Raw genomic sequence first — 71,357 nt, forward strand, 5'->3', positions numbered from 1 at the left:
CCTTTTTCAGGCCTCCAAATTTTTGTAGATTTTTAGAGGGTTAAGATGTGTTTTAAGGCTCTTTTTGGCTTGCCAACATTTTCTGGACCTCAGGGGTGTAGGATGCATTTTTTGGGCCAACAATGTTTTTGGGAATTTCAGGGGTCTAGGATGCGGATTAAGGGCCTTTACAGGCTGGTGATATTTTTGGGACATTCAGAGTTCTGTGACACATTTTCCAGGCCACCAAATTTTCCTGGAATTTAGGGGGTCTAGGCAATTTGTAAACCCCTTTTTCGGGCCTCCCAAGTTTTTTGGATTTTTGGCGGGCTAAGATGTGTTTTAAGGCTCATTTTGGCCTGCCAACATTTTCTGGACCTCAGGGGTGTAGGATGCATTTTTTGGGCCTAAAATGTTTTTGGGAATTTCTGGGGTCTAGGATGCGGATTAAGACCCTTAAAGGCAATATTTTTGAGACATTCAGAGTTCTGTGACACATTTTCCGGGCCACCAAATTTTCCTGGAATTTAGGGGGTCTAGGCAATTTGTAAACCCCTTTTTCGGGCCTCCCAAGTTTTTTGGATTTTTGGCGGGCTAAGATGTGTTTTAAGGCTCATTTTGGCCTGCCAACATTTTCTGGACCTCAGGGGTGTAGGATGCATTTTTTGGGCCAAAAATGTTTTTGGGAATTTCAGGGATATACGATGCAGATTAAGGCCCTTTACAGGCTGGTGGTATTTTTTGGACATTCAGAGCCCTGTGACACCTTTTCTGGGCCACCACCTTTTCCTGGACTTTAGGAGGTCTACGCAATTTGTAATCCCCTTTTTGGGGCCTCCAAAGTTTTCTAGATTTTTGGAGGGCTGAGATGTGTTTTAAGGCACTTTTTGGCTTGCCAACATTTTCTGGACCATGACGGTCCAAAGATGTAGGATGCATTTTTTGGGCCAAAAATGTTTTTGGGAATTTCAGGGATATAGGATGCGGATTAAAGTCCTTTACAGGCTGGCAATATTTTTGGGACATTCAGAGCTCTGTGACACATTTTCTGGGCCACCAACTTTTCCTGGACTTTAGGGGGTCTAGGCAATTTATAAACCCCTTTTTCAGGCCTCCAAATTTTTGTAGATTTTTAGAGGGTTAAGATGTGTTTTAAGGCTCTTTTTGGCTTGCCAACATTTTCTGGACCTCAGGGGTGTAGGATGCATTTTTTGGGCCAACAATGTTTTTGGGAATTTCAGGGGTCTAGGATGCGGATTAAGGCCCTTTACAGGCTGGTGATATTTTTGGGACATTCAGAGTTCTGTGACACATTTTCTGGGCCACCAACTTTTCCTGGACTTTAGGGGGTCTAGGCAATTTGTAAACCCCTTTTTCGGGCCTCCCAAGTTTTTTGGATTTTTGGCGGGCTAAGATGTGTTTTAAGGCTCATTTTGGCCTGCCAACATTTTCTGGACCTCAGGGGTGTAGGATGCATTTTTTGGGCCTAAAATGTTTTTGGGAATTTCTGGGGTCTAGGATGCGGATTAAGACCCTTAAAGGCAATATTTTTGAGACATTCAGAGTTCTGTGACACATTTTCCGGGCCACCAAATTTTCCTGGAATTTAGGGGGTCTAGGCAATTTGTAAACCCCTTTTTCGGGCCTCCCAAGTTTTTTGGATTTTTGGCGGGCTAAGATGTGTTTTAAGGCTCATTTTGGCCTGCCAACATTTTCTGGACCTCAGGGGTGTAGGATGCATTTTTTGGGCCAAAAATGTTTTTGGGAATTTCAGGGATATACGATGCAGATTAAGGCCCTTTACAGGCTGGTGGTATTTTTTGGACATTCAGAGCCCTGTGACACCTTTTCTGGGCCACCACCTTTTCCTGGACTTTAGGGGGTCTACGCAATTTGTAATCCCCTTTTTGGGGCCTCCAAAGTTTTCTAGATTTTTGGAGGGCTGAGATGTGTTTTAAGGCACTTTTTGGCTTGCCAACATTTTCTGGACCATGACGGTCCAAAGATGTAGGATGCATTTTTTGGGCCAAAAATGTTTTTGGGAATTTCAGGGATATAGGATGCGGATTAAAGTCCTTTACAGGCTGGTGATATTTTTGGGACATTCAGAGCTCTGTGACACATTTTCTGGGCCACCAACTTTTCCTGGACTTTAGGGGGTCTAGGCAATTTATAAACCCCTTTTTCAGGCCTCCAAATTTTTGTAGATTTTTAGAGGGTTAAGATGTGTTTTAAGGCTCTTTTTGGCTTGCCAACATTTTCTGGACCTCAGGGGTGTAGGATGCATTTTTTGGGCCAACAATGTTTTTGGGAATTTCAGGGGTCTAGGATGCGGATTAAGGCCCTTTACAGGCTGGTGATATTTTTGGGACATTCAGAGTTCTGTGACACATTTTCTGGGCCACCAACTTTTCCTGGACTTTAGGGGGTCTAGGCAATTTGTAAACCCCTTTTTTGGGCCTCCCAAGTTTTCTGGATTTTTGGAGGGCTAAGATGTGTTTTAAGGCTCATTTTGGCCTGCCAACATTTTCTGGACCTCAGGGGTGTAGGATGCATTTTTTGGGTCAAAAATGTTTTTGGGAATTTCAGGGGTCTAGGATGCAGATTAAGGCCCTTTACAGGCTGGCGATATATTTTTGGGACATTCAGAGTTCTGTGACACATTTTATGGCCCACCAATTTTTCCTGGACTTTAGGGGGTCTAGGCAATTTGTAAACCCCTTTTTCGGGTCTCCAAAGTTTTCTAGATTTTTGGAGGGCTGAGGTGTGTTTTAAGGATCATTTTGGCTTGCCAACATTTTCTGGACCTCAGGGGTGTAGGATGCATTTTTTGGGCAAAAAATATTTTTGGGAATTTCAGGGGTCTAGGATGCAGATTAAGGCCCTTCGCAGGCTGGTGATATTTTTGGGACATTCGGAGCTCTGTGACACATTTTGTGGGCCACCAACTTTTCCTGGACTTTAAGGGGTCTAGGCAATTTGTAAACCCCTTTTTCAGGCCTCCAAAGTTTTCAAGATGTTTGGAGGGCTAAGATGTGTTTTAAGGCTCTTTTTTGCTTGCCAACATTTTCCGGACCTCAGGGGTGTAGGATGCATTTTTTTTCCCAAAATTATTTTTGGGAATTTCAGGGGTCTAGGATGCGGATTAATGTCCTTTACAGGCTGGTGATATTTTTGGGACATTCAGAGCTCTGTGACACATTTTCTGGGCCACCAACTGTTCCTGGACTTTAGGGGGTCTAGGCAATTTGTAAACCCCTTTTTCAGGCCTCCAAAGTTTTGTAGATTTTTAGAGGGTTAAGATGTGTTTTAAGGTTCTTTTTGGCTTGCCAACATTTTCTGGACCTCAGGGGTGTAGGATGCATTTTCTCAGCCAAAAATGTTTTTGGGAATTTCAGGGGTCTACGGTATAGATTAAGGCCCTTTACAGTCTGCTGATATTTTCGGGACAGTCGGAGGTCTGTGACACATTTTCTGGACCAGCAACCTTTCCTGGACTTTAGGGGTCTGGGCAATTTGTAAACCCCTTTTTTGGGCCTCCAAAGTTTTCTAGATTTTTGGAGGGCTAAGATATGTTTTAAGGCTCTTTTTGGCTTTCCAACATTTTCTGGACCTCAGGGGTGTAGGATGCATTTTTTGGGCCTAAAATGTTTTTGGGAATTTCAGGGGTCTAGGATGCGGATTAAGTCCCTTTACAGGCTGGCGATATTTTTGAGACATTCAGAGGTCTGTGACACATTTTCTGGGACACCAACTTTTCCTGGACTTTAGGGGGTCTAGGCAATTTGTAAACCCCTTTTTCGGGCCTCCCAAGTTTTCTGGATTTTTGGAGGGCTAAGATTTGTTTTAAGGCTCTTTTTGGCTTGCCAACATTTTCTGGACCTCAGGGGTGTAGGATACATTTTTTGGGCCAAAAATGTTTTTGTGAATTTCAGGGATATAGGATGCGGATTAAGGCCCTTTACAGGCTGGCGGTATTTTTGGGACATTCAGAGCTCTGTGACACCTTTTCTGGGCCATCAACTTTTGTTGGACTTTAGGGGGTCTAGGCAATTTGTAAACCCCTTTTTCAGGCCTCCAAAGTTTTGTAGATTTTTAGAGGGTTAAGATGTGTTTTAAGGCTCTTTTTGGCTTGCCAACATTTTCTGGACCTCAGTGGTGTAGGATGCATTTTTTGGGCCAAAAATATTTTTGGGAATTTCAGGGGCCAGGGATGCGGATTAAGGCCCTTTACAGTCTGCAATATTTTTGGGACATTCGGAGGTCTGTGCCACATTTTCTGGGCCACCAACTTTTCCTGGCCTTTAGGGGGTCTAGGCAATTTGTAAACCCCTTTTTCAGGCCTCCAAAGTTTTCTAGATTTTTGGAGGGCTAAAATATGTTTTAAGGCTCTTTTTGGCTTGCCAACATTTTCTGGACCTCAGGGGTGTAGGATGCATTTTTTGGGCCAAAAATATTTTTGGGAATTTCAGGGGTCTAGGATGTGGAATAAGGCCCTTTACAGGCTGGCGATATTTTTGGGACATTCAGAGTTCTGTGACACATTTTCTGAGCCACCAACTTTTCCTGGACTTAGGGGGTCTAGGCAATTTGTAAACCCCTTCTTCAGGCCTCCAAAGTTTTCTAGATTTTTGGAGGGCTAAAATGTGTTTTAAGGTTCTTTTTGGCTTGCCAACATTTTCTGGACCTCAGGGGTGTAGGATGCATTTTCTCAGCCAAAAATGTTTTTGGGAATTTCAGGGGTCTAGGGTATAGATTAAGGCCCTTTACAGTCTGCTGATATTTTCGGGACAGTCGGAGGTCTGTGACACATTTTCTGGGCCACCATCTTTTCCTGGACTTTAGGGGTCTAGGCAATTTGTAAACCCCTTTTTTGGGCCTCCAAAGTTTTCTAGATTTTTGGAGGGCTAAGATATGTTTTAAGGCTCTTTTTGGCTTGCCAACATTTTCTGGACCTCAGGGGTGTAGGATGCATTTTTTGGGCCAAAAATGTTTTTGGGAATTTCAGGGGTCTAGGATGCGGATTACGTCCCTTTATAGGCTGGTGATATGTTTGGGACATTCAGAGCTCTGTGACACATTTTCTGGGCCACCAACTCTTCCTGGACTTTAGGGGGGGTCTAGGCAATTTGTAAACCCCTTTTTCGGGCCTCCAAGGTTTCCTAGATTTTTGGAGGGCTAAGATATGGTTTAAGGCTCTTTTTGGCTTGCCAACATTTTCTGGACCTCAGGGGTGTAGGATGCATTTTTTGGGCCTAAAATGTTTTTGGGAATTTCAGGGGTCTAGGATGCGGTTAATTCCCTTTACAGGCAGGCGATATTTTTGAGACATTCAGAGGTCTGTGACACATTTTCTGGGACACCAACTTTTCCTGGACTTTGGGGGGTCTAGGCAATTTGTAAACCCCTTTTTCAGGCCTCCAAAGTTTTCTAGATTTTTGGCGGGCCAAGGTGTGTTTTAAGGCTCTTTTTGGCTTGCCAACATTTTCTGGACCTCAGGTGTGAAGGATGCATTTTTTCGGCCAAAAATGTTTTTGGGAATTTCAGGGGTCTAGGATGCGGATTAAGGCCATTTACAGGCTACGATAGTTTTGGGACATTCAGAGGTTTGTGACACATTTTCTGGGCCACCATCTTTTCCTGGACTTTAGGGGGTCTAGGCAATTTGTAAACCCCTTTTTCGGGCCTCCAAAGATTTCTAGATTTTTGGAGGGCTAAGATGTGTTTTAAGGCTCTTTTTGGCTTGCCAACATTTTCTGGACCTCAGGGGTGTAGGATGCATTTTTTGGGCCAAAAATGTTTTTGGGAATTTCAGGGATATACGATGCGGATTAAGGCCCTTTACAGGCTGTCGATTTTTTTGGGACATTCAGCGTTCTGTGACGCATTTTATGGGCCACCAACTTTTCCTGGACTTTAGGGGGTCTAGGCAATTTATAAACCCCTTTTTAGGGTCTCCAAAGTTTTCTAGATTTTTGGAGGGCTAAAATGTGTTTTAAGGATCTTTTTGGCTTGCCAACATTTTCTGGACCTCAGGGGTGTAGGATGCATTTTTTGGGCCTAAAATGTTTTTGGGAATTTCTGGGGTCTAGGATGCAGATTAAGTCCTTTACAAGCTGGCGATATTTTTGAGACATTCAGGGGTCTGTGACACATTTTCTGGGCCACCAACTTTTCCTGGACTTTAGGGGGTCCATGCAATTTGTAAACCCCTTTTTCGGGCCTCCAAAGTTTTCTAGATTTTTGGAGGGCTGAGATGTGTTTTAAGGCACTTTTTGGCTTGCCAACATTTTCTGGACCAGGACGGTCCAAAGATGTAGGATGCATTTTTAGGGCCAAAAATATTTTTGGGAATTTCAGGGGTCTAGGATGCAGATTAAGGCCCTTCGCAGGCTGGTGATATGTTTGGGACATTCGGAGCTCTGTGACACATTTTGTGGGCCACCAACCTTTCCTGGACTTTAGGGGGTCTAGGCAATTTGTAAACCCCTTTTTCAGGCCTCCAAAGTTGTCAAGATGTTTGGAGGGCTAAGATGTGTTTTTAGGCTCTTTTTTGCTTGCCAACATTTTCCGGACCTCAGGGGTGTAGGATGCATTTTTTGGCCCAAAAATGTTTTTGGGAATTTCAGGGGTCTAGGATGCAGATTAAGGCCCTTTACAGGCTGGTGATATTGTTGGGACATTCAGAGCTCTGTAACACATTTTCTGGGCCACCAACTTTTCCTGGACTTTAGGGGGTCTAGGCAATTTGTAAACCCCTTTTTCAGGCCTCCAAAGTTTTGTAGATTTTTAGAGGGTTAAGATGTGTTTTAAGGTTCTTTTTGGCTTGCCAACATTTTCTGGACCTCAGGGGTGTAGGATGCATTTTTTGGGCCAAACATGTTTTTGGGAATTTCAGGGGTCTAGGATTAAGGCCCTTTACAGGCTGGCGATATTTTTGGGACATTCAGAGTTCTGTGACACATTTTCTGGGCCACCAACTGTTCCTGGACTTTAGGGGGTCTAGGCAATTTGTAAACCCCTTTTTCAGGCCTCCCAAGTTTTCTGGATTTTTGGAGGGCTAAGATTTGTTTTAAGGCTCTTTTTGGCTTGCCAACATTTTCTGGACCTCAGGGGTGTAGGATACATTTTTTGGGCCAAAAATGTTTTTGGGAATTTCAGGGATATAGGATGCGGATTAAGGCCCTTTACAGGCTGGCGGTATTTTTGGGACATTCAGAGCTCTGTGACAAATTTTCTGGGCCGCCAACTTTTCTGGACTTTAGGGGGTCTAGGCTATTTGTAAACCCCTTTTTCGGGCCTCCAAAAGTTTTCTAGATTTTTGGTGGGCTAAGATGTGTTTTAAGGCACCTTTTGGCTTGCCAACGTTTTCTGGACCTCAGGGGTGTAGGATACATTTTTTGGGCCAAAAATGTTTTTGGGAATTTCAGGGATATAGGATGCGGATTAAGGCCCTTTACAGGCTGGCGGTATTTTTGGGACATTCAGAGCTCTGTGACACCTTTTCTGGCCACCAACTTTTCCTGGACTTTAGGGGGTCTAGGCAATTTGTAAACCCCTTTTTCGGGCCTCCCAAGTTTTCTGGATTTTTGGAGGGCTAAAATGTGTTTTAAGGCTCATTTTGGCTTGCCAACATTTTCTGGACCTCAGGGGTGTAGGATGCATTTTTTGGCCCAAAAATGTTTTTGGGAATTTCAGGGGTCTAGGATGCAGATTAAGGCCCTTTACAGGCTGGCGATATATTTTTGGGACATTCAGAGTTCTGTGACACATTTTATGGGCCACCAACTTTTCCTGGACTATGGGGTCTAGGCAATTTGTAAACCCCTTTTTCAGGCCTCCAAAGTTTTGTAGATTTTTAGAGGGTTAAGATGTGTTTTAAGGTTCTTTTTGGCTTGCCAACATTTTCTGGACCTCAGGGGTGTAGGATGCATTTTTTGGGCCAAACATGTTTTTGGGAATTTCAGGGGTCTAGGATTAAGGCCCTTTACAGGCTGGCGGTATTTTTGGGACATTCAGAGCTCTGTGACACCTTTTCTGGGCCATCAACTTTTCCTGGACTTTAGGGGGTCTAGGCAATTTGTAAACCCCTTTTTCAGGCCTCCAAAGTTTTGTAGATTTTTAGAGGGTTAAGATGTGTTTTAAGGCTCTTTTTGGCTTGCCAACATTTTCTGGACCTCAGGGATGTAGGATGCATTTTTTGGGCCAAAAAGGTTTTTGGGAATTTCAGGGGTCTAGGATGCGGATTAAGGCCCTTTACAGGCTGGCTATATTTTTGGGACATTCAGAGTTCTGTGACACATTTTCTGGGCCACCAACTTTTCCTGGACTTTAGGGGGTCTAGGCAATTTGTAAACCCCTTTTTCGGGCCTCCCAAGTTTTCTGGATTTTTGGCGGGCTAAAATGTGTTTTAAGGCTCATTTTGGCTTGCCAACATTTTCTGGACCTCAGGGGTGTAGGATGCATTTTTTGGGCCAAAAATGTTTTTGGGAATTTCAGGGATATAGGATGTGGATTAAGGACCTTTACAGGCTGGCAAGATATTTTTGGGACATTCAGAGTTCTGTGACACATTTTCTGGGCCACCAACTTTTCCTGGACTTTAGGGGGCCTAGGCAATTTGTAAACCCCTTTTTTGGGCCTCCAAAGTATTCTAGATTTTTGGAGGGCTAAGATATGTTTTAAGGCTCGTTTTGGCTTGCCAACATTTTCTGGACCTCAGGGGTGTAGGATGCATTTTTTGGGCCTAAAATGTTTTTGGGAATTTCAGGGGTCTAGGATGCGGATTAAGTCCCTTTACAGGCTGGCGATATTTTTGAGACATTCAGAGGTCTGTGACACATTTTCTGGGACACCAACTGTTCCTGGACTTTAGGGGGTCTAGGCAATTTGTAAACCCCTTTTTCGGGCCTCCCAAGTATTCTGGATTTTTGGAGGGCTAAGATTTGTTTTAAGGCTCTTTTTGGCTTGCCAACATTTTCTGGACCTCAGGGGTGTAGGATACATTTTTTGGGCCAAAAATGTTTTTGGGAATTTCAGGGATATAGGATGCGGATTAAGGCCCTTTACAGGCTGGCGGTATTTTTGGGACATTCAGAGCTCTGTGACACCTTTTCTGGGCCATCAACTTTTCCTGGACTTTAGGGGGTCTAGGCAATTTGTAAACCCCTTTTTCAGGCTTACAAAGTTTTGTAGATTTTTGGAGGGCTAAGATATGTTTTAAGTCTCTTTTTGGCTTGCCAACATTTTCTGGACCATCATGGATGTAGGATGCATTTTTTGGCCCAAAAATGTTTTTGGGAATTTCAGGGGTCTAGGATGCAAATTAAGGCCCTTTACAGGCTGGCGATATATTTTTGGGACATTCAGAGTTCTGTGACACATTTTATGGGCCACCAACCTTTCCTGGACTTTAGGGGGTCTAGGCAATTTGTAAACCCCTTTTTCGGGCCTCCCAAGTTTTCGAGATTTTTGGAGGGCTAAAATGTGTTTTAAGGCTCATTTTGGCTTGCCAACATTTTCTGGACCTCAGGGGTGTAGGATGCATTTTTTGGCCCAAAAATGTTTTTGGGAATTTCAGGGGTCTAGGATGCAGATTAATGCCCTTTACAGGCTGGCGATATATTTTTGGGACATTCAGAGTTCTGTGACACATTTTATGGGCCCCCAACTTTTCCTGGACTATGGGGTCTAGGCAATTTGTAAACCCCTTCTTCAGGCCTCCAAAGTTTCTAGATTTTTGGAGGGCTAAAATGTGTTTTAAGGTTCTTTTTGGCTTGCCAACATTTTCTGGACCTCAGGGGTGTAGGATGCATTTTCTCAGCCAAAAATGTTTTTGGGAATTTCAGGGGTCTAGGATGCGGATTAAGGCCATTTACAGGCTACGATAGTTTTGGGACATTCAGAGGTTTGTGACACATTTTCTGGGCCACCATCTTTTCCTGGACTTTAGGGGGTCTAGGCAATTTGTAAACCCCTTTTTCGGGCCTCCAAAGATTTCTAGATTTTTGGAGGGCTAAGATGTGTTTTAAGGCTCTTTTTGGCTTGCCAACATTTTCTGGACCTCAGGGGTGTAGGATGCATTTTTTGGGCCAAAAATGTTTTTGGGAATTTCAGGGATATACGATGCGGATTAAGGCCCTTTACAGGCTGTCGATTTTTTTGGGACATTCAGCGTTCTGTGACGCATTTTATGGGCCACCAACTTTTCCTGGACTTTAGGGGGTCTAGGCAATTTATAAACCCCTTTTTAGGGTCTCCAAAGTTTTCTAGATTTTTGGAGGGCTAAAATGTGTTTTAAGGATCTTTTTGGCTTGCCAACATTTTCTGGACCTCAGGGGTGTAGGATGCATTTTTTGGGCCTAAAATGTTTTTGGGAATTTCTGGGGTCTAGGATGCAGAATAAGTCCTTTACAAGCTGGCGATATTTTTGAGACATTCAGGGGTCTGTGACACATTTTCTGGGCCACCAACTTTTCCTGGACTTTAGGGGGTCCATGCAATTTGTAAACCCCTTTTTCGGGCCTCCAAAGTTTTCTAGATTTTTGGAGGGCTGAGATGTGTTTTAAGGCACTTTTTGGCTTGCCAACATTTTCTGGACCAGGACGGTCCAAAGATGTAGGATGCATTTTTAGGGCCAAAAATATTTTTGGGAATTTCAGGGGTCTAGGATGCAGATTAAGGCCCTTCGCAGGCTGGTGATATGTTTGGGACATTCGGAGCTCTGTGACACATTTTGTGGGCCACCAACCTTTCCTGGACTTTAGGGGGTCTAGGCAATTTGTAAACCCCTTTTTCAGGCCTCCAAAGTTGTCAAGATGTTTGGAGGGCTAAGATGTGTTTTTAGGCTCTTTTTTGCTTGCCAACATTTTCCGGACCTCAGGGGTGTAGGATGCATTTTTTGGCCCAAAAATGTTTTTGGGAATTTCAGGGGTCTAGGATGCAGATTAAGGCCCTTTACAGGCTGGTGATATTGTTGGGACATTCAGAGCTCTGTAACACATTTTCTGGGCCACCAACTTTTCCTGGACTTTAGGGGGTCTAGGCAATTTGTAAACCCCTTTTTCAGGCCTCCAAAGTTTTGTAGATTTTTAGAGGGTTAAGATGTGTTTTAAGGTTCTTTTTGGCTTGCCAACATTTTCTGGACCTCAGGGGTGTAGGATGCATTTTTTGGGCCAAAAATGTTTTTGGGAATTTCAGGGATATAGGATGCGGATTAAGGCCCTTTACAGGCTGGCGGTATTTTTGGGACATTCAGAGCTCTGTGACAAATTTTCTGGGCCACCAACTTTTCTGGACTTTAGGGGGTCTAGGCTATTTGTAAACCCCTTTTTCAGGCCTCCCAAGTTTTCTGGATTTTTGGAGGGCTAAGATTTGTTTTAAGGCTCTTTTTGGCTTGCCAACATTTTCTGGACCTCAGGGGTGTAGGATACATTTTTTGGGCCAAACATGTTTTTGGGAATTTCAGGGATATAGGATGCGGATTAAGGCCCTTTACAGGCTGGCGGTATTTTTGGGACATTCAGAGTTCTGTGACACATTTTCTGGGCCACCAACTGTTCCTGGACTTTAGGGGGTCTAGGCAATTTGTAAACCCCTTTTTCAGGCCTCCCAAGTTTTCTGGATTTTTGGAGGGCTAAGATTTGTTTTAAGGCTCTTTTTGGCTTGCCAACATTTTCTGGACCTCAGGGGTGTAGGATACATTTTTTGGGCCAAAAATGTTTTTGGGAATTTCAGGGATATAGGATGCGGATTAAGGCCCTTTACAGGCTGGCGGTATTTTTGGGACATTCAGAGCTCTGTGACAAATTTTCTGGGCCACCAACTTTTCTGGACTTTAGGGGGTCTAGGCTATTTGTAAACCCCTTTTTCGGGTCTCCAAAAGTTTTCTAGATTTTTGGTGGGCTAAGATGTGTTTTAAGGCACCTTTTGGCTTGCCAACGTTTTCTGGACCTCAGGGGTGTAGGATACATTTTTTGGGCCAAAAATGTTTTTGGGAATTTCAGGGATATAGGATGCGGATTAAGGCCCTTTACAGGCTGGCGGTATTTTTGGGACATTCAGAGCTCTGTGACACCTTTTCTGGCCACCAACTTTTCCTGGACTTTAGGGGGTCTAGGCAATTTGTAAACCCCTTTTTCGGGCCTCCCAAGTTTTCTGGATTTTTGGAGGGCTAAAATGTGTTTTAAGGCTCATTTTGGCTTGCCAACATTTTCTGGACCTCAGGGGTGTAGGATGCATTTTTTGGCCCAAAAATGTTTTTGGGAATTTCAGGGGTCTAGGATGCAGATTAAGGCCCTTTACAGGCTGGCGATATATTTTTGGGACATTCAGAGTTCTGTGACACATTTTATGGGCCACCAACTTTTCCTGGACTATGGGGTCTAGGCAATTAGTAAACCCCTTCTTCAGGCCTCCAAAGTTTTCTAGATTTTTGGAGGGCTAAAATGTGTTTTAAGGTTCTTTTTGGCTTGCCAACATTTTCTGGACCTCAGGGGTGTAGGATGCATTTTCTCAGCCAAAAATGTTTTTGGGAATTTCAGGGGTCTAGGGTATAGATTAAGGCCCTTTACAGTCTGCTGATATTTTCGGGACAGTCGGAGGTCTGTGACACATTTTCTGGACCAGCAACCTTTCCTGGACTTTAGGGGTCTAGGCAATTTGTAAACCCCTTTTTTGGGCCTCCAAAGTTTTCTAGATTTTTGGAGGGCTAAGATATGTTTTAAGGCTCTTTTTGGCTTGCCAACATTTTCTGGACCTCAGGGGTGTAGGATGCATTTTTTGGGCCTAAAATGTTTTTGGGAATTTCAGGGGTCTAGGACGTGGATTAAGTCCCTTTACAGGCTGGCGATATTTTTGAGACATTCAGAGGTCTGTGACACATTTTCTGGGCCACCAACTTTTCCTGGACTTTAGGGGGTCTAGGCAATTTGTAAATCCCTTCTTCAGGCCTCCAAAGTTTTCTAGATTTTTGGAGGGCTAAAATGTGTTTTAAGGTTCTTTTTCGGCTTGCCAACATTTTCTGGACTTCAGGGGTGTAGGATGCATTTTCTGGGCCAAAATTGTTTTTTGGAATTTCAAGGATATACGATGCGGATTAAGGCCCTTTACAGGCTGGCGGTATTTTTTGGACATTCAGAGCTCTGTGACACCTTTTCTCGGCCACCAACTTTTCCTGGACTTTAGGGGGTCTAGGCAATTTGTAATCCCCTTTTTCAGGCCTCCAAAGTTTAGTAGATTTTTAGAGGGTTAAGATGTGTTTTAAGGCTCTTTTTGGCTTACCAACATTTTCTGGACCTCAGGGGTGTAGGATGCATTTTTTGGGCCAAAAATGTTTTTGGGAATTTCAGGGGTCTAGGATGCGGATTAAGGCCCTTTACAGGCTGGCAATATTTTTGGGACATTCAGAGTTCTGTGACACATTTTCCGGGCCACCAACTTTTCCTGGAATTTAGGGGGTCTAGGCAATTTGTAAACCCCTTTTTCGGGCCTCCCAAGTTTTCTGGATTTTTGGCAGGCTAAGATGTGTTTTAAGGCTCATTTTGGCTTGCCAACATTTTCTTGACCTCAACGGTCCAAAGATGTAGGATGCATTTTTTGGGCCAAAAATGTTTTTGGGAATTTCAGGGGTCTAGGATTAAGGCCCTTTACAGGCTGGCGATATTTTTGGGACATTCAGAGTTCTGTGACACATTTTCTGGGCCACCAACTGTTTCTGGACTTTAGGGGGTCTAGGCTATTTGTAAACCCCTTTTTCGGGCCTCCAAAAGTTTTCTAGATTTTTGGTGGGCTAAGATGTGTTTTAAGGCACCTTTTGGCTTGCCAACATTTTCTGGACCTCAGGGGTGTAGGATCAATTTTTTGGGCCAAAAATGTTTTTGGGAATTTCAGGGATATAGGATGCGGATTAAGGCCCTTTACAGGCTGGAGGTAGTTTTGGGAAATTCAGAGCTCTGTGACACCTTTTCTGGGCCATCAACTTTTCCTGGACTTTAGGGGGTCTAGGCAATTTGTAAACCCCTTTTTCAGGCCTCCAAATTTTTGTAGATTTTTAGAGGGTTAAGATGTGTTTTAAGGCTCTTTTTGGCTTGCCAACATTTTCTGGACCTCAGGGGTGTAGGATGCATTTTTTGGGCCAAAAATGTTTTTGGGAATTTCAGGGGTCTAGGATGCAAATTAAGGCCCTTTACAGGCTGGCGATATATTTTTGGGACATTCAGAGTTCTGTGACACATTTTATGGGCCACCAACCTTTCCTGGACTTTAGGGGGTCTAGGCAATTTGTAAACCCCTTTTTCGGGCCTCCCAAGTTTTCGAGATTTTTGGAGGGCTAAAATGTGTTTTAAGGCTCATTTTGGCTTGCCAACATTTTCTGGACCTCAGGGGTGTAGGATGCATTTTTTGGCCCAAAAATGTTTTTGGGAATTTCAGGGGTCTAGGATGCAGATTAAGGCCCTTTACAGGCTGGCGATATATTTTTGGGACATTCAGAGTTCTGTGACACATTTTATGGGCCACCAACTTTTCCTGGACTATGGGGTCTAGGCAATTTGTAAACCCCTTCTTCAGGCCTCCAAAGTTTTCTAGATTTTTGGAGGGCTAAAATGTGTTTTAAGGTTCTTTTTGGCTTGCCAACATTTTCTGGACCTCAGGGGTGTAGGATGCATTTTCTCAGCCAAAAATGTTTTTGGGAATTTCAGGGGTCTAGGGTATAGATTAAGGCCCTTTACAGTCTGCTGATATTTTCGGGACAGTCGGAGGTCTGTGACACATTTTCTGGACCAGCAACCTTTCCTGGACTTTAGGGGTCTAGGCAATTTGTAAACCCCTTTTTTGGGCCTCCAAAGATTTCTAGATTTTTGGAGGGCTAAGATATGTTTTAAGGCTCTTTTTGGCTTGCCAACATTTTCTGGACCTCAGGGGTGTAGGATGCATTTTTTGGGCCTAAAATGTTTTTGGGAATTTCAGGGGTCTAGGATGCGGATTAAGTCCCTTTACAGGCTGGCGATATTTTTGAGACAGTCAGAGGTCTGTGACACATTTTCTGGGACACCAACTTTTCCTGGACTTTAGGGGGTCTAGGCAATTTGTAAACCCCTTTTTCAGGCCTCCAAAGTTTTCTAGATTATTGGCGGGCTAAGATGTGTTTTAAGGCTCTTTTTGGCTTGCCAACATTTTCTGGACCTCAGTGGTGTAGGATGCATTTTTGGGCCAAAAATGTTTTTGGGAATTTCAGGGGTCTAGGATGCGGATTAAGTCCCTTTACAGGCTGCAATATTTTTGGGACATTCGGAGGTCTGTGACACATTTTCTGGGCCACCAACTTTTCCTGGACTTTAGGGGGTCTAGGCAATTTGTAAACCCCTTTTTCAGGCCTCCAGAGTTTTCTAGATTTTTGGAGGGCTAAGATATGTTTTAAGGCTCTTTTTGGCTTGCCAACATTTTCTGGACCTCAGGGGTGAAGGATGCATTTTTTCGGCCAAAAATGTTTTTGTTAATTTCAGGGGTCTAGGGTATAGATTAAGGCCCTTTACAGTCTGCTGATATTTTCAGGACAGTCGGAGGTCTGTGACACATTTTCTGGGCCACCAACTTTTCTGGACTTTAGGGGGTCTAGGCTATTTGTAAACCCCTTTTTTGTGTCTCCAAAAGTTTTCTAGATTTTTGGTGGGCTAAAATGTGTTTTAAGGCACCTTTTGGCTTGCCAACATTTTCTGGACCTCAGGGGTGTAGGATACATTTTTTGGGCCAAAAATGTTTTTGGGAATTTCAGGGATATACGATGCGGATTAAGGCCCTTTACAGGCTGGCGGTATTTTTTGGACATTCAGAGCTCTGTGACACCTTTTCTCGGCCACCAACTTTTCCTGGACTTTAGGGGATCTAGGCAATTTGTAAACCCCTTTTTCAGGCCTCCAAAGTTTAGTAGATTTTTAGAGGGTTAAGATGTGTTTTAATGCTCTTTTTGGCTTACCAACATTTTCTGGACCTCAGGGGTGTAGGATGCATTTTTTGGCCCAAAAATGTTTTTGGGAATTTCAGGGGTCTAGGATGCGGATTAAGGCCCTTTACAGGCTGGCGATATTTTTGGGACATTCAGAGTTCTGTGACACATTTTCTGGGCCACCTACTTTTCCTGGAATTTAGGGGGTCTAGGCAATTTGTAAACCCCTTTTTTGTGCCTCCCAAGGTTTCTGGATTTTTGGCGGGCTAAGATGTGTTTTAATGCTCTTTTTGGCTTACCAACATTTCCTGGACCTCAGGGGTGTAGGATGCATTTTTTGGGCCAAAAATATTTTTGGGAATTTCAGGGGTCTAGGATGCGGATTAATGTCCTTTACAGACTGGTGATATTTTTGGGACATTCAGAGCTCTGTGACACATTTTCTGGGCCACCAACTGTTCCTGGACTTTAGGGGGTCTAGGCAATTTGTAAACCCCTTTTTCGGGCCTCCCAAGTTTTCTGGATTTTTGGAGGGCTAAGATTTGTTTTAAGGATCTTTTTGGCTTGCCAACATTTTCTGGACCTCAGGGGTGTAGGATGCATTTTCTCAGCCAAAAATGTTTTTGGGAATTCCAGGGGTCGAGGATGCAGATTAAGGCCCTTTACAGGCTGGCGATATATTTTTGGGACATTCAGCGTTCTGTGACGCATTTTCTGGGCCACCAACTTTTCCTGGACTTTAGGGGGTCTGTGCAATTTGTAAACCCCTTTTTCGGGCCTCCAAAGTTTTCTAGATTTTTGGAGGGCTGAGATGTGTTTTAAGGCACTTTTTGGCTTGCCAACATTTTCTGGACCATGACGGTCCAAAGATGTAGGATGCATTATTTGGGCCAAAAATGTTTTTGGGAATTTCAGGGATATAGGATGCGGATTAAGTTCCTTTACAGGCTGGTGATATTTTTGGGACATTCAGAGCTCTGTGACACATTTTCTGGGCCACCAACTTTTCCTGGACTTTAGGGGGTCTAGGTAATGTGTAAACCCCTTTTTCAGGCCTCCAAATTTTTGTAGATTTTTGGAGGGCTAAGATGTGTTGTAAGGATCTTTTTGGCTTGCCAACATTTTCTGGACCTCAGGGGTGTAGGATGCATTTTTTGGGCCAAAAATGTTTTTGGGAATTTCAGGGGTCTAGGATGCGGATTAAGGCCCTTTACAGGCTGGCGATATTTTTGGGACATTCAGAGTTCTGTGACACATTTCCGGGGCCACCAACTGTTCCTGGACTTTAGGGGGTCTAGGCAATTTGTAAACCCCTTTTTCGGGCCTCCCAAGTTTTCTGGATTTTTGGAGGGCTAAGATCTGTTTTAAGGCTATTTTTGGCTTGCCAACATTTTCTGGACCTCAGGGGTGTAGGATGCATTTTCTCAGCGAAAAATGTTTTTGGGAATTCCAGGGGTCTAGGGTATAGATTAAGGACCTTTACATTCTGCTGATATTTTCAGGACAGTCGGAGGTCTGTGACACATTTTCTGGGCCACCAACTTTTCTGGACTTTAGGGGGTCTAGGCTATTTGTAAACCCCTTTTTCGGGCCTCCAAAAGTTTTCTAGATTTTTGGTGGGCTAAGATGTGTTTTAAGGCACCTTTTGGCTTGCCAACATTTTCTGGACCTCAGGGGTGTAGGATACATTTTTTGGGCCAAAAATGTTTTTGGGAATTTCAGGGATATAGGATGCGGATTAAGGCCCTTTACAGGCTGGCGGTATTTTTGGGACATTCAGAGCTCTGTGACACCTTTTCTGGGCCACCAACTTTTCCTGGACTTTAGGGAGTCTAGGCAATTTGTAAACCCCTTTTTCAGGCCTCCAAAGTTTTGTAGATTTTTAGAGGGTTAAGATGTGTTTTAAGGCTCTTTTTGGCTTGCCAACATTTTCTGGACCTCAGGGATGTAGGATGCATTTTTTGGGCCAAAAAGGTTTTTGGGAATTTCAGGGGTCTAGGATGCGGATTAAGGCCCTTTACAGGCTGGCTATATTTTTGGGACATTCAGAGTTCTGTGACACATTTTCTGGGCCACCAACTTTTCCTGGACTTTAGGGGGTCTAGGCAATTTGTAAACCCCTTTTTCGGGCCTCCCAAGTTTTCTGGATTTTTGGCGGGCTAAAATGTGTTTTAAGGCTCATTTTGGCTTGCCAACATTTTCTGGACCGCAGGGGTGTAGGATGCATTTTTTGGGCCAAAAATGTTTTTGGGAATTTCAGGGATATAGGATGTGGATTAAGGACCTTTACAGGCTGGCAATATATTTTTGGGACATTCAGAGTTCTGTGACACATTTTCTGGGCCACCAACTTTTCCTGGACTTTAGGGGGCCTAGGCAATTTGTAAACCCCTTTTTTGGGCCTCCAAAGTATTCTAGATTTTTGGAGGGCTAAGATATGTTTTAAGGCTCTTTTTGGCTTGCCAACATTTTCTGGACCTCAGGGGTGTAGGATGCATTTTTTGGGCCTAAAATGTTTTTGGGAATTTCAGGGGTCTAGGATGCGGATTAAGTCCCTTTACAGGCTGGCGATATTTTTGAGACATTCAGAGGTCTGTGACACATTTTCTGGGACACCAACTTTTCCTGGACTTTAGGGGGTCTAGGCAATTTGTAAACCCCTTTTTCGGGCCTCCCAAGTTTTCTGGATTTTTGGAGGGCTAAGATTTGTTTTAAGGCTCTTTTTGGCTTGCCAACATTTTCTGGACCTCAGGGGTGTAGGATACATTTTTTGGGCCAAAAATGTTTTTGGGAATTTCAGGGATATAGGATGCGGATTAAGGCCCTTTACAGGCTGGCAGTATTTTTGGGACATTCAGAGCTCTGTGACACCTTTTCTGGGCCATCAACTTTTCCTGGACTTTAGGGGGTCTAGGCAATTTGTAAACCCCTTTTTCAGGCTTACAAAGTTTTGTAGATTTTTGGAGGGCTAAGATATGTTTTAAGTCTCTTTTTGGCTTGCCAACATTTTCTGGACCATCATGGATGTAGGATGCATTTTTTGGCCCAAAAATGTTTTTGGGAATTTCAGGGGTCTAGGATGCAAATTAAGGCCCTTTACAGGCTGGCGATATATTTTTGGGACATTCAGAGTTCTGTGACACATTTTATGGGCCACCAACCTTTCCTGGACTTTAGGGGGTCTAGGCAATTTGTAAACCCCTTTTTCGGGCCTCCCAAGTTTTCGAGATTTTTGGAGGGCTAAAATGTGTTTTAAGGCTCATTTTGGCTTGCCAACATTTTCTGGACCTCAGGGGTGTAGGATGCATTTTTTGGCCCAAAAATGTTTTTGGGAATTTCAGGGGTCTAGGATGCAGATTAATGCCCTTTACAGGCTGGCGATATATTTTTGGGACATTCAGAGTTCTGTGACACATTTTATGGGCCCCCAACTTTTCCTGGACTATGGGGTCTAGGCAATTTGTAAACCCCTTCTTCAGGCCTCCAAAGTTTTCTAGATTTTTGGAGGGCTAAAATGTGTTTTAAGGTTCTTTTTGGCTTGCCAACATTTTCTGGACCTCAGGGGTGTAGGATGCATTTTCTCAGCCAAAAATGTTTTTGGGAATTTCAGGGGTCTACGGTATAGATTAAGGCCCTTTACAGTCTGCTGATATTTTCGGGACAGTCGGAGGTCTGTGACACATTTTCTGGACCAGCAACCTTTCCTTGACTTTAGGGGTCTAGGCAATTTGTAAACCCCTTTTTTGGGCCTCCAAAGTTTTCTAGATTTTTGGAGGGCTAAGATATGTTTTAAGGCTCTTTTTGGCTTTCCAACATTTTCTGGACCTCAGGGGTGTAGGATGCATTTTTTGGGCCTAAAATGTTTTTGGGAATTTCAGGGGTCTAGGATGCGGATTAAGTCCCTTTACAGGCTGGCGATATTTTTGAGACATTCAGAGGTCTGTGACACATTTTCTGGGACACCAACTTTTCCTGGACTTTAGGGGGTCTAGGCAATTTGTAAACCCCTTTTTCGGGCCTCCCAAGTTTTCTGGATTTTTGGAGGGCTAAGATTTGTTTTAAGGCTCTTTTTGGCTTGCCAACATTTTCTGGACCTCAGGGGTGTAGGATGCATTTTTTGGCCCAAAAATGTTTTTGGGAATTTCAGGGGTCTAGGATGCAGATTAATGCCCTTTACAGGCTGGCAATATATTTTTGGGACATTCAGAGTTCTGTGACACATTTTATGGGCCCCCAACTTTTCCTGGACTATGGGGTCTAGGCAATTTGTAAACCCCTTCTTCAGGCCTCCAAAGTTTTCTAGATTTTTGGAGGGCTAAAATGTGTTTTAAGGTTCTTTTTGGCTTGCCAACATTTTCTGGACCTCAGGGGTGTAGGATGCATTTTCTCAGCCAAAAATGTTTTTGGGAATTTCAGGGGTCTAGGATGCGGATTAAGGCCATTTACAGGCTACGATAGTTTTGGGACATTCAGAGGTTTGTGACACATTTTCTGGGCCACCATCTTTTCCTGGACTTTAGGGGGTCTAGGCAATTTGTAAACCCCTTTTTCGGGCCTCCAAAGATTTCTAGATTTTTGGAGGGCTAAGATGTGTTTTAAGGCTCTTTTTGGCTTGCCAACATTTTCTGGACCTCAGGGGTGTAGGATGCATTTTTTGGGCCAAAAATGTTTTTGGGAATTTCAGGGATATACGATGCGGATTAAGGCCCTTTACAGGCTGTCGATTTTTTTGGGACATTCAGCGTTCTGTGACGCATTTTATGGGCCACAAACTTTTCCTGGACTTTAGGGGGTCTAGGCAATTTATAAACCCCTTTTTAGGGTCTCCAAAGTTTTCTAGATTTTTGGAGGGCTAAAATGTGTTTTAAGGATCTTTTTGGCTTGCCAACATTTTCTGGACCTCAGGGGTGTAGGATGCATTTTTTGGGCCTAAAATGTTTTTGGGAATTTCTGGGGTCTAGGATGCAGATTAAGTCCTTTACAAGCTGGCGATATTTTTGAGACATTCAGGGGTCTGTGACACATTTTCTGGGCCACCAACTTTTCCTGGACTTTAGGGGGTCCATGCAATTTGTAAACCCCTTTTTCGGGCCTCCAAAGTTTTCTAGATTTTTGGAGGGCTGAGATGTGTTTTAAGGCACTTTTTGGCTTGCCAACATTTTCTGGACCAGGACGGTCCAAAGATGTAGGATGCATTTTTAGGGCCAAAAATATTTTTGGGAATTTCAGGGGTCTAGGATGCAGATTAAGGCCCTTCGCAGGCTGGTGATATGTTTGGGACATTCGGAGCTCTGTGACACATTTTGTGGGCCACCAACCTTTCCTGGACTTTAGGGGGTCTAGGCAATTTGTAAACCCCTTTTTCAGGCCTCCAAAGTTGTCAAGATGTTTGGAGGGCTAAGATGTGTTTTTAGGCTCTTTTTTGCTTGCCAACATTTTCCGGACCTCAGGGGTGTAGGATGCATTTTTTGGCCCAAAAATGTTTTTGGGAATTTCAGGGGTCTAGGATGCAGATTAAGGCCCTTTACAGGCTGGTGATATTGTTGGGACATTCAGAGCTCTGTAACACATTTTTTGGGCCACCAACTTTTCCTGGACTTTAGGGGGTCTAGGCAATTTGTAAACCCCTTTTTCAGGCCTCCAAAGTTTTGTAGATTTTTAGAGGGTTAAGATGTGTTTTAAGGTTCTTTTTGGCTTGCCAACATTTTCTGGACCTCAGGGGTGTAGGATGCATTTTTTGGGCCAAACATGTTTTTGGGAATTTCAGGGGTCTAGGATTAAGGCCCTTTACAGGCTGGCGATATTTTTGGGACATTCAGAGTTCTGTGACACATTTTCTGGGCCACCAACTGTTCCTGGACTTTAGGGGGTCTAGGCAATTTGTAAACCCCTTTTTCAGGCCTCCCAAGTTTTCTGGATTTTTGGTGGGCTAAGATGTGTTTTAAGGCACCTTTTGGCTTGCCAACATTTTCTGGACCTCAGGGGTGTAGGATACATTTTTTGGGCCAAAAATGTTTTTGGGAATTTCAGGGATATAGGATGCGGATTAAGGCCCTTTACAGGCTGGCAGTATTTTTGGGACATTCAGAGCTCTGTGACACCTTTTCTGGCCACCAACTTTTCCTGGACTTTAGGGGGTCTAGGCAATTTGTAAACCCCTTTTTCGGGCCTCCCAAGTTTTCTGGATTTTTGGAGGGCTAAAATGTGTTTTAAGGCTCATTTTGGCTTGCCAACATTTTCTGGACCTCAGGGGTGTAGGATACATTTTTTGGGCCAAAAATGTTTTTGGGAATTTCAGGGATATAGGATGCGGATTAAGGCCCTTTACAGGCTGGCAGTATTTTTGGGACATTCAGAGCTCTGTGACACCTTTTCTGGCCACCAACTTTTCCTGGACTTTAGGGGGTCTAGGCAATTTGTAAACCCCTTTTTCGGGCCTCCCAAGTTTTCTGGATTTTTGGAGGGCTAAAATGTGTTTTAAGGCTCATTTTGGCTTGCCAACATTTTCTGGACCTCAGGGGTGTAGGATGCATTTTTTGGCCCAAAAATGTTTTTGGGAATTTCAGGGGTCTAGGGTATAGATTAAGGCCCTTTACAGTCTGCTGATATTTTCGGGACAGTCGGAGGTCTGTGACACATTTTCTGGACCAGCAACCTTTCCTGGACTTTAGGGGTCTAGGCAATTTGTAAACCCCTTTTTTGGGCCTCCAAAGTTTTCTAGATTTTTGGAGGGCTAAAATGTGTTTTAAGGTTCTTTTTGGCTTGCCAACATTTTCTGGACCTCAGGGGTGTAGGATGCATTTTCTCAGCCAAAAATGTTTTTGGGAATTTCAGGGGTCTAGGGTATAGATTAAGGCCCTTTACAGTCTGCTGATATTTTCGGGACAGTCGGAGGTCTGTGACACATTTTCTGGACCAGCAACCTTTCCTGGACTTTAGGGGTCTAGGCAATTTGTAAACCCCTTTTTTGGGCCTCCAAAGTTTTCTAGATTTTTGGAGGGCTAAGATATGTTTTAAGGCTCTTTTTGGCTTGCCAACATTTTCTGGACCTCAGGGGTGTAGGATGCATTTTTTGGGCCTAAAATGTTTTTGGGAATTTCAGGGGTCTAGGACGTGGATTAAGTCCCTTTACAGGCTGGCGATATTTTTGAGACATTCAGAGGTCTGTGACACATTTTCTGGGACACCAACTTTTCCTGGACTTTAGGGGGTCTAGGCAATTTGTAAACCCCTTTTTCAGGCCTCCAAAGTTTTCTAGATTATTGGCGGGCTAAGATGTGTTTTAAGGCTCTTTTTGGCTTGCCAACATTTTCTGGACCTCAGTGGTGTAGGATGCATTTTTTGGGCCAAAAATGTTTTTGGGAATTTCAGGGATGTAGGATGTGGATTAAGGACCTTTACAGGCTGGCAATATATTTTTGGGGCATTCAGAGTTCTGTGACACATTTTCTGGGCCACCAACTTTTCCTGGACTTTAGGGGGTCTAGGCAATTTGTAAATCCCTTCTTCAGGCCTCCAAAGTTTTCTAGATTTTTGGAGGGCTAAAATGTGTTTTAAGGTTCTTTTTCGGCTTGCCAACATTTTCTGGACTTCAGGGGTGTAGGATGCATTTTTTGGGCCAAAAATGTTTTTGGGAATTTCAGGGGTCTAGGATGCGGATTAAGGCCCTTTACAGGCTGGCAATATTTTTGGGACATTCAGAGTTCTGTGACACATTTTCCGGGCCACCAACTTTTCCTGGAATTTAGGGGGTCTAGGCAATTTGTAAACCCCTTTTTCGGGCCTCCCAAGTTTTCTGGATTTTTGGCAGGCTAAGATGTGTTTTAAGGCTCATTTTGGCTTGCCAACATTTTCTGGACCTCAACGGTCCAAAGATGTAGGATGCATTTTTTGGGCCAAAAATGTTTTTGGGAATTTCAGGGGTCTAGGATTAAGGCCCTTTACAGGCTGGCGATATTTTTGGGACATTCAGAGTTCTGTGACACATTTTCTGGGCCACCAACTGTTTCTGGACTTTAGGGGGTCTAGGCTATTTGTAAACCCCTTTTTCGGGCCTCCAAAAGTTTTCTAGATTTTTGGTGGGCTAAGATGTGTTTTAAGGCACCTTTTGGCTTGCCAATATTTTCGGGACCTCAGGGGTGTAGGATCAATTTTTTGGGCCAAAAATGTTTTTGGGAATTTCAGGGATATAGGATGCGGATTAAGGCCCTTTACAGGCTGGAGGTAGTTTTGGGACATTCAGAGCTCTGTGACACCTTTTCTGGGCCATCAACTTTTCCTGGACTTTAGGGGGTCTAGGCAATTTGTAAACCCCTTTTTCAGGCCTCCAAATTTTTGTAGATTTTTAGAGGGTTAAGATGTGTTTTAAGGCTCTTTTTGGCTTGCCAACATTTTCTGGACCTCAGGGGTGTAGGATGCATTTTTTGGGCCAAAAATGTTTTTGGGAATTTCAGGGGTCTACGATGCGGATTAAGTCCCTTTACAGGCTGGCGATATTTTTGAGACAGTCAGAGGTCTGTGACACATTTTCTGGGACACCAACTTTTCCTGGACTTTAGGGGGTCTAGGCAATTTGTAAACCCCTTTTTCGGGCCTCCCAAGTTTTCGAGATTTTTGGAGGGCTAAAATGTGTTTTAAGGCTCATTTTGGCTTGCCAACATTTTCTGGACCTCAGGGGTGTAGGATGCATTTTTTGGCCCAAAAATGTTTTTGGGAATTTCAGGGGTCTAGGATGCGGATTAAGTCCCTTTACAGGCTGGCGATATTTTTGAGACAGTCAGAGGTCTGTGACACATTTTCTGGGACACCAACTTTTCCTGGACCTTAGGGGGTCTAGGCAATTTGTAAACCCCTTTTTCAGGCCTCCAAAGTTTTCTAGATTATTGGCGGGCTAAGATGTGTTTTAAGGCTCTTTTTGGCTTGCCAACATTTTCTGGACCTCAGTGGTGTAGGATGCATTTTTGGGCCAAAAATGTTTTTGGGAATTTCAGGGGTCTAGGATGCGGATTAAGTCCCTTTACAGGCTGCAATATTTTTGGGACATTCGGAGGTCTGTGACACATTTTCTGGGCCACCAACTTTTCCTGGACTTTAGGGGGTCTAGGCAATTTGTAAACCCCTTTTTCAGGCCTCCAGAGTTTTCTAGATTTTTGGAGGGCTAAGATATGTTTTAAGGCTCTTTTTGGCTTGCCAACATTTTCTGGACCTCAGGGGTGAAGGATGCATTTTTTCGGCCAAAAATGTTTTTGTTAATTTCAGGGGTCTAGGGTATAGATTATGGCCCTTTACAGTCTGCTGATATTTTCAGGACAGTCGGAGGTCTGTGACACATTTTCTGGGCCACCAACTTTTCTGGACTTTAGGGGGTCTAGGCTATTTGTAAACCCCTTTTTTGTGTCTCCAAAAGTTTTCTAGATTTTTGGTGGGCTAAAATGTGTTTTAAGGCACCTTTTGGCTTGCCAACATTTTCTGGACCTCAGGGGTGTAGGATACATTTTTTGGGCCAAAAATGTTTTTGGGAATTTCAGGGATATACAATGCGGATTAAGGCCCTTTACAGGCTGGCGGTATTTTTAGGACATTCAGAGCTCTGTGACACCTTTTCTCGGCCACCAACTTTTCCTGGACTTTAGGGGATCTAGGCAATTTGTAAACCCCTTTTTCAGGCCTCCAAAGTTTAGTAGATTTTTAGAGGGTTAAGATGTGTTTTAATGCTCTTTTTGGCTTACCAACATTTTCTGGACCTCAGGGGTGTAGGATGCATTTTTTGGCCCAAAAATGTTTTTGGGAATTTCAGGGGTCTAGGATGCGGATTAATGTCCTTTACAGACTGGTGATATTTTTGGGACATTCAGAGCTCTGTGACACATTTTCTGGGCCACCAACTGTTCCTGGACTTTAGGGGGTCTAGGCAATTTGTAAACCCCTTTTTCGGGCCTCCCAAGTTTTCTGGATTTTTGGAGGGCTAAGATTTGTTTTAAGGATCTTTTTGGCTTGCCAACATTTTCTGGACCTCAGGGGTGTAGGATGCATTTTCTCAGCCAAAAATGTTTTTGGGAATTCCAGTGGTCGAGGATGCAGATTAAGGCCCTTTACAGGCTGGCGATATATTTTTGGGACATTCAGCGTTCTGTGACGCATTTTCTGGGCCACCAACTTTTCCTGGACTTTAGGGGGTCTATGCAATTTGTAAACCCCTTTTTCGGGCCTCCAAAGTTTTCTAGATTTTTGGAGGGCTGAGATGTGTTTTAAGGCACTTTTTGGCTTGCCAACATTTTCTGGACCATGACGGTCCAAAGATGGAGGATGCATTATTTGGGCCAAAAATGTTTTTGGGAATTTCAGAGATATAGGATGCGGATTAAGTTCCTTTACAGGCTGGTGATATTTTTGGGACATTCAGAGCTCTGTGACACATTTTCTGGGCCACCAACTTTTCCTGGACTTTAGGGGGTCTAGGTAATGTGTAAACCCCTTTTTCAGGCCTCCAAATTTTTGTAGATTTTTGGAGGGCTAAGATGTGTTTTAAGGATCTTTTTGGCTTGCCAACATTTTCTGGACCTCAGGGGTGTAGGATGCATTTTTTGGGCCAAAAATGTTTTTGGAAATTTCAGGGATATAGGATGCGGATTAAGTTCCTTTACAGGCTGGTGATATTTTTGGGACATTCAGAGCTCTGTGACACATTTTCTGGGCCACCAACTTTTCCTGGACTTTAGGGGGTCTAGGCAATTTGTAAACCCCTTTTTCAGGCCTCCAAAGTTTTCGAGATGTTTGGAGGGCTAAGATGTGTTTTAAGGCTCTTTTTTGCTTGCCAACATTTTCCGGACCTCAGGGGTGTAGGATGCATTTTTTTTTCCCAAATATATTTTTGGGAATTTCAGGGGTCTAGGATGCGGATTAAGGCCCTTTACAGGCTGGCGATATTTTTGGGACATTCAGAGTTCTGTGACACATTTCCGGGGCCACCAACTGTTCCTGGACTTTAGGGGGTCTAGGCAATTTGTAAACCCCTTTTTCGGGCCTCCCAAGTTTTCTGGATTTTTGGAGGGCTAAGATCTGTTTTAAGGCTCTTTTTGGCTTGCCAACATTTTCTGGACCTCAGGGGTGTAGGATGCATTTTCTCAGCGAAAAATGTTTTTGGGAATTCCAGGGGTCTAGGGTATAGATTAAGGACCTTTACATTCTGCTGATATTTTCAGGACAGTCGGAGGTCTGTGACACATTTTCTGGGCCACCAACTTTTCTGGACTTTAGGGGGTCTAGGCTATTTGTAAACCCCTTTTTCGGGCCTCCAAAAGTTTTCTAGATTTTTGGTGGGCTAAGATGTGTTTTAAGGCACCTTTTGGCTTGCCAACATTTTCTGGACCTCAGGGGTGTAGGATACATTTTTTGGGCCAAAAATGTTTTTGGGAATTTCAGGGATATAGGATGCGGATTAAGGCCCTTTACAGGCTGGCGGTATTTTTGGGACATTCAGAGCTCTGTGACACCTTTTCTGGGCCACCAACTTTTCCTGGACTTTAGGGGGTCTAGGCAATTTGTAAACCCCTTTTTCAGGCCTCCAAAGTTTTGTAGATTTTTAGAGGGTTAAGATGTGTTTTAAGGCTCTTTTTGGCTTGCCAACATTTTCTGGACCTCAGGGGTGTAGGATGCATTTTTTGGCCCAAAAATGTTTTTGGGAATTTCAGGGGTCTAGGATGCAGATTAATGCCCTTTACAGGCTGGCGATATATTTTTGGGACATTCAGAGTTCTGTGACACATTTTATGGGCCCCCAACTTTTCCTGGACTATGGGGTCTAGGCAATTTGTAAACCCCTTCTTCAGGCCTCCAAAGTTTTCTAGATTTTTGGAGGGCTAAAATGTGTTTTAAGGCTCTTTTTGGCTTGCCAACATTTTCTGGACCTCAGGGGTGTAGGATGCATTTTTTGGGCCTAAAATGTTTTTGGGAATTTCAGGGGTCTAGGATGCGGATTAAGTCCCTTTACAGGCTGGCGATATTTTTGAGACATTCAGAGGTCTGTGACACATTTTCTGGGACACCAACTTTTCCTGGACTTTAGGGGGTCTAGGCAATTTGTAAACCCCTTTTTTGGGCCTCCCAAGTTTTCTGGATTTTTGGAGGGCTAAGATTTGTTTTAAGGCTCTTTTTGGCTTGCCAACATTTTCTGGACCTCAGGGGTGTAGGATACATTTTTTGGTCCAAAAATGTTTTTGTGAATTTCAGGGATATAGGATGCGGATTAAGGCCCTTTACAGGCTGGCGGTATTTTTGGGACATTCAGAGCTCTGTGACACCTTTTCTGGGCCATCAACTTTTCCTGGACTTTAGGGGGTCTAGGCAATTTGTAAACCCCTTTTTCAGGCCTCCAAAGTTTTGTAGATTTTTAGAGGGTTAAGATGTGTTTTAAGGCTCGTTTTGGCTTGCCAACATTTTCTGGACCTCAGTGGTGTAGGATGCATTTTTTGGGCCAAAAATATTTTTGGGAATTTCAGGGGCCAGGGATGCGGATTAAGGCCCTTTACAGTCTGCAATATTTTTGGGACATTCGGAGGTCTGTGCCACATTTTCTGGGCCACCAACTTTTCCTGGCCTTTAGGGGGTCTAGGCAATTTGTAAACCCCTTTTTCAGGCCTCCAAAGTTTTCTAGATTTTTGGAGGGCTAAAATATGTTTTAAGGCTCTTTTTGGCTTGCCAACATTTTCTGGACCTCAGGGGTGTAGGATGCATTTTTTGGGCCAAAAATATTTTTGGGAATTTCAGGGGTCTAGGATGCGGATTACGTCCCTTTATAGGCTGGTGATATGTTTGGGACATTCAGAGTTCTGTGAGACATTTTCTGAGCCACCAACTTTTCCTGGACTTAGGGGGTCTAGGCAATTTGTAAACCCCTTCTTCAGGCCTCCAAAGTTTTCTAGATTTTTGGAGGGCTAAGATATGGTTTAAGGCTCTTTTTGGCTTGCCAACATTTTCTGGACCTCAGGGGTGTAGGATGCATTTTTTGGGCCTAAAATGTTTTTGGGAATTTCAGGGGTCTAGGATGCGGTTAAGTCCCTTTACAGGCTGGCGATATTTTTGAGACATTCAGAGGTCTGTGACACATTTTCTGGGACACCAACTTTTCCTGGACTTTGGGGGGTCTAGGCAATTTGTAAACCCCTTTTTCAGGCCTCCAAAGTTTTCTAGATTTTTGACGGGCCAAGGTGTGTTTTAAGGCTCTTTTTGGCTTGCCAACATTTTCTGGACCTCAGGTGTGAAGGATGCATTTTTTCGGCCAAAAATGTTTTTGGGAATTTCAGGGGTCTAGGATGTGGATTAAGGCCATTTACAGGCTACGATAGTTTTGGGACATTCAGAGGTTTGTGACACATTTTCTGGGCCACCATCTTTTCCTGGACTTTAGGGGGTCTAGGCAATTTGTAAACCCCTTTTTCGGGCCTCCAAAGATTTCTAGATTTTTGGAGGGCTAAGATGTGTTTTAAGGCTCTTTTTGGCTTGCCAACATTTTCTGGACCTCAGGGGTGTAGGATGCATTTTTTGGGCCAAAAATGTTTTTGGGAATTTCAGGGATATACGATGCGGATTAAGGCCCTTTACAGGCTGTCGATTTTTTTGGGACATTCAGCGTTCTGTGACGCATTTTATGGGCCACCAACTTTTCCTGGACTTTAGGGGGTCTAGGCAATTTATAAACCCCTTTTTAGGGTCTCCAAAGTTTTCTAGATTTTTGGAGGGCTAAAATGTGTTTTAAGGATCTTTTTGGCTTGCCAACATTTTCTGGACCTCAGGGGTGTAGGATGCATTTTTTGGGCCTAAAATGTTTTTGGGAATTTCTGGGGTCTAGGATGCAGATTAAGTCCTTTACAAGCTGGCGATATTTTTGAGACATTCAGGGGTCTGTGACACATTTTCTGGGCCACCAACTTTTCCTGGACTTTAGGGGGTCCATGCAATTTGTAAACCCCTTTTTCGGGCCTCCAAAGTTTTCTAGATTTTTGGAGGGCTGAGATGTGTTTTAAGGCACTTTTTGGCTTGCCAACATTTTCTGGACCAGGACGGTCCAAAGATGTAGGATGTATTTTTAGGGCCAAAAATATTTTTGGGAATTTCAGGGGTCTAGGATGCAGATTAAGGCCCTTCGCAGGCTGGTGATATGTTTGGGACATTCGGAGCTCTGTGACACATTTTGTGGGCCACCAACCTTTCCTGGACTTTAGGGGGTCTAGGCAATTTGTAAACCCCTTTTTCAGGCCTCCAAAGTTGTCAAGATGTTTGGAGGGCTAAGATGTGTTTTTAGGCTCTTTTTTGCTTGCCAACATTTTCCGGACCTCAGGGGTGTAGGATGCATTTTTTGGCCCAAAAATGTTTTTGGGAATTTCAGGGGTCTAGGATGCAGATTAAGGCCCTTTACAGGCTGGTGATATTGTTGGGACATTCAGAGCTCTGTAACACATTTTCTGGGCCACCAACTTTTCCTGGACTTTAGGGGGTCTAGGCAATTTGTAAACCCCTTTTTCAGGCCTCCAAAGTTTTGTAGATTTTTAGAGGGTTAAGATGTGTTTTAAGGTTCTTTTTGGCTTGCCAACATTTTCTGGACCTCAGGGGTGTAGGATGCATTTTTTGGGCCAAACATGTTTTTGGGAATTTCAGGGGTCTAGGATTAAGGCCCTTTACAGGCTGGCGATATTTTTGGGACATTCAGAGTTCTGTGACACATTTTCTGGGCCACCAACTGTTCCTGGACTTTAGGGGGTCTAGGCAATTTGTAAACCCCTTTTTCAGGCCTCCCAAGTTTTCTGGATTTTTGGAGGGCTAAGATTTGTTTTAAGGCTCTTTTTGGCTTGCCAACATTTTCTGGACCTCAGGGGTGTAGGATACATTTTTTGGGCCAAAAATGTTTTTGGGAATTTCAGGGATATAGGATGCGGATTAAGGCCCTTTACAGGCTGGCTGTATTTTTGGGACATTCAGAGCTCTGTGACAAATTTTCTGGGCCACCAACTTTTCTGGACTTTAGGGGGTCTTGGCTATTTGTAAACCCCTTTTTCGGGCCTCCAAAAGTTTTCTAGATTTTTGGTGGGCTAAGATGTGTTTTAAGGCACCTTTTGGCTTGCCAACATTTTCTGGACCTCAGGGGTGTAGGATACATTTTTTGGGCCAAAAATGTTTTTGGGAATTTCAGGGATATAGGATGCGGATTAAGGCCCTTTACAGGCTGGCGGTATTTTTGGGACATTCAGAGCTCTGTGACACCTTTTCTGGCCACCAACTTTTCCTGGACTTTAGGGGGTCTAGGCAATTTGTAAACCCCTTTTTCGGGCCTCCCAAGTTTTCTGGATTTTTGGAGGGCTAAAATGTGTTTTAAGGCTCATTTTGGCTTGCCAACATTTTCTGGACCTCAGGGGTGTAGGATGCATTTTTTGGCCCAAAAATGTTTTTGGGAATTTCAGGGGTCTAGGATGCAGATTAAGGCCCTTTACAGGCTGGCGATATATTTTTGGGACATTCAGAGTTCTGTGACACATTTTATGGGCCACCAACTTTTCCTGGACTATGGGGTCTAGGCAATTAGTAAACCCCTTCTTCAGGCCTCCAAAGTTTTCTAGATTTTTGGAGGGCTAAAATGTGTTTTAAGGTTCTTTTTGGCTTGCCAACATTTTCTGGACCTCAGGGGTGTAGGATGCATTTTCTCAGCCAAAAATGTTTTTGGGAATTTCAGGGGTCTAGGGTATAGATTAAGGCCCTTTACAGTCTGCTGATATTTTCGGGACAGTCGGAGGTCTGTGACACATTTTCTGGACCAGCAACCTTTCCTGGACTTTAGGGGTCTAGGCAATTTGTAAACCCCTTTTTTGGGCCTCCAAAGTTTTCTAGATTTTTGGAGGGCTAAGATATGTTTTAAGGCTCTTTTTGGCTTGCCAACATTTTCTGGACCTCAGGGGTGTAGGATGCATTTTTTGGGCCTAAAATGTTTTTGGGAATTTCAGGGGTCTAGGACGTGGATTAAGTCCCTTTACAGGCTGGCGATATTTTTGAGACATTCAGAGGTCTGTGACACATTTTCTGGGACACCAACTTTTCCTGGACTTTAGGGGGTCTAGGCAATTTGTAAACCCCTTTTTCAGGCCTCCAAAGTTTTCTAGATTATTGGCGGGCTAAGATGTGTTTTAAGGCTCTTTTTGGCTTGCCAACATTTTCTGGACCTCAGTGGTGTAGGATGCATTTTTTGGGCCAAAAATGTTTTTGGGAATTTCAGGGATATAGGATGTGGATTAAGGACCTTTACAGGCTGGCAATATATTTTTGGGGCATTCAGAGTTCTGTGACACATTTTCTGGGCCACCAACTTTTCCTGGACTTTAGGGGGTCTAGGCAATTTGTAAATCCCTTCTTCAGGCCTCCAAAGTTTTCTAGATTTTTGGAGGGCTAAAATGTGTTTTAAGGTTCTTTTTCGGCTTGCCAACATTTTCTGGACTTCAGGGGTGTAGGATGCATTTTCTGGGCCAAAATTGTTTTTTGGAATTTCAAGGATATACGATGCGGATTAAGGCCCTTTACAGGCTGGCGGTATTTTTTGGACATTCAGAGCTCTGTGACACCTTTTCTCGGCCACCAACTTTTCCTGGACTTTAGGGGGTCTAGGCAATTTGTAATCCCCTTTTTCAGGCCTCCAAAGTTTAGTAGATTTTTAGAGGGTTAAGATGTGTTTTAAGGCTCTTTTTGGCTTACCAACATTTTCTGGACCTCAGGGGTGTAGGATGCATTTTTTGGGCCAAAAATGTTTTTGGGAATTTCAGGGGTCTAGGATGCGGATTAAGGCCCTTTACAGGCTGGCAATATTTTTGGGACATTCAGAGTTCTGTGACACATTTTCCGGGCCACCAACTTTTCCTGGAATTTAGGGGGTCTAGGCAATTTGTAAACCCCTTTTTCGGGCCTCCCAAGTTTTCTGGATTTTTGGCAGGCTAAGATGTGTTTTAAGGCTCATTTTGGCTTGCCAACATTTTCTGGACCTCAACGGTCCAAAGATGTAGGATGCATTTTTTGGGCCAAAAATGTTTTTGGGAATTTCAGGGGTCTAGGATTAAGGCCCTTTACAGGCTGGCGATATTTTTGGGACATTCAGAGTTCTGTGACACATTTTCTGGGCCACCAACTGTTTCTGGACTTTAGGGGGTCTAGGCTATTTGTAAACCCCTTTTTCGGGCCTCCAAAAGTTTTCTAGATTTTTGGTGGGCTAAGATGTGTTTTAAGGCACCTTTTGGCTTGCCAACATTTTCTGGACCTCAGGGGTGTAGGATCAATTTTTTGGGCCAAAAATGTTTTTGGGAATTTCAGGGATATAGGATGCGGATTAAGGCCCTTTACAGGCTGGAGGTAGTTTTGGGACATTCAGAGCTCTGTGACACCTTTTCTGGGCCATCAACTTTTCCTGGACTTTAGGGGGTCTAGGCAATTTGTAAACCCCTTTTTCAGTCCTCCAAAGTTTTGTAGATTTTTAGAGGGTTAAGATGTGTTTTAAGGTTCTTTTTGGCTTGCCAACATTTTCTGGACCTCAGGGGTGTAGGATGCATTTTTTGGGCCAAAAATGTTTTTGGGAATTTCAGGGGTCTAGGATGCAAATTAAGGCCCTTTACAGGCTGGCGATATATTTTTGGGACATTCAGAGTTCTGTGACACATTTTATGGGCCACCAACCTTTCCTGGACTTTAGGGGGTCTAGGCAATTTGTAAACCCCTTTTTCGGGCCTCCCAAGTTTTCGAGATTTTTGGAGGGCTAAAATGTGTTTTATGGCTCATTTTGGCTTGCCAACATTTTCTGGACCTCAGGGGTGTAGGATGCATTTTTTGGCCCAAAAATGTTTTTGGGAATTTCAGGGGTCTAGGATGCAGATTAAGGCCCTTTACAGGCTGGCGATATATTTTTGGGACATTCAGAGTTCTGTGACACATTTTATGGGCCACCAACTTTTTCTGGACTATGGGGTCTAGGCAATTTGTAAACCCCTTCTTCAGGCCTCCAAAGTTTTCTAGATTTTTGGAGGGCTAAAATGTGTTTTAAGGTTCTTTTTGGCTTGCCAACATTTTCTGGACCTCAGGGGTGTAGGATGCATTTTCTCAGCCAAAAATGTTTTTGGGAATTTCAGGGGTCTAGGGTATAGATTAAGGCCCTTTACAGTCTGCTGATATTTTCGGGACAGTCGGAGGTCTGTGACACATTTTCTGGACCAGCAACCTTTCCTGGACTTTAGGGGTCTAGGCAATTTGTAAACCCCTTTTTTGGGCCTCCAAAGATTTCTAGATTTTTGGAGGGCTAAGATATGTTTTAAGGCTCTTTTTGGCTTGCCAACATTTTCTGGACCTCAGGGGTGTAGGATGCATTTTTTGGGCCTAAAATGTTTTTGGGAATTTCAGGGGTCTAGGATGCGGATTAAGTCCCTTTACAGGCTGGCGATATTTTTGAGGCAGTCAGAGGTCTGTGACACATTTTCTGGGACACCAACTTTTCCTGGACTTTAGGGGGTCTAGGCAATTTGTAAACCCCTTTTTCAGGCCTCCAAAGTTTTCTAGATTATTGGCGGGCTAAGATGTGTTTTAAGGCTCTTTTTGGCTTGCCAACATTTTCTGGACCTCAGTGGTGTAGGATGCATTTTTGGGCCAAAAATGTTTTTGGGAATTTCAGGGGTCTAGGATGCGGATTAAGTCCCTTTACAGGCTGCAATATTTTTGGGACATTCGGAGGTCTGTGACACATTTTCTGGGCCCCCAACTTTTCCTGGACTTTAGGGGGTCTAGGCAATTTGTAAACCCCTTTTTCAGGCCTCCAGAGTTTTCTAGATTTTTGGAGGGCTAAGATATGTTTTAAGGCTCTTTTTGGCTTGCCAACATTTTCTAGACCTCAGGGGTGAAGGATGCATTTTTTCGGCCAAAAATGTTTTTGTTAATTTCAGGGGTCTAGGGTATAGATTAAGGCCCTTTACAGTCTGCTGATATTTTCAGGATATTTGTAAACCCCTTTTTTGTGTCTCCAAAAGTTTTCTAGATTTTTGGTGGGCTAAAATGTGTTTTAAGGCACCTTTTGGCTTGCCAACATTTTCTGGACCTCAGGGGTGTAGGATACATTTTTTGGGCCAAAAATGTTTTTGGGAATTTCAGGGATATACGATGCGGATTAAGGCCCTTTACAGGCTGGCGGTATATTTTGGACATTCAGAGCTCTGTGACACCTTTTCTCGGCCACCAACTTTTCCTGGACTTTAGGGGATCTAGGCAATTTGTAAACCCCTTTTTCAGGCCTCCAAAGTTTAGTAGATTTTTAGAGGGTTAAGATGTGTTTTAATGCTCTTTTTGGCTTACCAACATTTTCTGGACCTCAGGGGTGTAGGATGCATTTTTTGGCCCAAAAATGTTTTTGGGAATTTCAGGGGTCTAGGATGCGGATTAAGGCCCTTTACAGGCTGGCAATATTTTTGGGACATTCAGAGTTCTGTGACACATTTTCTGGGCCACCTACTTTTCCTGGAATTTAGGGGGTCTAGGCAATTTGTAAACCCCTTTTTTGTGCCTCCCAAGGTTTCTGGATTTTTGGCGGGCTAAGATGTGTTTTAATGCTCTTTTTGGCTTACCAACATTTTCTGGACCTCAGGGGTGTAGGATGCATTTTTTGGGCCAAAAATATTTTTGGGAATTTCAGGGGTCTAGGATGCGGATTAATGTCCTTTACAGACTGGTGATATTTTTGGGACATTCAGAGCTCTGTGACACATTTTCTGGGCCACCAACTGTTCCTGGACTTTAGGGGGTCTAGGCAATTTGTAAACCCCTTTTTCGGGCCTCCCAAGTTTTCTGGATTTTTGGAGGGCTAAGATTTGTTTTAAGGATCTTTTTGGCTTGCCAACATTTTCTGGACCTCAGGGGTGTAGGATGCATTTTCTCAGCCAAAAATGTTTTTGGGAATTCCAGGGGTCGAGGATGCGGATTACGTCCCTTTACAGGCTGGCGATATATTTTTGGGACATTCAGCGTTCTGTGACGCATTTTCTGGGCCACCAACTTTTCCTGGACTTTAGGGGGTCTATGCAATTTGTAAACCCCTTTTTCGGGCCTCCAAAGTTTTCTAGATTTTTGGAGGGCTGAGATGTGTTTTAAGGCACTTTTTGGCTTGCCAACATTTTCTGGACCATGACGGTCCAAAGATGTAGGATGCATTATTTGGGCCAAAAATGTTTTTGGGAATTTCAGGGATATAGGATGCGGATTAAGTTCCTTTACAGGCTGGTGATATTTTTGGGACATTCAGAGCTCTGTGACACATTTTCTGGGCCACCAACTTTTCCTGGACTTTAGGGGGTCTAGGTAATGTGTAAACCCCTTTTTCAGGCCTCCAAATTTTTGTAGATTTTTGGAGGGCTAAGATGTGTTTTAAGGATCTTTTTGGCTTGCCAACATTTTCTGGACCTCAGGGGTGTAGGATGCATTTTTTGGGCCAAAAATGTTTTTGGGAATTTCAGGGATATAGGATGCGGATTAAGTTCCTTTACAGGCTGGTGATATTTTTGGGACATTCAGAGCTCTGTGACACATTTTCTGGGCCACCAACTTTTCCTGGACTTTAGGGGGTCTAGGCAATTTGTAAACCCCTTTTTCAGGCCTCCAAAGTTTTCGAGATGTTTGGAGGGCTAAGATGTGTTTTAAGGCTCTTTTTTGCTTGCCAACATTTTCCGGACCTCAGGGGTGTAGGATGCATTTTTTTTTCCCAAAAATATTTTTGGGAATTTCAGGGGTCTAGGATGCGGATTAAGGCCCTTTACAGGCTGGCGATATTTTTGGGACATTCAGAGTTCTGTGACACATTTCCGGGGCCACCAACTGTTCCTGGACTTTAGGGGGTCTAGGCAATTTGTAAACCCCTTTTTCGGGCCTCCCAAGTTTTCTGGATTTTTGGAGGGCTAAGATCTGTTTTAAGGCTCTTTTTGGCTTGCCAACATTTTCTGGACCTCAGGGGTGTAGGATGCATTTTCTCAGCGAAAAATGTTTTTGGGAATTCCAGGGGTCTAGGGTATAGATTAAGGACCTTTACATTCTGCTGATATTTTCAGGACAGTCGGAGGTCTGTGACACATTTTCTGGGCCACCAACTTTTCTGGACTTTAGGGGGTCTAGGCTATTTGTAAACCCCTTTTTCGGGCCTCCAAAAGTTTTCTAGATTTTTGGTGGGCTAAGATGTGTTTTAAGGCACCTTTTGGCTTGCCAACATTTTCTGGACCTCAGGGGTGTAGGATACATTTTTTGGGCCAAAAATGTTTTTGGGAATTTCAGGGATATAGGATGCGGATTAAGGCCCTTTACAGGCTGGCAGTATTTTTGGGACATTCAGAGCTCTGTGACACCTTTTCTGGGCCACCATCTTTTCCTTGACTTTAGGGGGTCTAGGCAATTTGTAAACCCCTTTTTCAGGCCTCCAAAGTTTTGTAGATTTTTAGAGGGTTAAGATGTGTTTTAAGGCTCTTTTTGGCTTGCCAACATTTTCTGGACCTCAGGGATGTAGGATGCATTTTTTGGGCCAAAAAGGTTTTTGGGAATTTCAGGGGTCTAGGATGCGGATTAAGGCCCTTTACAGGCTGGCTATATTTTTGGGACATTCAGAGTTCTGTGACACATTTTCTGGGCCACCAACTTTTCTTGGACTTTAGGGGGTCTAGGCAATTTGTAAACCCCTTTTTCGGGCCTCCCAAGTTTTCTGGATTTTTGGCGGGCTAAAATGTGTTTTAAGGCTCATTTTGGCTTGCCAACATTTTCTGGACCTCAGGGGTGTAGGATGCATTTTTTGGGCCAAAAATGTTTTTGGGAATTTCAGGGATATAGGATGTGGATTAAGGACCTTTACAGGCTGGCAATATATTTTTGGGACATTCAGAGTTCTGTGACACATTTTCTGGGCCACCAACTTTTCCTGGACTTTAGGGGGCCTAGGCAATTTGTAAACCCCTTCTTCAGGCCTCCAAAGTTTTCTAGATTTTTGGAGGGCTAAAATGTGTTTTAAGGTTCTTTTTCGGCTTGCCAACATTTTCTGGACCTCAGGGGTGTAGGATGCATTTTCTCAGCCAAAAATGTTTTTGGGAATTCCAGGGGTCTAGGGTATAGATTAAGGCCCTTTACAGTCTGCTGATATTTTCGGGACAGTCGGAGGTCTGTGACACATTTTCTGGGCCACCAACTTTTCTGGACTTTAGGGGGTCTAGGCTATTTGTAAACCCCTTTTTTGGGCCTCCAAAGGTTTTCTAGATTTTTGGTGGGCTAAGATGTGTTTTAAGGCACCTTTTGGCTTGCCAACATTTTCTGGACCTCAGGGGTATAGGATACATTTTTTGGCCCAAAAATGTTTTTGGGAATTTCAGGGATATACGATGCGGATTAAGGCCCTTTACAGGCTGGAGGTAGTTTTGGGACATTCAGAGCTCTGTGACACCTTTTCTGGGCCATCAACTTTTCCTGGACTTTAGGGGGTCTAGGCAATTTGTAAACCCCTTTTTCAGGCCTCCAAAGTTTTGTAGATTTTTAGAGGGTTAAGATGTGTTTTAAGGTTCTTTTTGGCTTGCCAACATTTTCTGGACCTCAGGGGTGTAGGATGCATTTTTTGGGCCAAAAATGTTTTTGGGAATTTCAGGGGTCTAGGATGCAAATTAAGGCCCTTTACAGGCTGGCGATATATTTTTGGGACATTCAGAGTTCTGTGACACATTTTATGGGCCACCAACCTTTCCTGGACTTTAGGGGGTCTAGGCAATTTGTAAACCCCTTTTTCGGGCCTCCCAAGTTTTCGAGATTTTTGGAGGGCTAAAATGTGTTTTAAGGCTCATTTTGGCTTGCCAACATTTTCTGGACCTCAGGGGTGTAGGATGCATTTTTTGGCCCAAAAATGTTTTTGGGAATTTCAGGGGTCTAGGATGCAGATTAAGGCCCTTTACAGGCTGGCGATATATTTTTGGGACATTCAGAGTTCTGTGACACATTTTATGGGCCACCAACTTTTTCTGGACTATGGGGTCTAGGCAATTTGTAAACCCCTTCTTCAGGCCTCCAAAGTTTTCTAGATTTTTGGAGGGCTAAAATGTGTTTTAAGGTTCTTTTTGGCTTGCCAACATTTTCTGGACCTCAGGGGTGTAGGATGCATTTTCTCAGCCAAAAATGTTTTTGGGAATTTCAGGGGTCTAGGGTATAGATTAAGGCCCTTTACAGTCTGCTGATATTTTCGGGACAGTCGGAGGTCTGTGACACATTTTCTGGACCAGCAACCTTTCCTGGACTTTAGGGGTCTAGGCAATTTGTAAACCCCTTTTTTGGGCCTCCAAAGATTTCTAGATTTTTGGAGGGCTAAGATATGTTTTAAGGCTCTTTTTGGCTTGCCAACATTTTCTGGACCTCAGGGGTGTAGGATGCATTTCTTGGGCCTAAAATGTTTTTGGGAATTTCAGGGGTCTAGGATGCGGATTAAGTCCCTTTACAGGCTGGCGATATTTTTGAGACAGTCAGAGGTCTGTGACACATTTTCTGGGACACCAACTTTTCCTGGACTTTAGGGGGTCTAGGCAATTTGTAAACCCCTTTTTCAGGCCTCCAAAGTTTTCTAGATTATTGGCGGGCTAAGATGTGTTTTAAGGCTCTTTTTGGCTTGCCAACATTTTCTGGACCTCAGTGGTGTAGGATGCATTTTTGGGCCAAAAATGTTTTTGGGAATTTCAGGGGTCTAGGATGCGGATTAAGTCCCTTTACAGGCTGCAATATTTTTGGGACATTCGGAGGTCTGTGACACATTTTCTGGGCCCCCAACTTTTCCTGGATTTTAGGGGGTCTAGGCAATTTGTAAACCCCTTTTTCAGGCCTCCAGAGTTTTCTAGATTTTTGGAGGGCTAAGATATGTTTTAAGGCTCTTTTTGGCTTGCCAACATTTTCTGGACCTCAGGGGTGAAGGATGCATTTTTTCGGCCAAAAATGTTTTTGTTAATTTCAGGGGTCTAGGGTATAGATTAAGGCCCTTTACAGTCTGCTGATATTTTCAGGACAGTCGGAGGTCTGTGACACATTTTCTGGGCCACCAACTTTTCTGGACTTTAGGGGGTCTAGGCTATTTGTAAACCCCTTTTTTGTGTCTCCAAAAGTTTTCTAGATTTTTGGTGGGCTAAAATGTGTTTTAAGGCACCTTTTGGCTTGCCAACATTTTCTGGACCTCAGGGGTGTAGGATACATTTTTTGGGCCAAAAATGTTTTTGGGAATTTCAGGGATATACGATGCGGATTAAGGCCCTTTACAGGCTGGCGGTATTTTTTGGACATTCAGAGCTCTGTGACACCTTTTCTCGGCCACCAACTTTTCCTGGACTTTAGGGGATCTAGGCAATTTGTAAACCCCTTTTTCAGGCCTCCAAAGTTTAGTAGATTTTTAGAGGGTTAAGATGTGTTTTAATGCTCTTTTTGGCTTACCAACATTTTCTGGACCTCAGGGGTGTAGGATGCATTTTTTGGCCCAAAAATGTTTTTGGGAATTTCAGGGGTCTAGGATGCGGATTAAGGCCCTTTACAGGCTGGCGATATTTTTGGGACATTCAGAGTTCTGTGACACATTTTCTGGGCCACCTACTTTTCCTGGAATTTAGGGGGTCTAGGCAATTTGTAAACCCCTTTTTTGTGCCTCCCAAGGTTTCTGGATTTTTGGCGGGCTAAGATGTGTTTTAATGCTCTTTTTGGCTTACCAACATTTTCTGGACCTCAGGGGTGTAGGATGCATTTTTTGGGCCAAAAATATTTTTGGGAATTTCAGGGGTCTAGGATGCGGATTAATGTCCTTTACAGACTGGTGATATTTTTGGGACATTCAGAGCTCTGTGACACATTTTCTGGGCCACCAACTGTTCCTGGACTTTAGGGGGTCTAGGCAATTTGTAAACCCCTTTTTCGGGCCTCCCAAGTTTTCTGGATTTTTGGAGGGCTAAGATTTGTTTTAAGGATCTTTTTGGCTTGCCAACATTTTCTGGACCTCAGGGGTGTAGGATGCATTTTCTCAGCCAAAAATGTTTTTGGGAATTCCAGGGGTCGAGGATGCGGATTACGTCCCTTTACAGGCTGGCGATATATTTTTGGGACATTCAGCGTTCTGTGACGCATTTTCTGGGCCACCAACTTTTCCTGGACTTTAGGGGGTCTATGCAATTTGTAAACCCCTTTTTCGGGCCTCCAAAGTTTTCTAGATTTTTGGAGGGCTGAGATGTGTTTTAAGGCACTTTTTGGCTTGCCAACATTTTCTGGACCATGACGGTCCAAAGATGTAGGATGCATTATTTGGGCCAAAAATGTTTTTGGGAATTTCAGGGATATAGGATGCGGATTAAGTTCCTTTACAGGCTGGTGATATTTTTGGGACATTCAGAGCTCTGTGACACATTTTCTGGGCCATCAACTTTTCCTGGACTTTAGGGGGTCTAGGTAATGTGTAAACCCCTTTTTCAGGCCTCCAAATTTTTGTAGATTTTTGGAGGGCTAAGATGTGTTTTAAGGATCTTTTTGGCTTGCCAACATTTTCTGGACCTCAGGGGTGTAGGATGCATTTTTTGGGCCAAAAATGTTTTTGGGAATTTCAGGGATATAGGATGCGGATTAAGTTCCTTTACAGGCTGGTGATATTTTTGGGACATTCAGAGCTCTGTGACGCATTTTCTGGGCCACCAACTTTTCCTGGACTTTAGGGGGTCTAGGCAATTTGTAAACCCCTTTTTCAGGCCTCCAAAGTTTTCGAGATGTTTGGAGGGCTAAGATGTGTTTTAAGGCTCTTTTTTGCTTGCCAACATTTTCCGGACCTCAGGGGTGTAGGATGCATTTTTTTTTCCCAAAAATATTTTTGGGAATTTAAGGGGTCTAGGATGCGGATTAAGGCCCTTTACAGGCTGGCGATATTTTTGGGACATTCAGAGTTCTGTGACACATTTCCGGGGCCACCAACTGTTCCTGGACTTTAGGGGGTCTAGGCAATTTGTAAACCCCTTTTTCGGGCCTCCCAAGTTTTCTGGATTTTTGGAGGGCTAAGATCTGTTTTAAGGCTCTTTTTGGCTTGCCAACATTTTCTGGACCTCAGGGGTGTAGGAGGCATTTTCTCAGCGAAAAATGTTTTTGGGAATTCCAGGGGTCTAGGGTATAGATTAAGGACCTTTACATTCTGCTGATATTTTCAGGACAGTCGGAGGTCTGTGACACATTTTCTGGGCCACCAACTTTTCTGGACTTTAGGGGGTCTAGGCTATTTGTAAACCCCTTTTTCGGGCCTCCAAAAGTTTTCTAGATTTTTGGTGGGCTAAGATGTGTTTTAAGGCACCTTTTGGCTTGCCAACATTTTCTGGACCTCAGGGGTGTAGGATACATTTTTTGGGCCAAAAATGTTTTTGGGAATTTCAGGGATATAGGATGCGGATTAAGGCCCTTTACAGGCTGGCAGTATTTTTGGGACATTCAGAGCTCTGTGACACCTTTTCTGGGCCACCATCTTTTCCTTGACTTTAGGGGGTCTAGGCAATTTGTAAACCCCTTTTTCAGGCCTCCAAAGTTTTGTAGATTTTTAGAGGGTTAAGATGTGTTTTAAGGCTCTTTTTGGCTTGCCAACATTTTCTGGACCTCAGGGATGTAGGATGCATTTTTTGGGCCAAAAAGGTTTTTGGGAATTTCAGGGGTCTAGGATGCGGATTAAGGCCCTTTACAGGCTGGCTATATTTTTGGGACATTCAGAGTTCTGTGACACATTTTCTGGGCCACCAACTTTTCTTGGACTTTAGGGGGTCTAGGCAATTTGTAAACCCCTTTTTCGGGCCTCCCAAGTTTTCTGGATTTTTGGCAGGCTAAAATGTGTTTTAAGGCTCATTTTGGCTTGCCAACATTTTCTGGACCTCAGGGGTGTAGGATGCATTTTTTGGGCCAAAAATGTTTTTGGGAATTTCAGGGATATAGGATGTGGATTAAGGACCTTTACAGGCTGGCAATATATTTTTGGGACATTCAGAGTTCTGTGACACATTTTCTGGGCCACCAACTTTTCCTGGACTTTAGGGGGCCTAGGCAATTTGTAAACCCCTTCTTCAGGCCTCCAAAGTTTTCTAGATTTTTGGAGGGCTAAAATGTGTTTTAAGGTTCTTTTTCGGCTTGCCAACATTTTCTGGACCTCAGGGGTGTAGGATGCATTTTCTCAGCCAAAAATGTTTTTGGGAATTCCAGGGGTCTAGGGTATAGATTAAGGCCCTTTACAGTCTGCTGATATTTTCGGGACAGTCGGAGGTCTGTGACACATTTTCTGGGCCACCAACTTTTCTGGACTTTAGGGGGTCTAGGCTATTTGTAAACCCCTTTTTTGGGCCTCCAAAGGTTTTCTAGATTTTTGGTGGGCTAAGATGTGTTTTAAGGCACCTTTTGGCTTGCCAACATTTTCTGGACCTCAGGGGTATAGGATACATTTTTTGGCCCAAAAATGTTTTTGGGAATTTCAGGGATATACGATGCGGATTAAGGCCCTTTACAGGCTGGAGGTAGTTTTGGGACATTCAGAGCTCTGTGACACCTTTTCTGGGCCATCAACTTTTCCTGGACTTTAGGGGGTCTAGGCAATTTGTAAACCCCTTTTTCAGGCCTCCAAATTTTTGTAGATTTTTAGAGGGTTAAGATGTGTTTTAAGGCTCTTTTTGGCTTGCCAACATTTTCTGGACCTCAGGGGTGTAGGATGCATTTTTTGGGCCAAAAATGTTTTTGGGAATTTCAGGGGTCTAGGATGCAAATTAAGGCCCTTTACAGGCTGGCGATATATTTTTGGGACATTCAGAGTTCTGTGACACATTTTATGGGCCACCAACCTTTCCTGGACTTTAGGGGGTCTAGGCAATTTGTAAACCCCTTTTTCGGGCCTCCCAAGTTTTCGAGATTTTTGGAGGGCTAAAATGTGTTTTAAGGCTCATTTTGGCTTGCCAACATTTTCTGGACCTCAGGGGTGTAGGATGCATTTTTTGGCCCAAAAATGTTTTTGGGAATTTCAGGGGTCTAGGATGCGGATTAAGTCCCTTTACAGGCTGGCGATATTTTTGAGACAGTCAGAGGTCTGTGACACATTTTCTGGGACACCAACTTTTCCTGGACTTTAGGGGGTCTAGGCAATTTGTAAACCCCTTTTTCAGGCCTCCAAAGTTTTCTAGATTATTGGCGGGCTAAGATGTGTTTTAAGGCTCTTTTTGGCTTGCCAACATTTTCTGGACCTCAGTGGTGTAGGATGCATTTTTGGGCCAAAAATGTTTTTGGGAATTTCAGGGGTCTAGGATGCGGATTAAGTCCCTTTACAGGCTGCAATATTTTTGGGACATTCGGAGGTCTGTGACACATTTTCTGGGCCACCAACTTTTCCTGGACTTTAGGGGGTCTAGGCAATTTGTAAACCCCTTTTTCAGGCCTCCAGAGTTTTCTAGATTTTTGGAGGGCTAAGATATGTTTTAAGGCTCTTTTTGGCTTGCCAACATTTTCTGGACCTCAGGGGTGAAGGATGCATTTTTTCGGCCAAAAATGTTTTTGTTAATTTCAGGGGTCTAGGGTATAGATTAAGGCCCTTTACAGTCTGCTGATATTTTCAGGACAGTCGGAGGTCTGTGACACATTTTCTGGGCCACCAACTTTTCTGGACTTTAGGGGGTCTAGGCTATTTGTAAACCCCTTTTTTGTGTCTCCAAAAATTTTCTAGATTTTTGGTGGGCTAAAATGTGTTTTAAGGCACCTTTTGGCTTGCCAACATTTTCTGGACCTCAGGGGTGTAGGATACATTTTTTGGGCCAAAAATGTTTTTGGGAATTTCAGGGATATACGATGCGGATTAAGGCCCTTTACAGGCTGGCGGTATTTTTTGGACATTCAGAGCTCTGTGACACCTTTTCTCGGCCACCAACTTTTCCTGGACTTTAGGGGATCTAGGCAATTTGTAAACCCCTTTTTCAGGCCTCCAAAGTTTAGTAGATTTTTAGAGGGTTAAGATGTGTTTTAATGCTCTTTTTGGCTTACCAACATTTTCTGGACCTCAGGGGTGTAGGATGCATTTTTTGGCCCAAAAATGTTTTTGGGAATTTCAGGGGTCTAGGATGCGGATTAAGGCCCTTTACAGGCTGGCGATATTTTTGGGACATTCAGAGTTCTGTGACACATTTTCTGGGCCACCTACTTTTCCTGGAATTTAGGGGGTCTAGGCAATTTGTAAACCCCTTTTTTGTGCCTCCCAAGGTTTCTGGATTTTTGGCGGGCTAAGATGTGTTTTAATGCTCTTTTTGGCTTACCAACATTTTCTGGACCTCAGGGGTGTAGGATGCATTTTTTGGGCCAAAAATATTTTTGGGAATTTCAGGGGTCTAGGATGCGGATTAATGTCCTTTACAGACTGGTGATATTTTTGGGACATTCAGAGCTCTGTGACACATTTTCTGGGCCACCAACTGTTCCTGGACTTTAGGGGGTCTAGGCAATTTGTAAACCCCTTTTTCGGGCCTCCCAAGTTTTCTGGATTTTTGGAGGGCTAAGATTTGTTTTAAGGATCTTTTTGGCTTGCCAACATTTTCTGGACCTCAGGGGTGTAGGATGCATTTTCTCAGCCAAAAATGTTTTTGGGAATTCCAGGGGTCGAGGATGCAGATTAAGGCCCTTTACAGGCTGGCGATATATTTTTGGGACATTCAGCGTTCTGTGACGCATTTTCTGGGCCACCAACTTTTCCTGGACTTTAGGGGGTCTATGCAATTTGTAAACCCCTTTTTCGGGCCTCCAAAGTTTTCTAGATTTTTGGAGGGCTGAGATGTGTTTTAAGGCACTTTTTGGCTTGCCAACATTTTCTGGACCATGACGGTCCAAAGATGTAGGATGCATTATTTGGGCCAAAAATGTTTTTGGGAATTTCAGGGATATAGGATGCGGATTAAGTTCCTTTACAGGCTGGTGATATTTTTGGGACATTCAGAGTTCTGTGACACATTTTCTGGGCCACCAACTTTTCCTGGACTTTAGGGGGCCTAGGCAATTTGTAAACCCCTTCTTCAGGCCTCCAAAGTTTTCTAGATTTTTGGAGGGCTAAAATGTGTTTTAAGGTTCTTTTTCGGCTTGCCAACATTTTCTGGACCTCAGGGGTGTAGGATGCATTTTCTCAGCCAAAAATGTTTTTGGGAATTCCAGGGGTCTAGGGTATAGATTAAGGCCCTTTACAGTCTGCTGATATTTTCGGGACAGTCGGAGGTCTGTGACACATTTTCTGGGCCACCAACTTTTCTGGACTTTAGGGGGTCTAGGCTATTTGTAAACCCCTTTTTTGGGCCTCCAAAGGTTTTCTAGATTTTTGGTGGGCTAAGATGTGTTTTAAGGCACCTTTTGGCTTGCCAACATTTTCTGGACCTCAGGGGTATAGGATACATTTTTTGGCCCAAAAATGTTTTTGGGAATTTCAGGGATATACGATGCGGATTAAGGCCCTTTACAGGCTGGAGGTAGTTTTGGGACATTCAGAGCTCTGTGACACCTTTTCTGGGCCATCAACTTTTCCTGGACTTTAGGGGGTCTAGGCAATTTGTAAACCCCTTTTTCAGGCCTCCAAATTTTTGTAGATTTTTAGAGGGTTAAGATGTGTTTTAAGGCTCTTTTTGGCTTGCCAACATTTTCTGGACCTCAGGGGTGTAGGATGCATTTTTTGGGCCAAAAATGTTTTTGGGAATTTCAGGGGTCTAGGATGCAAATTAAGGCCCTTTACAGGCTGGCGATATATTTTTGGGACATTCAGAGTTCTGTGACACATTTTATGGGCCACCAACCTTTCCTGGACTTTAGGGGGTCTAGGCAATTTGTAAACCCCTTTTTCGGGCCTCCCAAGTTTTCGAGATTTTTGGAGGGCTAAAATGTGTTTTAAGGCTCATTTTGGCTTGCCAACATTTTCTGGACCTCAGGGGTGTAGGATGCATTTTTTGGCCCAAAAATGTTTTTGGGAATTTCAGGGGTCTAGGATGCGGATTAAGTCCCTTTACAGGCTGGCGATATTTTTGAGACAGTCAGAGGTCTGTGACACATTTTCTGGGACACCAACTTTTCCTGGACTTTAGGGGGTCTAGGCAATTTGTAAACCCCTTTTTCAGGCCTCCAAAGTTTTCTAGATTATTGGCGGGCTAAGATGTGTTTTAAGGCTCTTTTTGGCTTGCCAACATTTTCTGGACCTCAGTGGTGTAGGATGCATTTTTGGGCCAAAAATGTTTTTGGGAATTTCAGGGGTCTAGGATGCGGATTAAGTCCCTTTACAGGCTGCAATATTTTTGGGACATTCGGAGGTCTGTGACACATTTTCTGGGCCACCAACTTTTCCTGGACTTTAGGGGGTCTAGGCAATTTGTAAACCCCTTTTTCAGGCCTCCAGAGTTTTCTAGATTTTTGGAGGGCTAAGATATGTTTTAAGGCTCTTTTTGGCTTGCCAACATTTTCTGGACCTCAGGGGTGAAGGATGCATTTTTTCGGCCAAAAATGTTTTTGTTAATTTCAGGGGTCTAGGGTATAGATTAAGGCCCTTTACAGTCTGCTGATATTTTCAGGACAGTCGGAGGTCTGTGACACATTTTCTGGGCCACCAACTTTTCTGGACTTTAGGGGGTCTAGGCTATTTGTAAACCCCTTTTTTGTGTCTCCAAAAGTTTTCTAGATTTTTGGTGGGCTAAAATGTGTTTTAAGGCACCTTTTGGCTTGCCAACATTTTCTGGACCTCAGGGGTGTAGGATACATTTTTTGGGCCAAAAATGTTTTTGGGAATTTCAGGGATATACGATGCGGATTAAGGCCCTTTACAGGCTGGCGGTATTTTTTGGACATTCAGAGCTCTGTGACACCTTTTCTCGGCCACCAACTTTTCCTGGACTTTAGGGGATCTAGGCAATTTGTAAACCCCTTTTTCAGGCCTCCAAAGTTTAGTAGATTTTTAGAGGGTTAAGATGTGTTTTAATGCTCTTTTTGGCTTACCAACATTTTCTGGACCTCAGGGGTGTAGGATGCATTTTTTGGCCCAAAAATGTTTTTGGGAATTTCAGGGGTCTAGGATGCGGATTAAGGCCCTTTACAGGCTGGCGATATTTTTGGGACATTCAGAGTTCTGTGACACATTTTCTGGGCCACCTACTTTTCCTGGAATTTAGGGGGTCTAGGCAATTTGTAAACCCCTTTTTTGTGCCTCCCAAGGTTTCTGGATTTTTGGCGGGCTAAGATGTGTTTTAATGCTCTTTTTGGCTTACCAACATTTTCTGGACCTCAGGGGTGTAGGATGCATTTTTTGGGCCAAAAATATTTTTGGGAATTTCAGGGGTCTAGGATGCGGATTAATGTCCTTTACAGACTGGTGATATTTTTGGGACATTCAGAGCTCTGTGACACATTTTCTGGGCCACCAACTGTTCCTGGACTTTAGGGGGTCTAGGCAATTTGTAAACCCCTTTTTCGGGCCTCCCAAGTTTTCTGGATTTTTGGAGGGCTAAGATTTGTTTTAAGGATCTTTTTGGCTTGCCAACATTTTCTGGACCTCAGGGGTGTAGGATGCATTTTCTCAGCCAAAAATGTTTTTGGGAATTCCAGGGGTCGAGGATGCAGATTAAGGCCCTTTACAGGCTGGCGATATATTTTTGGGACATTCAGCGTTCTGTGACGCATTTTCTGGGCCACCAACTTTTCCTGGACTTTAGGGGGTCTATGCAATTTGTAAACCCCTTTTTCGGGCCTCCAAAGTTTTCTAGATTTTTGGAGGGCTGAGATGTGTTTTAAGGCACTTTTTGGCTTGCCAACATTTTCTGGACCATGACGGTCCAAAGATGTAGGATGCATTATTTGGGCCAAAAATGTTTTTGGGAATTTCAGGGATATAGGATGCGGATTAAGTTCCTTTACAGGCTGGTGATATTTTTGGGACATTCAGAGTTCTGTGACACATTTTCTGGGCCACCAACTTTTCCTGGACTTTAGGGGGCCTAGGCAATTTGTAAACCCCTTCTTCAGGCCTCCAAAGTTTTCTAGATTTTTGGAGGGCTAAAATGTGTTTTAAGGTTCTTTTTCGGCTTGCCAACATTTTCTGGACCTCAGGGGTGTAGGATGCATTTTCTCAGCCAAAAATGTTTTTGGGAATTCCAGGGGTCTAGGGTATAGATTAAGGCCCTTTACAGTCTGCTGATATTTTCGGGACAGTCGGAGGTCTGTGACACATTTTCTGGGCCACCAACTTTTCTGGACTTTAGGGGGTCTAGGCTATTTGTAAACCCCTTTTTTGGGCCTCCAAAGGTTTTCTAGATTTTTGGTGGGCTAAGATGTGTTTTAAGGCACCTTTTGGCTTGCCAACATTTTCTGGACCTCAGGGGTATAGGATACATTTTTTGGCCCAAAAATGTTTTTGGGAATTTCAGGGATATACGATGCGGATTAAGGCCCTTTACAGGCTGGAGGTAGTTTTGGGACATTCAGAGCTCTGTGACACCTTTTCTGGGCCATCAACTTTTCCTGGACTTTAGGGGGTCTAGGCAATTTGTAAACCCCTTTTTCAGGCCTCCAAATTTTTGTAGATTTTTAGAGGGTTAAGATGTGTTTTAAGGCTCTTTTTGGCTTGCCAACATTTTCTGGACCTCAGGGGTGTAGGATGCATTTTTTGGGCCAAAAATGTTTTTGGGAATTTCAGGGGTCTAGGATGCAAATTAAGGCCCTTTACAGGCTGGCGATATATTTTTGGGACATTCAGAGTTCTGTGACACATTTTATGGGCCACCAACCTTTCCTGGACTTTAGGGGGTCTAGGCAATTTGTAAACCCCTTTTTCGGGCCTCCCAAGTTTTCGAGATTTTTGGAGGGCTAAAATGTGTTTTAAGGCTCATTTTGGCTTGCCAACATTTTCTGGACCTCAGGGGTGTAGGATGCATTTTTTGGCCCAAAAATGTTTTTGGGAATTTCAGGGGTCTAGGATGCGGATTAAGTCCCTTTACAGGCTGGCGATATTTTTGAGACAGTCAGAGGTCTGTGACACATTTTCTGGGACACCAACTTTTCCTGGACTTTAGGGGGTCTAGGCAATTTGTAAACCCCTTTTTCAGGCCTCCAAAGTTTTCTAGATTATTGGCGGGCTAAGATGTGTTTTAAGGCTCTTTTTGGCTTGCCAACATTTTCTGGACCTCAGTGGTGTAGGATGCATTTTTGGGCCAAAAATGTTTTTGGGAATTTCAGGGGTCTAGGATGCGGATTAAGTCCCTTTACAGGCTGCAATATTTTTGGGACATTCGGAGGTCTGTGACACATTTTCTGGGCCACCAACTTTTCCTGGACTTTAGGGGGTCTAGGCAATTTGTAAACCCCTTTTTCAGGCCTCCAGAGTTTTCTAGATTTTTGGAGGGCTAAGATATGTTTTAAGGCTCTTTTTGGCTTGCCAACATTTTCTGGACCTCAGGGGTGAAGGATGCATTTTTTCGGCCAAAAATGTTTTTGTTAATTTCAGGGGTCTAGGGTATAGATTAAGGCCCTTTACAGTCTGCTGATATTTTCAGGACAGTCGGAGGTCTGTGACACATTTTCTGGGCCACCAACTTTTCTGGACTTTAGGGGGTCTAGGCTATTTGTAAACCCCTTTTTTGTGTCTCCAAAAGTTTTCTAGATTTTTGGTGGGCTAAAATGTGTTTTAAGGCACCTTTTGGCTTGCCAACATTTTCTGGACCTCAGGGGTGTAGGATACATTTTTTGGGCCAAAAATGTTTTTGGGAATTTCAGGGATATACGATGCGGATTAAGGCCCTTTACAGGCTGGCGGTATTTTTTGGACATTCAGAGCTCTGTGACACCTTTTCTCGGCCACCAACTTTTCCTGGACTTTAGGGGATCTAGGCAATTTGTAAACCCCTTTTTCAGGCCTCCAAAGTTTAGTAGATTTTTAGAGGGTTAAGATGTGTTTTAATGCTCTTTTTGGCTTACCAACATTTTCTGGACCTCAGGGGTGTAGGATGCATTTTTTGGCCCAAAAATGTTTTTGGGAATTTCAGGGGTCTAGGATGCGGATTAAGGCCCTTTACAGGCTGGCGATATTTTTGGGACATTCAGAGTTCTGTGACACATTTTCTGGGCCACCTACTTTTCCTGGAATTTAGGGGGTCTAGGCAATTTGTAAACCCCTTTTTTGTGCCTCCCAAGGTTTCTGGATTTTTGGCGGGCTAAGATGTGTTTTAATGCTCTTTTTGGCTTACCAACATTTTCTGGACCTCAGGGGTGTAGGATGCATTTTTTGGGCCAAAAATATTTTTGGGAATTTCAGGGGTCTAGGATGCGGATTAATGTCCTTTACAGACTGGTGATATTTTTGGGACATTCAGAGCTCTGTGACACATTTTCTGGGCCACCAACTGTTCCTGGACTTTAGGGGCTCTAGGCAATTTGTAAACCCCTTTTTCGGGCCTCCCAAGTTTTCTGGATTTTTGGAGGGCTAAGATTTGTTTTAAGGATCTTTTTGGCTTGCCAACATTTTCTGGACCTCAGGGGTGTAGGATGCATTTTCTCAGCCAAAAATGTTTTTGGGAATTCCAGGGGTCGAGGATGCAGATTAAGGCCCTTTACAGGCTGGCGATATATTTTTGGGACATTCAGCGTTCTGTGACGCATTTTCTGGGCCACCAACTTTTCCTGGACTTTAGGGGGTCTATGCAATTTGTAAACCCCTTTTTCGGGCCTCCAAAGTTTTCTAGATTTTTGGAGGGCTGAGATGTGTTTTAAGGCACTTTTTGGCTTGCCAACATTTTCTGGACCATGACGGTCCAAAGATGTAGGATGCATTATTTGGGCCAAAAATGTTTTTGGGAATTTCAGGGATATAGGATGCGGATTAAGTTCCTTTACAGGCTGGTGATATTTTTGGGACATTCAGAGTTCTGTGACACATTTTCTGGGCCACCAACTTTTCCTGGACTTTAGGGGGCCTAGGCAATTTGTAAACCCCTTCTTCAGGCCTCCAAAGTTTTCTAGATTTTTGGAGGGCTAAAATGTGTTTTAAGGTTCTTTTTCGGCTTGCCAACATTTTCTGGACCTCAGGGGTGTAGGATGCATTTTCTCAGCCAAAAATGTTTTTGGGAATTCCAGGGGTCTAGGGTATAGATTAAGGCCCTTTACAGTCTGCTGATATTTTCGGGACAGTCGGAGGTCTGTGACACATTTTCTGGGCCACCAACTTTTCTGGACTTTAGGGGGTCTAGGCTATTTGTAAACCCCTTTTTTGGGCCTCCAAAGGTTTTCTAGATTTTTGGTGGGCTAAGATGTGTTTTAAGGCACCTTTTGGCTTGCCAACATTTTCTGGACCTCAGGGGTATAGGATACATTTTTTGGGCCAAAAATGTTTTTGGGAATTTCAGGGATATACGATGCGGATTAAGGCCCTTTACAGGCTGGAGGTAGTTTTGGGACATTCAGAGCTCTGTGACACCTTTTCTGGGCCATCAACTTTTCCTGGACTTTAGGGGGTCTAGGCAATTTGTAAACCCCTTTTTCAGGCCTCCAAATTTTTGTAGATTTTTAGAGGGTTAAGATGTGTTTTAAGGCTCTTTTTGGCTTGCCAACATTTTCTGGACCTCAGGGGTGTAGGATGCATTTTTTGGGCCAAAAATGTTTTTGGGAATTTCAGGGGTCTAGGATGCAAATTAAGGCCCTTTACAGGCTGGCGATATATTTTTGGGACATTCAGAGTTCTGTGACACATTTTATGGGCCACCAACCTTTCCTGGACTTTAGGGGGTCTAGGCAATTTGTAAACCCCTTTTTCGGGCCTCCCAAGTTTTCGAGATTTTTGGAGGGCTAAAATGTGTTTTAAGGCTCATTTTGGCTTGCCAACATTTTCTGGACCTCAGGGGTGTAGGATGCATTTTTTGGCCCAAAAATGTTTTTGGGAATTTCAGGGGTCTAGGATGCGGATTAAGTCCCTTTACAGGCTGGCGATATTTTTGAGACAGTCAGAGGTCTGTGACACATTTTCTGGGACACCAACTTTTCCTGGACTTTAGGGGGTCTAGGCAATTTGTAAACCCCTTTTTCAGGCCTCCAAAGTTTTCTAGATTATTGGCGGGCTAAGATGTGTTTTAAGGCTCTTTTTGGCTTGCCAACATTTTCTGGACCTCAGTGGTGTAGGATGCATTTTTGGGCCAAAAATGTTTTTGGGAATTTCAGGGGTCTAGGATGCGGATTAAGTCCCTTTACAGGCTGCAATATTTTTGGGACATTCGGAGGTCTGTGACACATTTTCTGGGCCACCAACTTTTCCTGGACTTTAGGGGGTCTAGGCAATTTGTAAACCCCTTTTTCAGGCCTCCAGAGTTTTCTAGATTTTTGGAGGGCTAAGATATGTTTTAAGGCTCTTTTTGGCTTGCCAACATTTTCTGGACCTCAGGGGTGAAGGATGCATTTTTTCGGCCAAAAATGTTTTTGTTAATTTCAGGGGTCTAGGGTATAGATTAAGGCCCTTTACAGTCTGCTGATATTTTCAGGACAGTCGGAGGTCTGTGACACATTTTCTGGGCCACCAACTTTTCTGGACTTTAGGGGGTCTAGGCTATTTGTAAACCCCTTTTTTGTGTCTCCAAAAGTTTTCTAGATTTTTGGTGGGCTAAAATGTGTTTTAAGGCACCTTTTGGCTTGCCAACATTTTCTGGACCTCAGGGGTGTAGGATACATTTTTTGGGCCAAAAATGTTTTTGGGAATTTCAGGGATATACAATGCGGATTAAGGCCCTTTACAGGCTGGCGGTATTTTTTGGACATTCAGAGCTCTGTGACACCTTTTCTCGGCCACCAACTTTTCCTGGAATTTAGGGGGTCTAGGCCATTTGTAAACCCCTTTTTTGTGCCTCCCAAGGTTTCTGGATTTTTGGCGGGCTAAGATGTGTTTTAATGCTCTTTTTGGATTACCAACATTTTCTGGACCTCAGGGGTGTAGGATGCATTTTTTGGGCCAAAAATATTTTTGGGAATTTCAGGGGTCTAGGATGCGGATTAATGTCCTTTACAGACTGGTGATATTTTTGGGACATTCAGAGCTCTGTGACACATTTTCTGGGCCACCAACTGTTCCTGGACTTTAGGGGGTCTAGGCAATTTGTAAACCCCTTTTTCGGGCCTCCCAAGTTTTCTGGATTTTTGGAGGGCTAAGATTTGTTTTAAGGATCTTTTTGGCTTGCCAACATTTTCTGGACCTCAGGGGTGTAGGATGCATTTTCTCAGCCAAAAATGTTTTTGGGAATTCCAGGGGTCGAGGATGCAGATTAAGGCCCTTTACAGGCTGGCGATATATTTTTGGGACATTCAGCGTTCTGTGACGCATTTTCTGGGCCACCAACTTTTCCTGGACTTTAGGGGGTCTATGCAATTTGTAAACCCCTTTTTCGGGCCTCCAAAGTTTTCTAGATTTTTGGAGGGCTGAGATGTGTTTTAAGGCACTTTTTGGCTTGCCAACATTTTCTGGACCATGACGGTCCAAAGATGTAGGATGCATTATTTGGGCCAAAAATGTTTTTGGGAATTTCAGGGATATAGGATGCGGATTAAGTTCCTTTACAGGCTGGTGATATTTTTGGGACATTCAGAGCTCTGTGACACATTTTCTGGGCCACCAACTTTTCCTGGACTTTAGGGGGTCTAGGTAATGTGTAAACCCCTTTTTCAGGCCTCCAAATTTTTGTAGATTTTTGGAGGGCTAAGATGTGTTTTAAGGCTCTTTTTTGCTTGCCAACATTTTCCGGACCTCAGGGGTGTAGGATGCATTTTTTTTTCCCAAAAATATTTTTGGGAATTTCAGGGGTCTAGGATGCGGATTAAGGCCCTTTACAGGCTGGCGATATTTTTGGGACATTCAGAGTTCTGTGACACATTTCCGGGGCCACCAACTGTTCCTGGACTTTAGGGGGTCTAGGCAATTTGTAAACCCCTTTTTCGGGCCTCCCAAGTTTTCTGGATTTTTGGAGGGCTAAGATCTGTTTTAAGGCTCTTTTTGGCTTGCCAACATTTTCTGGACCTCAGGGGTGTAGGATGCATTTTCTCAGCGAAAAATGTTTTTGGGAATTCCAGGGGTCTAGGGTATAGATTAAGGACCTTTACATTCTGCTGATATTTTCAGGACAGTCGGAGGTCTGTGACACATTTTCTGGGCCACCAACTTTTCTGGACTTTAGGGGGTCTAGGCTATTTGTAAACCCCTTTTTCGGGCCTCCAAAGGTTTTCTAGATTTTTGGTGGGCTAAGATGTGTTTTAAGGCACCTTTTGGCTTGCCAACATTTTCTGGACCTCAGGGGTGTAGGATACATTTTTTGGGCCAAAAATGTTTTTGGGAATTTCAGGGATATAGGATGCGGATTAAGGCCCTTTACAGGCTGGCGGTATTTTTGGGACATTCAGAGCTCTGTGACACCTTTTCTGGGCCACCAAATTTTCCTGGACTTTAGGGGGTCTAGGCAATTTGTAAACCCCTTTTTCAGGCCTCCAAAGTTTTGTAGATTTTTAGAGGGTTAAGATGTGTTTTAAGGCTCTTTTTGGCTTGCCAACATTTTCTGGACCTCAGGGGTGTAGGATGCATTTTTTGGCCCAAAAATGTTTTTGGGAATTTCAGGGGTCTAGGATGCAGATTAATGCCCTTTACAGGCTGGCGATATATTTTTGGGACATTCAGAGTTCTGTGACACATTTTATGGGCCCCCAACTTTTCCTGGACTATGGGGTCTAGGCAATTTGTAAACCCCTTCTTCAGGCCTCCAAAGTTTTCTAGATTTTTGGAGGGCTAAAATGTGTTTTAAGGTTCTATTTGGCTTGCCAACATTTTCTGGACCTCAGGGGTGTAGGATGCATTTTCTCAGCCAAAAATGTTTTTGGGAATTTCAGGGGTCTACGGTATAGATTAAGGCCCTTTACAGTCTGCTGATATTTTCGGGACAGTCGGAGGTCTGTGACACATTTTCTGGACCAGCAACCTTTCCTGGACTTTAGGGGTCTAGGCAATTTGTAAACCCCTTTTTTGGGCCTCCAAAGTTTTCTAGATTTTTGGAGGGCTAAGATATGTTTTAAGGCTCTTTTTGGCTTTCCAACATTTTCTGGACCTCAGGGGTGTAGGATGCATTTTTTGGGCCTAAAATGTTTTTGGGAATTTCAGGGGTCTAGGATGCGGATTAAGTCCCTTTACAGGCTGGCGATATTTTTGAGACATTCAGAGGTCTGTGACACATTTTCTGGGACACCAACTTTTCCTGGACTTTAGGGGGTCTAGGCAATTTGTAAACCCCTTTTTCGGGCCTCCCAAGTTTTCTGGATTTTTGGAGGGCTAAGATTTGTTTTAAGGCTCTTTTTGGCTTGCCAACATTTTCTGGACCTCAGGGGTGTAGGATACATTTTTTGGTCCAAAAATGTTTTTGTGAATTTCAGGGATATAGGATGCGGATTAAGGCCCTTTACAGGCTGGCGGTATTTTTGGGACATTCAGAGCTCTGTGACACCTTTTCTGGGCAATCAACTTTTCCTGGACTTTAGGGGGTCTAGGCAATTTGTAAACCCCTTTTTCAGGCCTCCAAAGTTTTGTAGATTTTTAGAGGGTTAAGATGTGTTTTAAGGCTCTTTTTGGCTTGCCAACATTTTCTGGACCTCAGTGGTGTAGGATGCATTTTTTGGGCCAAAAATATTTTTGGGAATTTCAGGGGCCAGGGATGCGGATTAAGGCCCTTTACAGTCTGCAATATTTTTGGGACATTCGGAGGTCTGTGCCACATTTTCTGGGCCACCAACTTTTCCTGGCCTTTAGGGGGTCTAGGCAATTTGTAAACCCCTTTTTCAGGCCTCCAAAGTTTTCTAGATTTTTGGAGGGCTAAAATATGTTTTAAGGCTCTTTTTGGCTTGCCAACATTTTCTGGACCTCAGGGGTGTAGGATGCATTTTTTGGGCCAAAAATATTTTTGGGAATTTCAGGGGTCTAGGATGTGGAATAAGGCCCTTTACAGGCTGGCGATATTTTTGGGACATTCAGAGTTCTGTGAGACATTTTCTGAGCCACCAACTTTTCCTGGACTTAGGGGGTCTAGGCAATTTGTAAACCCCTTCTTCAGGCCTCCAAAGTTTTCTAGATTTTTGGAGGGCTAAAATGTGTTTTAAGGTTCTTTTTGGCTTGTCAACATTTTCTGGACCTCAGGGGTGTAGGATGCATTTTCTCAGCCAAAAATGTTTTTGGGAATTTCAGGGGTCTAGGGTATAGATTAAGGCCCTTTACAGTCTGCTGATATTTTCGGGACATTCAGAGGTCTGTGACACATTTTCTGGGCCACCATCTTTTCCTGGACTTTAGGAGTTTAGGCAATTTGTAAACCCCTTTTTTGGGCCTCCAAAGTTTTCTAGATTTTTGGAGGGCTAAGATATGTTTTAAGGCTCTTTTTGGCTTGCCAACATTTTCTGGACCTCAGGGGTGTAGGATGCATTTTTTGGGCCAAAAATGTTTTTGGGAATTTCAGGGGTCTAGGATGCGGATTACGTCCCTTTATAGGCTGGTGATATGTTTGGGACATTCAGAGCTCTGTGACACATTTTCTGGGCCACCAACTCTTCCTGGATTTTAGGGGGGGTCTAGGCAATTTGTAAACCCCTTTTTCGGGCCTCCAAGGTTTCCTAGATTTTTGGAGGGCTAAGATATGGTTTAAGGCTCTTTTTGGCTTGCCAACATTTTCTGGACCTCAGGGGTGTAGGATGCATTTTTTGGGCCTAAAATGTTTTTGGGAATTTCAGGGGTCTAGGATGCGGTTAAGACCCTTTACAGGCTGGCGATATTTTTGAGACATTCAGAGGTCTGTGACACATTTTCTGGGACACCAACTTTTCCTGGACTTTGGGGGGTCTAGGCAATTTGTAAACCCCTTTTTCAGGCCTCCAAAGTTTTCTAGATTTTTGGCGGGCCAAGGTGTGTTTTAAGGCTCTTTTTGGCTTGCCAACATTTTCTGGACCTCAGGTGTGAAGGATGCATTTTTTCGGCCAAAAATGTTTTTGGGAATTTCAGGGGTCTAGGATGCGGATTAAGGCCATTTACAGGCTACGATAGTTTTGGGACATTCAGAGGTTTGTGACACATTTTCTGGGCCACCATCTTTTCCTGGACTTTAGGGGGTCTAGGCAATTTGTAAACCCCTTTTTCGGGCCTCCAAAGATTTCTAGATTTTTGGAGGGCTAAGATGTGTTTTAAGGCTCTTTTTGGCTTGCCAACATTTTCTGGACCTCAGGGGTGTAGGATGCATTTTTTGGGCCAAAAATGTTTTTGGGAATTTCAGGGATATACGATGCGGATTAAGGCCCTTTACAGGCTGTCGATTTTTTTGGGACATTCAGCGTTCTGTGACGCATTTTATGGGCCACCAACTTTTCCTGAACTTTAGGGGGTCTAGGCAATTTATAAACCCCTTTTTAGGGTCTCCAAAGTTTTCTAGATTTTTGGAGGGCTAAAATGTGTTTTAAGGATCTTTTTGGCTTGCCAACATTTTCTGGACCTCAGGGGTGTAGGATGCATTTTTTGGGCCTAAAATGTTTTTGGGAATTTCTGGGGTCTAGGATGCAGATTAAGTCCTTTACAAGCTGGCGATATTTTTGAGACATTCAGGGGTCTGTGACACATTTTCTGGGCCACCAACTTTTCCTGGACTTTAGGGGGTCCATGCAATTTGTAAACCCCTTTTTCGGGCCTCCAAAGTTTTCTAGATTTTTGGAGGGCTGAGATGTGTTTTAAGGCACTTTTTGGCTTGCCAACATTTTCTGGACCAGGACGGTCCAAAGATGTAGGATGTATTTTTAGGGCCAAAAATATTTTTGGGAATTTCAGGGGTCTAGGATGCAGATTAAGGCCCTTCGCAGGCTGGTGATATGTTTGGGACATTCGGAGCTCTGTGACACATTTTGTGGGCCACCAACCTTTCCTGGACTTTAGGGGGTCTAGGCAATTTGTAAACCCCTTTTTCAGGCCTCCAAAGTTGTCAAGATGTTTGGAGGGCTAAGATGTGTTTTTAGGCTCTTTTTTGCTTGCCAACATTTTCCGGACCTCAGGGGTGTAGGATGCATTTTTTGGCCCAAAAATGTTTTTGGGAATTTCAGGGGTCTAGGATGCAGATTAAGGCCCTTTACAGGCTGGTGATATTGTTGGGACATTCAGAGCTCTGTAACACATTTTCTGGGCCACCAACTTTTCCTGGACTTTAGGGGGTCTAGGCAATTTGTAAACCCCTTTTTCAGGCCTCCAAAGTTTTGTAGATTTTTAGAGGGTTAAGATGTGTTTTAAGGTTCTTTTTGGCTTGCCAACATTTTCTGGACCTCAGGGGTGTAGGATGCATTTTTTGGGCCAAACATGTTTTTGGGAATTTCAGGGGTCTAGGATTAAGGCCCTTTACAGGCTGGCGATATTTTTGGGACATTCAGAGTTCTGTGACACATTTTCTGGGCCACCAACTGTTCCTGGACTTTAGGGGGTCTAGGCAATTTGTAAACCCCTTTTTCAGGCCTCCCAAGTTTTCTGGATTTTTGGAGGGCTAAGATTTGTTTTAAGGCTCTTTTCGGCTTGCCAACATTTTCTGGACCTCAGGGGTGTAGGATACATTTTTTGGGCCAAAAATGTTTTTGGGAATTTCAGGGATATAGGATGCGGATTAAGGCCCTTTACAGGCTGGCGGTATTTTTGGGACATTCAGAGCTCTGTGACAAATTTTCTGGGCCACCAACTTTTCTGGACTTTAGGGGGTCTAGGCTATTTGTAAACCCCTTTTTCGGGCCTCCAAAAGTTTTCTAGATTTTTGGTGGGCTAAGATGTGTTTTAAGGCACCTTTTGGCTTGCCAACATTTTCTGGACCTCAGGGGTGTAGGATACATTTTTTGGGCCAAAAATGTTTTTGGGAATTTCAGGGATATAGGATGCGGATTAAGGCCCTTTACAGGCTGGCGGTATTTTTGGGACATTCAGAGCTCTGTGACACCTTTTCTGGCCACCAACTTTTCCTGGACTTTAGGGGGTCTAGGCAATTTGTAAACCCCTTTTTCGGGCCTCCCAAGTTTTCTGGATTTTTGGAGGGCTAAAATGTGTTTTAAGGCTCATTTTGGCTTGCCAACATTTTCTGGACCTCAGGGGTGTAGGATGCATTTTTTGGCCCAAAAATGTTTTTGGGAATTTCAGGGGTCTAGGATGCAGATTAAGGCCCTTTACAGGCTGGCGATATATTTTTGGGACATTCAGAGTTCTGTGACACATTTTATGGGCCACCAACTTTTCCTGGACTATGGGGTCTAGGCAATTAGTAAACCCCTTCTTCAGGCCTCCAAAGTTTTCTAGATTTTTGGAGGGCTAAAATGTGTTTTAAGGTTCTTTTTGGCTTGCCAACATTTTCTGGACCTCAGGGGTGTAGGATGCATTTTCTCAGCCAAAAATGTTTTTGGGAATTTCAGGGGTCTAGGGTATAGATTAAGGCCCTTTACAGTCTGCTGATATTTTCGGGACAGTCGGAGGTCTGTGACACATTTTCTGGACCAGCAACCTTTCCTGGACTTTAGGGGTCTAGGCAATTTGTAAACCCCTTTTTTGGGCCTCCAAAGTTTTCTAGATTTTTGGAGGGCTAAGATATGTTTTAAGGCTCTTTTTGGCTTGCCAACATTTTCTGGACCTCAGGGGTGTAGGATGCATTTTTTGGGCCTAAAATGTTTTTGGGAATTTCAGGGGTCTAGGACGTGGATTAAGTCCCTTTACTGGCTGGTGATATTTTTGAGACATTCAGAGGTCTGTGACACATTTTCTGGGACACCAACTTTTCCTGGACTTTAGGGGGTCTAGGCAATTTGTAAACCCCTTTTTCAGGCCTCCAAAGTTTTCTAGATTATTGGCGGGCTAAGATGTGTTTTAAGGCTCTTTTTGGCTTGCCAACATTTTCTGGACCTCAGTGGTGTAGGATGCATTTTTTGGGCCAAAAATGTTTTTGGGAATTTCAGGGATATAGGATGTGGATTAAGGACCTTTACAGGCTGGCAATATATTTTTGGGGCATTCAGAGTTCTGTGACACATTTTCTGGGCCACCAACTTTTCCTGGACTTTAGGGGGTCTAGGCAATTTGTAAATCCCTTCTTCAGGCCTCCAAAGTTTTCTAGATTTTTGGAGGGCTAAAATGTGTTTTAAGGTTCTTTTTCGGCTTGCCAACATTTTCTGGACTTCAGGGGTGTAGGATGCATTTTCTGGGCCAAAATTGTTTTTTGGAATTTCAAGGATATACGATGCGGATTAAGGCCCTTTACAGGCTGGCGGTATTTTTTGGACATTCAGAGCTCTGTGACACCTTTTCTCGGCCACCAACTTTTCCTGGACTTTAGGGGGTCTAGGCAATTTGTAATCCCCTTTTTCAGGCCTCCAAAGTTTAGTAGATTTTTAGAGGGTTAAGATGTGTTTTAAGGCTCTTTTTGGCTTACCAACATTTTCTGGACCTCAGGGGTGTAGGATGCATTTTTTGGGCCAAAAATGTTTTTGGGAATTTCAGGGGTCTAGGATGCGGATTAAGGCCCTTTACAGGCTGGCAATATTTTTGGGACATTCAGAGTTCTGTGACACATTTTCCGGGCCACCAACTTTTCCTGGAATTTAGGGGGTCTAGGCAATTTGTAAACCCCTTTTTCGGGCCTCCCAAGTTTTCTGGATTTTTGGCAGGCTAAGATGTGTTTTAAGGCTCATTTTGGCTTGCCAACATTTTCTGGACCTCAACGGTCCAAAGATGTAGGATGCATTTTTTGGGCCAAAAATGTTTTTGGGAATTTCAGGGGTCTAGGATTAAGGCCCTTTACAGGCTGGCGATATTTTTGGGACATTCAGAGTTCTGTGACACATTTTCTGGGCCACCAACTGTTTCTGGACTTTAGGGGGTCTAGGCTATTTGTAAACCCCTTTTTCGGGCCTCCAAAAGTTTTCTAGATTTTTGGTGGGCTAAGATGTGTTTTAAGGCACCTTTTGGCTTGCCAACATTTTCTGGACCTCAGGGGTGTAGGATCAATTTTTTGGGCCAAAAATGTTTTTGGGAATTTCAGGGATATAGGATGCGGATTAAGGCCCTTTACAGGCTGGAGGTAGTTTTGGGACATTCAGAGCTCTGTGACACCTTTTCTGGGCCATCAACTTTTCCTGGACTTTAGGGGGTCTAGGCAATTTGTAAACCCCTTTTTCAGGCCTCCAAAGTTTAGTAGATTTTTAGAGGGTTAAGATGTGTTTTAATGCTCTTTTTGGCTTACCAACATTTTCTGGACCTCAGGGGTGTAGGATGCATTTTTTGGCCCAAAAATGTTTTTGGGAATTTCAGGGGTCTAGGATGCGGATTAAGGCCCTTTACAGGCTGGCGATATTTTTGGGACATTCAGAGTTCTGTGACACATTTTCTGGGCCACCTACTTTTCCTGGAATTTAGGGGGTCTAGGCAATTTGTAAACCCCTTTTTTGTGCCTCCCAAGGTTTCTGGATTTTTGGCGGGCTAAGATGTGTTTTAATGCTCTTTTTGGCTTACCAACATTTTCTGGACCTCAGGGGTGTAGGATGCATTTTTTGGGCCAAAAATATTTTTGGGAATTTCAGGGGTCTAGGATGCGGATTAATGTCCTTTACAGACTGGTGATATTTTTGGGACATTCAGAGCTCTGTGACACATTTTCTGGGCCACCAACTGTTCCTGGACTTTAGGGGGTCTAGGCAATTTGTAAACCCCTTTTTCGGGCCTCCCAAGTTTTCTGGATTTTTGGAGGGCTAAGATTTGTTTTAAGGATCTTTTTGGCTTGCCAACATTTTCTGGACCTCAGGGGTGTAGGATGCATTTTCTCAGCCAAAAATGTTTTTGGGAATTCCAGGGGTCGAGGATGCAGATTAAGGCCCTTTACAGGCTGGCGATATATTTTTGGGACATTCAGCGTTCTGTGACGCATTTTCTGGGCCACCAACTTTTCCTGGACTTTAGGGGGTCTATGCAATTTGTAAACCCCTTTTTCGGGCCTCCAAAGTTTTCTAGATTTTTGGAGGGCTGAGATGTGTTTTAAGGCACTTTTTGGCTTGCCAACATTTTCTGGACCATGACGGTCCAAAGATGTAGGATGCATTATTTGGGCCAAAAATGTTTTTGGGAATTTCAGGGATATAGGATGCGGATTAAGTTCCTTTACAGGCTGGTGATATTTTTGGGACATTCAGAGTTCTGTGACACATTTTCTGGGCCACCAACTTTTCCTGGACTTTAGGGGGCCTAGGCAATTTGTAAACCCCTTCTTCAGGCCTCCAAAGTTTTCTAGATTTTTGGAGGGCTAAAATGTGTTTTAAGGTTCTTTTTCGGCTTGCCAACATTTTCTGGACCTCAGGGGTGTAGGATGCATTTTCTCAGCCAAAAATGTTTTTGGGAATTCCAGGGGTCTAGGGTATAGATTAAGGCCCTTTACAGTCTGCTGATATTTTCGGGACAGTCGGAGGTCTGTGACACATTTTCTGGGCCACCAACTTTTCTGGACTTTAGGGGGTCTAGGCTATTTGTAAACCCCTTTTTTGGGCCTCCAAAGGTTTTCTAGATTTTTGGTGGGCTAAGATGTGTTTTAAGGCACCTTTTGGCTTGCCAACATTTTCTGGACCTCAGGGGTATAGGATACATTTTTTGGGCCAAAAATGTTTTTGGGAATTTCAGGGATATACGATGCGGATTAAGGCCCTTTACAGGCTGGAGGTAGTTTTGGGACATTCAGAGCTCTGTGACACCTTTTCTGGGCCATCAACTTTTCCTGGACTTTAGGGGGTCTAGGCAATTTGTAAACCCCTTTTTCAGGCCTCCAAATTTTTGTAGATTTTTAGAGGGTTAAGATGTGTTTTAAGGCTCTTTTTGGCTTGCCAACATTTTCTGGACCTCAGGGGTGTAGGATGCATTTTTTGGGCCAAAAATGTTTTTGGGAATTTCAGGGGTCTAGGATGCAAATTAAGGCCCTTTACAGGCTGGCGATATATTTTTGGGACATTCAGAGTTCTGTGACACATTTTATGGGCCACCAACCTTTCCTGGACTTTAGGGGGTCTAGGCAATTTGTAAACCCCTTTTTCGGGCCTCCCAAGTTTTCGAGATTTTTGGAGGGCTAAAATGTGTTTTAAGGCTCATTTTGGCTTGCCAACATTTTCTGGACCTCAGGGGTGTAGGATGCATTTTTTGGCCCAAAAATGTTTTTGGGAATTTCTGGGGTCTAGGATGCGGATTAAGTCCCTTTACAGGCTGGCGATATTTTTGAGACAGTCAGAGGTCTGTGACACATTTTCTGGGACACCAACTTTTCCTGGACTTTAGGAGGTCTAGGCAATTTGTAAACCCCTTTTTCAGGCCTCCAAAGTTTTCTAGATTATTGGCGGGCTAAGATGTGTTTTAAGGCTCTTTTTGGCTTGCCAACATTTTCTGGACCTCAGTGGTGTAGGATGCATTTTTGGGCCAAAAATGTTTTTGGGAATTTCAGGGGTCTAGGATGCGGATTAAGTCCCTTTACAGGCTGCAATATTTTTGGGACATTCGGAGGTCTGTGACACATTTTCTGGGCCACCAACTTTTCCTGGACTTTAGGGGGTCTAGGCAATTTGTAAACCCCTTTTTCAGGCCTCCAGAGTTTTCTAGATTTTTGGAGGGCTAAGATATGTTTTAAGGCTCTTTTTGGCTTGCCAACATTTTCTGGACCTCAGGGGTGAAGGATGCATTTTTTCGGCCAAAAATGTTTTTGTTAATTTCAGGGGTCTAGGGTATAGATTAAGGCCCTTTACAGTCTGCTGATATTTTCAGGACAGTCGGAGGTCTGTGACACATTTTCTGGGCCACCAACTTTTCTGGACTTTAGGGGGTCTAGGCTATTTGTAAACCCCTTTTTTGTGTCTCCAAAAGTTTTCTAGATTTTTGGTGGGCTAAAATGTGTTTTAAGGCACCTTTTGGCTTGCCAACATTTTCTGGACCTCAGGGGTGTAGGATACATTTTTTGGGCCAAAAATGTTTTTGGGAATTTCAGGGATATACGATGCGGATTAAGGCCCTTTACAGGCTGGCGGTATTTTTTGGACATTCAGAGCTCTGTGACACCTTTTCTCGGCCACCAACTTTTCCTGGACTTTAGGGGATCTAGGCAATTTGTAAACCCCTTTTTCAGGCCTCCAAAGTTTAGTAGATTTTTAGAGGGTTAAGATGTGTTTTAATGCTCTTTTTGGCTTACCAACATTTTCTGGACCTCAGGGGTGTAGGATGCATTTTTTGGCCCAAAAATGTTTTTGGGAATTTCAGGGGTCTAGGATGCGGATTAAGGCCCTTTACAGGCTGGCGATATTTTTGGGACATTCAGAGTTCTGTGACACATTTTCTGGGCCACCTACTTTTCCTGGAATTTAGGGGGTCTAGGCAATTTGTAAACCCCTTTTTTGTGCCTCCCAAGGTTTCTGGATTTTTGGCGGGCTAAGATGTGTTTTAATGCTCTTTTTGGCTTACCAACATTTTCTGGACCTCAGGGGTGTAGGATGCATTTTTTGGGCCAAAAATATTTTTGGGAATTTCAGGGGTCTAGGATGCGGATTAATGTCCTTTACAGACTGGTGATATTTTTGGGACATTCAGAGCTCTGTGACACATTTTCTGGGCCACCAACTGTTCCTGGACTTTAGGGGGTCTAGGCAATTTGTAAACCCCTTTTTCGGGCCTCCCAAGTTTTCTGGATTTTTGGAGGGCTAAGATTTGTTTTAAGGATCTTTTTGGCTTGCCAACATTTTCTGGACCTCAGGGGTGTAGGATGCATTTTCTCAGCCAAAAATGTTTTTGGGAATTCCAGGGGTCGAGGATGCAGATTAAGGCCCTTTACAGGCTGGCGATATATTTTTGGGACATTCAGCGTTCTGTGACGCATTTTCTGGGCCACCAACTTTTCCTGGACTTTAGGGGGTCTATGCAATTTGTAAACCCCTTTTTCGGGCCTCCAAAGTTTTCTAGATTTTTGGAGGGCTGAGATGTGTTTTAAGGCACTTTTTGGCTTGCCAACATTTTCTGGACCATGACGGTCCAAAGATGTAGGATGCATTATTTGGGCCAAAAATGTTTTTGGGAATTTCAGGGATATAGGATGCGGATTAAGTTCCTTTACAGGCTGGTGATATTTTTGGGACATTCAGAGCTCTGTGACACATTTTCTGGGCCACCAACTTTTCCTGGACTTTAGGGGGTCTAGGTAATGTGTAAACCCCTTTTTCAGGCCTCCAAATTTTTGTAGATTTTTGGAGGGCTAAGATGTGTTTTAAGGATCTTTTTGGCTTGCCAACATTTTCAGGACCTCAGGGGTGTAGGATGCATTTTTTGGGCCAAAAATGTTTTTGGGAATTTCAGGGATATAGGATGCGGATTAAGTTCCTTTACAGGCTGGTGATATTTTTGGGACATTCAGAGCTCTGTGACACATTTTCTGGGCCACCAACTTTTCCTGGACTTTAGGGGGTCTAGGCAATTTGTAAACCCCTTTTTCAGGCCTCCAAAGTTTTCGAGATGTTTGGAGGGCTAAGATGTGTTTTAAGGCTCTTTTTTGCTTGCCAACATTTTCCGGACCTCAGGGGTGTAGGATGCATTTTTTTTTCCCAAAAATATTTTTGGGAATTTCAGGGGTCTAGGATGCGGATTAAGGCCCTTTACAGGCTGGCGATATTTTTGGGACATTCAGAGTTCTGTGACACATTTCCGGGGCCACCAACTGTTCCTGGACTTTAGGGGGTCTAGGCAATTTGTAAACCCCTTTTTCGGGCCTCCCAAGTTTTCTGGATTTTTGGAGGGCTAAGATCTGTTTTAAGGCTCTTTTTGGCTTGCCAACATTTTCTGGACCTCAGGGGTGTAGGATGCATTTTCTCAGCGAAAAATGTTTTTGGGAATTCCAGGGGTCTAGGGTATAGATTAAGGACCTTTACATTCTGCTGATATTTTCAGGACAGTCGGAGGTCTGTGACACATTTTCTGGGCCACCAACTTTTCTGGACTTTAGGGGGTCTAGGCTATTTGTAAACCCCTTTTTCGGGCCTCCAAAAGTTTTCTAGATTTTTGGTGGGCTAAGATGTGTTTTAAGGCACCTTTTGGCTTGCCAACATTTTCTGGACCTCAGGGGTGTAGGATACATTTTTTGGGCCAAAAATGTTTTTGGGAATTTCAGGGATATAGGATGCGGATTAAGGCCCTTTACAGGCTGGCGGTATTTTTGGGACATTCAGAGCTCTGTGACACCTTTTCTGGGCCACCAACTTTTCCTGGACTTTAGGGGGTCTAGGCAATTTGTAAACCCCTTTTTCAGGCCTCCAAAGTTTTGTAGATTTTTAGAGGGTTAAGATGTGTTTTAAGGCTCTTTTTGGCTTGCCAACATTTTCTGGACCTCAGGGGTGTAGGATGCATTTTTTGGCCCAAAAATGTTTTTGGGAATTTCAGGGGTCTAGGATGCAGATTAATGCCCTTTACAGGCTGGCGATATATTTTTGGGACATTCAGAGTTCTGTGACACATTTTATGGGCCCCCAACTTTTCCTGGACTATGGGGTCTAGGCAATTTGTAAACCCCTTCTTCAGGCCTCCAAAGTTTTCTAGATTTTTGGAGGGCTAAAATGTGTTTTAAGGTTCTTTTTGGCTTGCCAACATTTTCTGGACCTCAGGGGTGTAGGATGCATTTTCTCAGCCAAAAATGTTTTTGGGAATTTCAGGGGTCTACGGTATAGATTAAGGCCCTTTACAGTCTGCTGATATTTTCGGGACAGTCGGAGGTCTGTGACACATTTTCTGGACCAGCAACCTTTCCTGGACTTTAGGGGTCTAGGCAATTTGTAAACCCCTTTTTTGGGCCTCCAAAGTTTTCTAGATTTTTGGAGGGCTAAGATATGTTTTAAGGCTCTTTTTGGCTTTCCAACATTTTCTGGACCTCAGGGGTGTAGGATGCATTTTTTGGGCCTAAAATGTTTTTGGGAATTTCAGGGGTCTAGGATGCGGATTAAGTCCCTTTACAGGCTGGCGATATTTTTGAGACATTCAGAGGTCTGTGACACATTTTCTGGGACACCAACTTTTCCTGGACTTTAGGGGGTCTAGGCAATTTGTAAACCCCTTTTTCGGGCCTCCCAAGTTTTCTGGATTTTTGGAGGGCTAAGATTTGTTTTAAGGCTCTTTTTGGCTTGCCAACATTTTCTGGACCTCAGGGGTGTAGGATACATTTTTTGGTCCAAAAATGTTTTTGTGAATTTCAGGGATATAGGATGCGGATTAAGGCCCTTTACAGGCTGGCGGTATTTTTGGGACATTCAGAGCTCTGTGACACCTTTTCTGGGCCATCAACTTTTCCTGGACTTTAGGGGGTCTAGGCAATTTGTAAACCCCTTTTTCAGGCCTCCAAAGTTTTATAGATTTTTAGAGGGTTAAGATGTGTTTTAAGGCTCTTTTTGGCTTGCCAACATTTTCTGGACCTCAGTGGTGTAGGATGCATTTTTTGGGCCAAAAATATTTTTGGGAATTTCAGGGGCCAGGGATGCGGATTAAGGCCCTTTACAGTCTGCAATATTTTTGGGACATTCGGAGGTCTGTGCCACATTTTCTGGGCCACCAACTTTTCCTGGCCTTTAGGGGGTCTAGGCAATTTGTAAACCCCTTTTTCAGGCCTCCAAAGTTTTCTAGATTTTTGGAGGGCTAAGATGTGTTTTTAGGCTCTTTTTTGCTTGCCAACATTTTCCGGACCTCAGGGGTGTAGGATGCATTTTTTGGCCCAAAAATGTTTTTGGGAATTTCAGGGGTCTAGGATGCAGATTAAGGCCCTTTACAGGCTGGTGATATTGTTGGGACATTCAGAGCTCTGTAACACATTTTCTGGGCCACCAACTTTTCCTGGACTTTAGGGGGTCTAGGCAATTTGTAAACCCCTTTTTCAGGCCTCCAAAGTTTTGTAGATTTTTAGAGGGTTAAGATGTGTTTTAAGGTTCTTTTTGGCTTGCCAACATTTTCTGGACCTCAGGGGTGTAGGATGCATTTTTTGGGCCAAACATGTTTTTGGGAATTTCAGGGGTCTAGGATTAAGGCCCTTTACAGGCTGGCGATATTTTTGGGACATTCAGAGTTCTGTGACACATTTTCTGGGCCACCAACTGTTCCTGGACTTTAGGGGGTCTAGGCAATTTGTAAACCCCTTTTTCAGGCCTCCCAAGTTTTCTGGATTTTTGGAGGGCTAAGATTTGTTTTAAGGCTCTTTTTGGCTTGCCAACATTTTCTGGACCTCAGGGGTGTAGGATACATTTTTTGGGCCAAAAATGTTTTTGGGAATTTCAGGGATATAGGATGCGGATTAAGGCCCTTTACAGGCTGGCGGTATTTTTGGGACATTCAGAGCTCTGTGACAAATTTTCTGGGCCACCAACTTTTCTGGACTTTAGGGGGTCTAGGCTATTTGTAAACCCCTTTTTCGGGCCTCCAAAAGTTTTCTAGATTTTTGGTGGGCTAAGATGTGTTTTAAGGCACCTTTTGGCTTGCCAACATTTTCTGGACCTCAGGGGTGTAGGATACATTTTTTGGGCCAAAAATGTTTTTGGGAATTTCAGGGATATAGGATGCGGATTAAGGCCCTTTACAGGCTGGCGGTATTTTTGGGACATTCAGAGCTCTGTGACACCTTTTCTGGCCACCAACTTTTCCTGGACTTTAGGGGGTCTAGGCAATTTGTAAACCCCTTTTTCGGGCCTCCCAAGTTTTCTGGATTTTTGGAGGGCTAAAATGTGTTTTAAGGCTCATTTTGGCTTGCCAACATTTTCTGGACCTCAGGGGTGTAGGATGCATTTTTTGGCCCAAAAATGTTTTTGGGAATTTCAGGGGTCTAGGATGCAGATTAAGGCCCTTTACAGGCTGGCGATATATTTTTGGGACATTCAGAGTTCTGTGACACATTTTATGGGCCACCAACTTTTCCTGGACTATGGGGTCTAGGCAATTAGTAAACCCCTTCTTCAGGCCTCCAAAGTTTTCTAGATTTTTGGAGGGCTAAAATGTGTTTTAAGGTTCTTTTTGGCTTGCCAACATTTTCTGGACCTCAGGGGTGTAGGATGCATTTTCTCAGCCAAAAATGTTTTTGGGAATTTCAGGGGTCTAGGGTATAGATTAAGGCCCTTTACAGTCTGCTGATATTTTCGGGACAGTCGGAGGTCTGTGACACATTTTCTGGACCAGCAACCTTTCCTGGACTTTAGGGGTCTAGGCAATTTGTAAACCCCTTTTTTGGGCCTCCAAAGTTTTCTAGATTTTTGGAGGGCTAAGATATGTTTTAAGGCTCTTTTTGGCTTGCCAACATTTTCTGGACCTCAGGGGTGTAGGATGCATTTTTTGGGCCTAAAATGTTTTTGGGAATTTCAGGGGTCTAGGACGTGGATTAAGTCCCTTTACAGGCTGGCGATATTTTTGAGACATTCAGAGGTCTGTGACACATTTTCTGGGACACCAACTTTTCCTGGACTTTAGGGGGTCTAGGCAATTTGTAAACCCCTTTTTCAGGCCTCCAAAGTTTTCTAGATTATTGGCGGGCTAAGATGTGTTTTAAGGCTCTTTTTGGCTTGCCAACATTTTCTGGACCTCAGTGGTGTAGGATGCATTTTTTGGGCCAAAAATGTTTTTGGGAATTTCAGGGATATAGGATGTGGATTAAGGACCTTTACAGGCTGGCAATATATTTTTGGGGCATTCAGAGTTCTGTGACACATTTTCTGGGCCACCAACTTTTCCTGGACTTTAGGGGGTCTAGGCAATTTGTAAATCCCTTCTTCAGGCCTCCAAAGTTTTCTAGATTTTTGGAGGGCTAAAATGTGTTTTAAGGTTCTTTTTCGGCTTGCCAACATTTTCTGGACTTCAGGGGTGTAGGATGCATTTTCTGGGCCAAAATTGTTTTTTGGAATTTCAAGGATATACGATGCGGATTAAGGCCCTTTACAGTCTGCTGATATTTTCGGGACAGTCGGAGGTCTGTGACACATTTTCTGGACCAGCAACCTTTCCTGGACTTTAGGGGTCTAGGCAATTTGTAAACCCCTTTTTTGGGCCTCCAAAGTTTTCTAGATTTTTGGAGGGCTAAGATTTGTTTTAAGGCTCTTTTTGGCTTGCCAACATTTTCTGGACCTCAGGGGTGTAGGATACATTTTTTGGCCCAAAAATGTTTTTGGGAATTTCAGGGATATAGGATGCGGATTAAGGCCCTTTACAGGCTGGCGGTATTTTTGGGACATTCAGAGCTCTGTGACAAATTTTCTGGGCCACCAACTTTTCTGGACTTTAGGGGGTCTAGGCTATTTGTAAACCCCTTTTTCGGGCCTCCAA

Source organism: Ambystoma mexicanum, chromosome 2p, assembly GCF_040938575.1.
Source record: "Ambystoma mexicanum isolate Mex_15411 chromosome 2p, UKY_AmexF1_1, whole genome shotgun sequence".
Classification (NCBI taxonomy): domain Eukaryota; kingdom Metazoa; phylum Chordata; class Amphibia; order Caudata; family Ambystomatidae; genus Ambystoma; species Ambystoma mexicanum.